The 61,809-nt window shown below is 39.8% G+C and overlaps 1 protein-coding gene across 1 annotated transcript; it reads right to left on the bottom strand.

Moving 5' to 3' along the window:
* Nucleotides 1-25,046: 25,046 nt before the first annotated feature.
* Nucleotides 25,047-56,842, bottom strand: CTH (cystathionine gamma-lyase). Its single transcript, XM_004025966.5, has 12 exons — nucleotides 56,291-56,842; nucleotides 51,834-51,915; nucleotides 49,839-49,934; nucleotides 46,199-46,308; nucleotides 43,478-43,609; nucleotides 37,982-38,039; nucleotides 37,435-37,512; nucleotides 35,594-35,746; nucleotides 33,894-34,015; nucleotides 32,667-32,719; nucleotides 29,009-29,147; nucleotides 25,047-28,729 (listed from the first exon to the last, which is right to left on the bottom strand). The coding sequence occupies exons 1-12, from the start codon at nucleotides 56,456-56,458 to the stop codon at nucleotides 28,703-28,705; spliced, it is 1,218 nt and encodes a 405-aa protein (XP_004026015.1). The 5' UTR covers nucleotides 56,459-56,842; the 3' UTR covers nucleotides 25,047-28,702.
* Nucleotides 56,843-61,809: the final 4,967 nt, after the last annotated feature.

Consider the following 61,809-nt stretch of genomic DNA (forward strand, 5'->3'; position numbering starts at 1 on the left):
GGGTGCTCTGGATCACCTGCAAGCAGGTGTAACCAGGCTGGAGCTGCAGGAGAGGCCAGCAGATCAAGGGCTGCTCAGGTCCGACCAACCCCATCTGATGGGCAAGACTGCTCTGCAGAGTTCAGGTCCAACAGTTCTCCTAGGACTAAAGTCTCCTATGGGAGCAAGTCAAGCCTAGGGGGATGGGTGTCCCTGGCCATGCTCCACTACTGACGCTCCCGCACCAAACCCTCTGGGCTTCATATTAGCTGGCCTGCTGCCCCATCACTTCTCCAAGCAGCTCTCCCTGCCAACTCAAGTGTCCATGGTGGTCAAGGGGTCACCTCCTGCCAGGATTCCAGAGGCTCGAGGGGACAGCAGGTTGCTTCTTGCCAGTTCCACTCATTTGTTGCGCTAGAGTTGCTGGAGGACAGGAACAAGTCCTGGTGTGTGGTAGCCTCATGCAAGATTCCTGGTTTCCTTCCCCTTCAATTTGGCTTCTGTGTTTTCCGTCCATCCATTCTCGGTGCCTTCCCTCTGAAGATTTGCTATTTTTGTTTCCTAATGATCTAATAACCCTATCTGAAAAACAGAGACAATATATACCCATAGCTACACAGAACTGGGCCCAAAATGTCTTTATTTGTCTTTGTTTCTTCTACTCCTAGCACAGGCACAGCACATCTGAAAATTTTATTACAAGTCTGTTATATTAATCTAGAGACTGAAGGGATTTAACCATAATACTAAGGAACTACAGCTAGCAAAGGATTTTTAATCTCATGACATCTGTGATTTTTACATAGAGACAGGATTGTCTATTTTCAATTCAGAATCCAAGCAGAATTTTCCAAAGAAAATTTAAAATAAGCCCCTCACTAACACAACATGTAGAAGAGAACTGTTACATCAGGAAGTTGTTTCTATATGTTAATGCAAATAAAAAGGCAGCCAGTGGTTTGCTGAATATATTAGGATAAAGCATATCTTTTTATAAAATACTTTTTTTGATACTTTTCTTTACAACACGTCATTGCTATGACTGATCCTATAGTCCAAGTACTCATCTTTAAATTCCATGAACTGCCTGGATCCCTACACACTTTTCTTTTTAACTACCCAGGAAGTGTAATACGGATTTGTTAATTAATATTTACAATGTACTTCAAGATTCCACCAGAAACTAGATTCTGGGTACAAACTACAGAAAATAAGGGTGTTTACATAAGAAATTTATAAGACTGTTTCATTTCAAGTGGTTTCCTTATTTTTTTCTTTTTTTTTTTCTCATTTGTTTTGTTTCTTGGGTTTTTGTTTTTTTGGGGGGTTTTTTGGCTTTAGCTGTGGACAAGTTTCCTTCGTACAGGCATTTTAGAACTATCACTACCACTTTTATAATGTTACTCAACTAACATTTATTTTGTGTGGCTTGTAGTTGGACCTTACACTGTTATGGAAATAAGTTCAACATTAATCTTCTGATTCTGTGTACAAGTAGGTCAATTGCATGATGAGATGCGTGGAAAAAAGAGCTTTTTATCTGGATCATGAAAACTTAAGAAAACAGATGCTGTTTTTAAAAAATGAAAAAAGATAAATAAAATAAATAATTGAGCTGATGTCCTTCATAGAAAAGTATTCTATCTTAAAATAAGATTTGTAATCTCAATGTATTAATTATCAAGGTCTGAAATAAATATGGGAATGCTTGCATTTAAAAATAAATAAAATAAAAGACGTTTTTTCCTTTAAGCTCTGTTGGACTTGAAAAATAGACTGTTAATAAGAAGTTGATACTTAAAAGACTGCACTTTGAGTAAGTGAGTAATCAAAGACTGGCTTTGTAATAAAAGCCCTAGAGGAGAAAACTGACAGATCATATTATGTGGGATGAGACTCACATGGGACATACAGTACAGAACAGAATAAAGATAGCACTAGAGTAGAAATTGTTTCTCTGTTACAATAGGTAGTGGGTTCTCAGCAAGAAGAATTAGGGATTATTTCTAAAATCACTGAAAATCCTTTAAAATCTGTTAGAGTAGTCTTTCCTTATCCATGAGGGGTACATTACAAAACCTTCCATAGATGCCTGAAACCACAGATAGCACGACACCCTAAAAACAATGTTTCTTCCTATGCATACCTATGATAAAGTTTAATTTATAAATCAGGCGCAGTAAGAGATTTACAACAATAACTAGTAATAAAATAGAGCAGTTTTAACAATGTGCCAGCATCACCACTCTTGTGCTTTGGGGATATTATTAAGTAGTATAAGGCTTACTTGAACATAAGCACTGTGATACATTGACAGTCGATCTAAAAACTAAGAGGGATAACAGAGTGGGCTACTAACTGACTAAGGGGAGGATTACAGACAGCATGAAGATGGTGGACAAGGAATAATGCACATCCTAAGCAGGACAGAGTTGGGCAAAGTGGGATACTGTGAGATTTCATCACACTATTCAATATGATGTGCAATTTAAAATTTACAGATTATTTATTTCTGAAATTTTTTATTTAATATTTTTAGACTGTCATTGGCCACTAGTAACTGAAACTGGAAAGCAAAACCACATATAGGGGAGGACTATTGTATATGTAAGTACATGAGATAAGCATTTCTTGTTACTTAATCTGGGTTTATTTATTTGCAACAAACCATTTTATTATCTTTATGTTCCCTATTGGAGTTAGCAAAATAATGAAAGTCATCTTACTATGTGGCTGTAATCAGGAAACGGCCTATTTTGCAGTATTGTCTTGTAATATAGCTTATTTCCATCTTGAAATGGAACATATAATGCTAATTTACATTTTTTCATAGTGTATTCTTTAGAAAATGTGTCATTTAGTTTCAGGATAAAAGAGACAGTGTCTACGGAGAAGATGGGAAGTTAGATCCATGGTCCAGTAAATGCTTATTATAGCCCTCTCATAGAAATTGATAATGCACAGTTGCTTATTAAAGATGGAGAATTGCTGGAGTAAAGAAACCTCTTTAACTTTAGCATAGCATTTCTCAAATGTAATTGCTCAAGGAAAGGTTTTTTCACGTAATATTATATAATACACCCAAAGACCTAATATGCATATTTCAAAAAACAAGCTTTGAAAACAGTGTACTACATTGTGATAATTATATATGGAGTAAGATGCATGGAGTATGACCTCAATAAATGGAAACTATTTTCTCCCACCCCAAATTATAAACCTATTGAAGATGGAGACTGATGGTTTAATAACCAATATCTAGGATCAGGAGTATAATTTGAAATATCTTGATAGGATGACTTCTTGGGGGAGTCTATTTTCTTTCTTTCTTTCTTTCTTTTTTTCTTCAGAGTCTCACTCTGTCAAGCAGGCTGGAGTGCAATGGCACGATCTAGGCTCAATGCAACCTCCACTTCCTGGGTTTAAGATATTCTCCTGACTCAGCCTCCCAAGTAGCTGGGATTACAGGCACCCACCACCACGCCTGGCTAATTTTTGTATTTTTAGTAAAGACTGGGTTTCACCATGTTGGCCAGGCTGGCCTCGAATTCCTGACCTCAGGTGATTCACCCACCTCGGCATCCCAAAGTGCTGGGATTACAGGTGTGAGCCACGACACCTGGCCTGGACTTACACTTTTGAGTTAATGTTGGAATAATTTAAAACTTTGGGGGACTGCTGGTTTTGAAATGTGAAAAGGACATGAGATTTGGGAGGGGCCAGGGGTGGAATGATGTGGTTTGGCTCTGTGTCCCCACCCAAATCTCATCTTAAATTGTAATCCCCACTTGTCAATGGAGGGACCTGGTAGGAAGTCATTGGATCATGGAGGCGGTTTCCCCATGCTATTCTCATGATGGTGAGTGAGTTCTCATGAGAGCTGACAGTTTTAAAGTGTGGCACTTCCGGCCGGGCGCAGTGGCTCACACCTGTAATCCCAACACTTTGGGAGGCCGAGGTGGGTGGATCATGGGTCAGGAGTTCAAGATCAGCCTGGCCAACATGGTGAAACCTGGTCTCTACTAAAAATACAAAAATTAGCCAGGGGTGGTGGTGGACACCTGTAATCCCAGCTACTTGGGAGGCTGAGACAGGAGAATTGCTTGAACCCAGGAGGCAGAGGTTGCAGTGAGCTGAGATCACACCACTGCACTCCAGCCTGGGTGACAGAGCAAGACTCTGTCTCAAAAAAAAAAAAAAAAGTGTGGCACTTCCTCACTCTCTCTCTCTCCTGCTGCCATGTAAGATGCACCTTGCTTCTCCTTCACCTTCTGCCATGACTGTAAATTTCCTGAGGCCTCCTCAGCCATGTGGAACTGTTAGTCAATTAAACCTCTTTTCTTTATAAATTACCTAGTCTCAGGTAGTATCTTTACAGAGGCTGGTAAAATCAAAAGCAAGTTAATTACTTCCAAGATAAAATGGGGGTACAGGCGTTGAATGAATGTTCCCATTTCAAATGGGAGAAATTGGTCAAAACAAAGGGGCCACAGGCCTCATACAAGTTCAAAACCCAGCTGGGAAGTCATTAAATCTTAAAGCTCCAAAATCTGCTTTGACTCCATGTCTCACATCCAGGGCACACTGTTGCAAGGGTAGGGTTCCCATGGCCTTTGGCAGCTCCACCCCTGTGCCTCGGCAAGGTACAGGCCCTGCAGCTGCTTTCAAAAACTGGCATTGAGTGCCTGCAGCTTTTCCAGGTGCATGGTACAAGCTATCAGTGGATCTACAGTGCTGGGGTCTGGAGGATGGTGGCCCTCTTCTCACAGCTCCAGCGGTGTCCCCGGGGGGACTCTCTGTGAGGTCTCAAACCACACATTTCCCTTCCATTGAAGTTCTTCATGATGGCTTCACTCCTGCAACCGACTTCTGCCTGGCCATCCAGGCATTTTCACACATCTTCTGAAATCTAGGTGGAGGCTTCCAAAGCTCAACTCTTGTGTTCTGCACACTGCAAGCCAAACGCAACATTAAAGTTGCCAAGGGTTGGGGCTTGCACCCTCTGAAGCAACAGCCTGAGCTGTAACTTGGTCCCTTTTAGTCACAGCTAGAGCTGGAACAGCTGGGATTCAGGGCACCAAGTCCCAAAGTTGCACAGAGAGCCATGTGGGCCCAGCCCACAAAGCTATTTTTTCTTCCTCCTAGGCCTCCAAGCCTATGATGGGAGGGGCTGCCATGAAGATCTTTGACATGCCTTTGACAATAAGGAAGGCATTTTCCTTATTGTCTTGGCTATTAACATTCAGCTCCTCAGTTACTTATGCCAGTTTCTGCAGCCAGCTTAAATTCTTCCCCAGAAAATGGGTTTTCCTTTTCTACCACATGGTCAGCCTGCAAATATTCCAAGGCTTTATGCTCTGTTTCTCTTTTAAACATAAGTTCCAATTTCATACCATCTCTTTGTGAATGCATATAATTGAATGCTTTCAGAATAAGCCAGGTCACTTCTTGAATGCTTTGCTGCTTAGAAATTTCTTCTGCCAGGCTGAGCGCAATGGCTCACACCCATGATCCTAGTAGTTTGGGAGGCCAAGGTGGGTGGATTGCCTGTGCTCAGGAGTTCGAGACCAGCATGGGCAACATGGTGAAACCCCATCTCTACTAAAAAATACAAAAAATTAGCCAGGCATGGTGGCGCACACCTGTAGTCCCAACTGCTGGAGAGGCTGAGGCGCAAGAATTGCTTGAACCCGGGAGGTGGAGGTTGCAGTGAGCCAAGATTGCACCATTGCACTCCAGGCTGAGTGACCGAACAAGACCCTGTCTCCACAAAAAGAAAAGAACGGAAAATTTCTTCTGCCAGATACCCTAAATCATCTTTCTCAAGTTCAAAGTTCCACAGATCTCCACAGATCTCCAGGACAGGGGCAAAACGCTGCCACTCTCTTTGCTAAAGCATAGCAAGAGTGACCTTTGCTCCAGTTCCCAATAAGTTCCTCACATGTATCTGAGATCACCTCAGCCTGTACTTCATTGTCCATATTGGTATCAGCATTTTGGTCAAAATCATTCAACAAGTCTCTAGTAAGTTCCAAACTTTCCCACATCTTTCTATCTTCTTCTAAGCCCTCCAAACTCTTCCAACCTCTGCTCAATACCCAGTTCCAAAGTCACGTCCACATTTCCAGGTTATCTGTGTAGAAGTACTCCACTCCTGGTACCAATTTTCTGTATTAGTCTGTTTTCACACTGCTATAAAGATACCACCTGAGACTGGGTACTTTTTATAAAGAAAGGAGGAGGTTTAATTGACTCACAGTTCAAATGGCTGGGGAGGTCTCAGGAAACATACAATCATGGTGGAAGGCAAAGGGGGAGCTGGACTTTTATGTAAAAAAATTATATAAAAAAAGTTTAATGACTGCCCTGCAGTCATTAAAAATTAAAGTTCCAAAATAATCTCCTCTGACTCCAATCTGGGACACAGTGATGCAATGTGTGGTCTCCCAAGGCCTTGGCAGCTCCAGCCCTGTGGCTTTGCAGGATTCAGCCCCAGCAGCTGCTCTCAAGGTCTAGCTTTGAGTGCCTGCAGCTTTGGCAGGCAAGTGGTACAAGCTGCCAGTGGATCTACCATTCTGGGGTCTGGAGGATGGTGGCCCTCTGTGGGGAAAAGAAAGAGAGATCAGACTGTTACTGTGTCTATGTAGAAAGAAGTAGACATAAGAGACTCCATTTTGTTCTGTACTAAGAAAAATTCTTCTGCCTTGAGATGGTATTAATCTGTAACCCTACCCCCAACCCTGTGCTCCCTGAAACATGTGCTGTGTCAACTCAGGGTTAAATGGATTAAGGGCTGTGCAGGATGTGCTTTGTTAAACAGATGCTTGAAGGCAGCATGCTTGTTAAGAGTCATCACCACTCCCAATCTCAAGTACCCAGAGACACAATACACTGCAGAAGGCCACAAGGACCTCTGCCTAGGAAAGCCAGGTATTGTCCAAGGTTTCTCCCCATGTGACAGTCTGAAATATGGCCTTGTGGGAAGGGAAAGACCTGACCATCCCCCAGCCCGACACCCATAAAGGGTCTGTGCTGAGGAGGATTAGTAAAAGAGGAAGGAAGGCCTCTTTGCACTTGAGATAAGAGGAAGGCATCTGTCTCCTGCTCATCCCTGGGCAATGGAATGTCTCGGTGTAAAGCCCGATTGTATATTCCATCTACTTAGATAGGGGAAAACTGCCTTAGGGCTGGAGGTAGGACATGCTGGCAGCAATACTGCTCTTTAAGGCATTGAGATATTTATGTATATTCACATCAAAAGCACAGCACTTTTTTCTTTACCTTGTTTATGATGCAGAGACATTTGTTCACATGTTTTCCTGCTGAACTGCTCTCCACTATTACCCTATTGTCCTACCACATCCCCCTCTCTGAGAAATGCCTGATAATGATCAATAAGTACTAAGGGAACTCAGAGACTGGTGCCGGTGTAGGTCCTCCGTATGCTGAGCACTGGTTCCCTGGGCCCACTTTTCTTTCTCTATACTTTGTCTCTGTGTCTCTTTCTTTTCTTATGCCCGACGAGAAACTCCCACAAGTGTGGAGGGGCAGGCCACCCCTTCAGCCCTCTTCTCACAGCTCCAATGGGCAGTGCCCCAGTGAGAACTCTGTGGGGCCACCAACCTCGCATTTTCCCTCTGCACTTCCCTAGTAGAGGTTCTCCATGAGGGCTCCACCCCTGCAGCAGTCTTCTGCCTAAACATCCAGGCTTTTCCATACATTTCAGATACATCCTCTGAAATCTAGGCAGAGGCTCCCAAGCCTCAATTCTTGTACTCTGTGCATCAGCCAGCTTAATACCATGAGGAAACAAGCAAGGCTAATCACTTGCACTCTCTGAAGCAGCAGACAAGCTATATCTGGGCCTCTTGGAGCCATGGCTGAAGCTGGAGAGGCCAGGATGCAGGGAGCTGTGTCCCAAGGCTGCACAGAGGAGCAGGGCCCTGAGCCTGGCTCATGAAGCCATTCTCGTCTCCTAGGCCTCCAGGCCTGTGATAAGTCATGAGTCATCTAATGTGGTTTTAGGAAGTACAATCTTGGTCAGGCATAGTGGCTCACTCCTCTAATCCCAACACTTTGGGAGACCAAGGCAAAAGGATCACTTGAGCTCAGGGGTTCAAGACGAGCCTGGGCAACATAGCAAATCCTTGTACCTACTAAAAATAAAGAAAAAAAAAATAGCCGAGTGTGATGGCACACACCAGTAGTCCCGGCTACTCAGGAGTCTGAGGTGGGAGGATCCCTTGAACCTGGGAGATCAAGGCTACAGTGAGCTATGATTACACCACTGTACATCAACCTGGTTACAGACTGACGGCCTATCTCGACAAAGAGTAAAAATCTCAGGAAAAAAAACAAAAAGGCTCTAAAAAGGAAAGAAGTTATTCAAGCAGCCATAAGAAGATTCCTGAGATTAGAAAGGTAAAAGTTAATTATAATGGGCAGGATATCACCAAAGAAATAAGTTATATTTCACAAATGTTTATTGATAAACTGAACTTACATTTCAATTTGCACCTGGTGTCTTAGTATAACTACTAACTGCATACCTTTTTGTTCCCAGAAGTGTCTCACTTTGGATAATGAATTATGTGGGGACACCCTACCATGTGCCAGGTGTACTAAGCAGTAACAGAAAATGAATATAAAAATTATTTACATTAATGATTTAATATTGGGGTATTAAGCCAAAAAAAGGCATGTGTCTTGCCATCAGAAAAGTGCTTCATTTCATTACAGAGGCAAGAAGACTATGTCTGAAAGAATCTGAAAGCAGTAAAACGCTTTTTCTAGTTTAAAGTCAGTGTTAGGTAGAGCAAATAAACTGCAGAAAAAAAAAAAAAAAGGAAAGGGGAGAGAGCAGAATGAACTAGAGGAATTAGGAAAAGAAGATAGACACATTTGCAAATTGATACCCAGAACCTAAGCTTGAATCCCTTTGTCATTGAGTGGAAAATGGGTGCATACAAACATGACTGACTACAAGCTAGTGACCTTTAGTCTGCCGGTCTGGCAGCAAGGTAACAAAGACTACATCCCTCAAAGGAGTCTTAATTTTTTAACCAGTTTCTTCAGAAGATATTTCTTAGAAGATCAGATATTGCCTTCATATAAAATATTCCCCAAGACTTTTTTCCCATCTCTTTCAGACCATCAATGTAATGTATTTGGAATTTTATTTATTTATTTCTCTAAGAACATTTTAACTTCCAGAGAAGGGCAAGTTTGGGTGTCTGCAAAACTAAACTGTAGGACCACTTTGCTCTCAACACCCTTTCCATGTTGAGAGGAGCTTCTGGCCCTTGCTCTCTGCTTTATTTTTCAGCATTTTTCAACAATCGCCTGCTGCACAACAGCATACTAAGTTCAGTTTGCCCCAAGTGCTCTAAGGGTTTTAAACTGTGCTAGTTTTCTAAAAAGTAATTCATTTTTAACAGGTCTTATTTCTGAGTAAACCCACAGAAGAACAGTTATGGGCAAATAAAAACAGATTTTATTTAACATTCTGTGAAATCTGGCAGCCTGGGAAGAAGATGCATGCTGGGCCTGGCACAGAACTCCACAGTCAGTTTCCATAGGGAAAGAAGATGAATAACCCAATGCAGTCAACCCCTCTGTGAGCACAGAAGTAATGAACAAAAGACTCATTTCATGTGGGTGCTTCACAACACTGTACACTGACTTCATGCAGCAACTTCAAAGTACTTCTCTGTTCAGAGTAATTATCTGCAATTTGCAGAGTAGCACACACAGTCTTCTCACAGATTGTACACTCCCCTTCAGACCCCAAGCTGGCTGGATGTGAACATGACAACACTTCATTTCTAGACCAGAAACAGCTTCCTGATCCAGCCTACAAAAAAGGAAGGAAAATATTTTAAATTAAAGTCTTTCCAAAGAGCTATGTCCTTGGTGTTGGCATGCTACTCGCCATAATCCAAGAGCTCAGGTAAGTACAACTTGAAATTAAAAGAAAGCCCTAATGATCAGATCACTAAAATAGGATCCTTTTATAAGAGCAGCTCATATATTAACAAATCAATCCTAATGTTTTATAATATAGAATAAACTGAAAACTGGTGGTATGAATTGAGTTATTTTTGTCAAACTCAAGTGAATCGGAATGGAGGAACCAGGGGAAAAAGCACTCAGGGTACATAGCACCTGCTTCAAGAATTCTCCTGCAAGCTCAGCTGCTGAAATGGCCTGTGCAATGTAAGACCATTTTTACCTAGCACCTACCTAAATGACCTGCCATGACTCTAAGATTAGTTTTTCCTACTGCCGTCATTCACCAGAGCTTGCCAGCTCCCAGAAACTTCACTACTGCCAGTGAGCTTCCTTACAAAACAATATGTAACATGTATCTTTCTAATAAAACACTCAACCTTCTCTGTTCTTCAGACATACTAAAAACCACACCAGTCTGTTTGTATACCACAAATTGCAATTCCATTTTCTCAAATTAAACCTTTTGTTTATAGATTTGTCTCTACATTTTTATTTGACTTTGACAAAACTAACTGATGAAATAGTAACTTTCTATCACATAAGTTTTTTTAAAACAGCAATATTTTTAACAAACCACTTGATTCTTCATGTAATCAATTTCTGTCTATAAAACAAAATATGATTCACATTTTTTTCAAGGCAATAGGATGTTTCTTCTGTCTTTTTTTTTTTTATGAGATGATGTCTCACTGTGTTACTCAGGCTTGTCTCGAACCCCTGGGCTCAAGTGATCGTCCCACCTCATCCTCCCAAAGTGCTGGGATTACAGATATGAGCCACCATGACAAGCTGGAAAATGTCTTAAAAAAACAAATGATAAAATATATAAGGACTTCTAGGATCCTCTCTAGTCATAATATGCTATCTGTTATATAGGAATTTTGATCATTTAGTATATCTTGTTGATATGGTTTGGTTGTGTCCCCACCCAAATCTCATCTTGCATTGTAGCTCCCATAATTCCTGTAGGTCATGGGAAGGGCCTGGTGGGAGACAAATGAATCACGGCGGCAGGTCTTTCCAAAGCTGTTCTCGTGATAGTGAATAAGTCTCATGAGATCTGATGGTTTTGTAAATGGGAGTTCCCCTACACAAGCTCTCCTGCCTGCCACCATGTAAGATGTGACTTTACTTCTCCTTTGCCATTTGCCATGATTTGTGAAGCCTCCCCAGCCATATGGAACTGTGAGTCCATTAAACCTCTTTCCTTTATAAATTACCCAGTCTTGGGTATGTCTTTATTAGCAGTATAAGAACAGACTAATACACCTGTTAAATGGTATGAAAAGTGTATGGTGGCTCTTAACCACTGTGAATTGACTTTCCTAGGATTTTTAGTTTTTACTTTTAATTATCCAATGTATCTTTATATCTAAATTCTAAGGATAATTGTTAAATTTCTACCACCATCTATTTTAGGTAGAACTGACTTGAAACTAAGCAAAAAAAAAAAAAAATTATACACAGAACTTTTCCTCAATAGATTGTTTTAATTAGTATTAATTTTTGTTTGTTTGTTTGAGATGCAGTCTCGCTGTGTCACCCAGGCTGGAGTGCGGTGGCGCGATCTCAGCTCACTGCTAGCATGATCTTGGCTCACTGCAACCTCCACCTCCCACGTTCAAGTGATTCTTCTGCTTCAGCCTCCCAAGTAGCTGGGACTACAGGCATGCACCACCACACCTGGCTAATTTTTTAATTAATACTGATTTTTAATCAGAATATTATGTTTACAAAATTTTTTTAGGTTTATGCAGAGCTAAAAGGCTTACCACAGTAACAAAATAATAGCTCCAAGTTCTACTTGCCTGCCAACCTTGTTGTCCTACTTGCAGTTTTAACATTTCTTTAATATTACTTTTAAAACTCTAAATAGTATGTGTGTATCACTATCTCTCAATTCATCACATTTTAGTTATTTACTAACTTTCCAATATGGTAAATTATTTCACTCACCATCTTCCCCTTCTTCTATTCCTCCCAATATAATTCTCTCTCTCCTCTTTCTGTCTCATTTAAAGCCAAACACAGAAGTTTCATTCTTATAATTATGTAAATATTCATCACTGTTGAGTCAAGTGAAGTGTCATGACTACATTTACTTTCTTGTACAAATTTTTTTCATTTACTTTATTTCCCACACAGTCTAACACTTCTATAAAATGCCTTGCATGGCCAGGTGCAGTGGCTCACACCTGTAATCCCAGCATTTTGGGAGACTGAGGCGGGAGGATTATGTGAGCCCAGGAGTTTGACACCAGCCTGGGCAATGAAGTGAGACCCTGTCTCATTTACATATATATAGAGAGAGAACTACAGTCGTGAGAAAACCAACTCAAGACCAATATGTTCTGTGATGTAGATTTCCTAGAGACGTAATTGTTGTTAACTACAGAAAGAACCCCATGAAGATAAATAGGGGTAGAGACATAAAAATTGGAAGATAACCAGAATAAAGCTATCTGGTAGTGATATTGCCAAACGTCATCTAGACAATAATTGGACATCTGTTTAATGACCTTTGAGAGCTCCAGGGAATGTTTTTTTTCTGCCACTAAAGAAGGATGTCACTAATCACATTGCAAGTAGCCCTGAGTATGTCCAGAGGAAGGATTTTCTAGTTAAGCAGAAAGTTTTTTGAGCTTTCACATTAAATTAGGCTTATATTAGAGGGGCTACAAGAATTAAAATCTTTGCAAATGTATAGAATACCTAATCCAATCCTGCAAAACTGTTTCATGCATACGAGAGAGAAAATAATAGAGACAGAGACAGAGAAAAAAAATAATAGAGATAGAGACAGAGAAAGAAACAGAGAGACAGAGAAAATAATAAAATCTAATTTAAACATCTCTCTCCAGAAATGGAGTTATCATAGTCCTCCATTCAAAAAGAATTTTTTTTAAGTGTCTAAGTGACATCTAACACATGAGAGAATAAGACAAGGCCCTTGTGCACATGCAACCTACAGACTAGTATAAAGACTAGACCCGGCCTGATCAGGCCAGGTGTGGTGGTTCATACCTGTAATCCCAGCACTTTTGGGAGGCTAAGGTGGGCAGATCACTTGAGCTCAGGAGTTCAAGACCAGCCTGGCCAACATGGCAAAACCCCATCTCTACAAAAAATACAAAAATTAGCTGGGTGTGGTGGCATGCACCTGTGGTCCCAGCTATTCTGGAGGCTGAGAGAGGAGGATCACTTGAGCCCAGGAGGCGGAGGTTGCAGTGAGCTGAGATTGCACCACTGCGCTCCAGCCTGGATAATAGAGCAAGCCTTTGTATCAAAAAAAAAATTATATATATATATATATATATACACACACACATCTTTTATTACCTTGTCTCAAAATCAAATCCATCCTTTATAAGCCATAAGACTTTAAAAAAATACATATATATACATACATCTATATAGATAGATACCTATATGTATCTGACCTTCTTCCCTCTTCTCACCTGCCCTAACTCTTAACGGCACCCCCATCTTAAGACTGTCTGCAGAGAGAGTCCCACCCTATACACTGAGGGAAGGAATGCTTGTCTTGAAGTTTCCATAAAAACCCATGGGGACTGGGTTCAGAAAGTTTCCAGATAGCTGAACACGTGGAGGTTCCTGAAGGCTGGTGTGCCCCCAGAAGGCATCTATATATGTATAGATACATATATGTATCTATCTATATAGATGTATGTATATATGTATCTATCTATATCTATCTATATATCTATATAAGTATATATGTATCTATATATAGATGTATGTATATACACATACATATATGTATCTATCTATAGATATATATATCTATATATGTATCTATCTATATATATATGTGTGTGAGTATCTTTTTTTAAAGTCTTCTTTATGGCTTATACAGGATGGATTTGATTTTGAGAGATGGTAATAAAAGCAAGAAAGGAAAATTCTGATTCAAAGAAAAGAAAAGCAGTGCTTCTCACCAGTCAAGAGATTTTTCAATTTTGAGGCTCTTAATATATTTTTTAAAAGTAAAGAAACGCAAAAATACTAGTTTACAGAATAGCATTGTTTATGTCTCTATTCCATTTGAAAATAATGAAGTCTAAATTTAAAACGCTTTTTGAATGAAACTCCCAGGACAAATGGTCTTTTTGACTTCCCATCATCACTCACCCCAAATAGATCCTGAGATACAAAAGCAAAGAGAGACAATGTCATAAGGCACATTCAGAGGAAATAAATGTGATCTTGATTACGGAAATAGACAAGACAGGTTATGTGGGTTTTTTTTTTCTACAGGGTTAAAAAATGTTTAACAAATTTCTTTTAATATAAAGGTCACACAAAAAATGTGATTTGTTAACTGCTTAAAAGCATTTATCTATGCCCCTCATGTATCATGTATCACTCACCTTGCCAGTTGTAATAATAATTTATCTTCTTAGCAAACTGTGGTATTATTATATATGTTGGTTTTTGTCCATGGTACCTAGCTTACAACTCCCATAGCCCTTTTTACAGTCTTTTGTTATAACGTTGGGTATGTTAGGCCTCAGAAAACAGAATTTCTCTGACCTTCTTCCCTCTTTTCACCTGCCCCAAGGCAGAACTCTTATCTGCACCCCCATCTTAAGACTGTCTGCAGAGAGGGTCCCACCCTATACACTGAGGGAAAGGTATGCTTGTCTTGAAGTTTCCATAAAAACCCATGGGGATGGGGTTCAGAATTTTCTAGACAGCTGAACACATGGAGGTTCCTGAAGGCTGGCGTGCCCCCAGAGGGCATGGAAGCTGCGTGCCCCTTCCCATATACCTTACCTTATGAAGGTATACATGTCTTCATCTGTATCATTTGTAATATCCTTTACAATAAACCAGCAAACATAAGTGTTTTCCCTGAGTTCTGTGAGCCACTCTAGCAAATTAATCAAACTCAAAGAAATTGATTAATTCCAAAGAGGTGGGAGCCCCACCTTGAAGTTCCAAAGAGGTGGGAACCCCAACTTGAAGCCAGTCAGTCAGAAGTTCCAGAGGCCTGGAGTTGTGACTGGGTGTAAGGAGGAGGTGGTCTTGTGGGACTGATCCCTCAACCTGTAGGCTCTGATGCTATCTCCAGGGAAATAGTGTCAAAATGAAATTGGAGGACACCCAACTGGTGTCTGCTGCTTAGGTGTGGGGAAAAAAACCCACTCCTACTTTGGGAGACCAAGGCAGGCGGATCACCTGAGGTCAGGAGTTCGAGACAAGCCTGGCCAATATGGGGAAACCCCATCTCTACTAAAAATACAAAAATAAGCCAGGTGTGGTGACGCATGCCTGTAATCCCAGCTACTCAGGAGGCGGAGGCAGGAGAATTGCTCAAATCTGGAAGGCAGAGGTTGCAGTGAGCCAAGATCACACCACTGCACTCCAGACTGGGTGACAGAGCAAGACTCAAAAAAAAAAAAAAAAAAACTCCACTCATTTGGTCATGGAAGTCTTCTTCTGTGTTGATGATTGCTGTGGTGCTGTGAGAGCAGAGGGAAAACAGGGTTTGGCTGTGTCCCCACCCAAATCTCATCTTGAATTGTAGTTTCCATAATCCCTATGTGTCATGGAGGGACCCAGTGGGAGGCAATGGAATCATGGGGGTGGCTAACCCCATGTTGTTGTCATGACAGTGACTGGGTTCTCACAAGATCTGATGTTTTTATAAGGGGCTTTTCCCCCTTTGCTCGGCCCTTCTTCCTGCTGCCCTGTGAAGAAGGTGCCTTTCTTCCCCTTCCACCGTGACTGTAAGTTTCCTGAGGCCTCCCCATTCATGCATAACTGTGAGACAATTAAACCTCTTTTCTTTGTAAATTACCCAGTCTCGGGTATTTCTTCAAAGCCTCGTGAGAACGAAGTAATACACATTGTGTGGGAGAATTTTTCTCTACATACAAACTGTTTTACAGATTTTCTCCCACATAAAGTTTTATTTCTTCAGTTAAAGTACATAATATCAAAGCACAGCATGACTTTTCTGGGAATGTTAGTAGATTCTGATGTCCCAAACACCAGCTGGTCTCTTCACTAAAAGTCTGACCAGGAGAGAAGAAATTGTTCTCTGAAGGAAGAAAGTTCATCTTCAATGACAAAAATATTAAATAAAAATTAACATAAGCCTGGGCAACATAATGAGACCCCATCTTTACAAAAAATAAAAAAGAAATTATTCAGACATGGTGGCACATGCCTGTAGTCCCAGCTACTAAGGAGGCTGAGGCGGGAGGATTGCTTGAGCCAGGGAGGTCAAGGCTACAGTGAGCCATGATTGCACCACTGCACTCCAGCCTCAGCCTCGGCAACAGAGCAAGACACTGTCTCAAAAAAACAAAAAGAAAAAAAAAGGAAAGAAGAAAAATCAGCATATGTGCTGATACACCAGCTCATAAAAATCACTATTTCATATCTTATAAATCCTTTCTGTTTTACCCACTGTATTTCACACAAAATTCACCCCCTCAGCTTCTTCTCTGTGAATGTGGTCTCAGAAACAATCATAGCATTGTAGATCATGTTGGTGAACAAATCAAAGTTTGTCAGTCAGAGAAATTAGCAAATCTGTATTTCTCTAGACGTTAGAAGGGGATGGGTTGAAAAACGTTAAGCAAGAAATGTCAAATAAACTGGAAGTGAGAGAGGGCCAGCAAAGTCACAGTAAAAAAGCTCTGAAATATATTACATGAAGGTTTTCCTACATATGAACAAATAAAAAATGAGAGCTGTGAATTCTACCTAAAAGCAGAGCGCCATCTGAAAGTGAAAGTGATGAAGATTCAAATAGTTTATATTTTTGTTTGCTTCAATATCTAAGCAATATCTTTTTATGTAATGCAGAATTAATTTGCCACTTCTTTGAAGTTTATAGAGAATGCATACTTAGTGGTCATTTTTTCATTATTTTCTCCATTGATGAAGTGAATGTAGAGAAACTCATATGTCAGACATGGTGCTAAGCACTTTACAAATATTATATCAGTTATTTTTCAAAATAATCCAGAGAAGTAGGTATTATCCCTACTTTAGAGATGAGGGAAAAGAGGAGATTACATAGTCTAAAGTTATATAGCAAGTAAAACCAGGATTCAGGCTGGGCGCAGTGGCTCACGCCTGTAATCCCAGCACTTTGGGAGGCCGAGGCAGGCAGATCATCTGAAGTCAGGAGTTTGAGACCAGCCTGACCAACATAGAGAAACCCCGTCTCTAGTAAAAATACAAAATTAGCCAGGCGTAGTGGCGCATGCCTGTAATCCCAATTACTCGGGAGGCTGAGGCAGGAGAATCGCTTGAACCTGGGATGTGGAGGTCGTGGTGAGCCGAGATCACGCCACTATACTCAAGCCTGATGGGCAACAAGAGCGAAACTCTGTCTCAAAAGAAAAGAAAAGTAAAACCAGGATTCAAATTCAGGCAGCATGGCTCCGGAATCCATACTCGTAACCTTAATTTTTTTTTTTTTAATGTGTATTTTAGAGATAAACATAGCATGTGAGGTATGCTATGAGGTATACTTCACAGTATTACAAAATATGTAGTTTTACAAGTTAAAATCAGTATATTTTATAATAATTACATTAAAATGGTATTTGGATCAATTTTTCCCTTGTAAACAATATATTTTTCAGCAGCTCGGTGAAAGAAGCAAGGAAAGGATTTCCAGATCTGAAAATTCTAATATTCCCTCCACAGTTATACCATTTTCTCCTTGAATTTAGGAAATCTGGCCTTTGGCATCCAGGTTAGAAAATTAAGCTGATGGTTTCAGGCTGGTTATCCCCCACCAAAATGGGGATTATAGTCTGAACAGCATAGCTCCTCCCTATCCCCAGGCGCCTTACTTCAATATAGAGGGTAGGTCCTGGCTGTTGCAGATCTGATGTGTAAGAAGAATCCACCAAGTTCTCAGGCATATCTTTAGACTCAGTTGACCTTGGAGATGACCTAGGCATAGGAAGGAAGTAGTACTGCAGGCCATTACCCCAACTTTGGTGAGGGATAACCAATCGAAAACAGAATCAGCTTGATTCTGTAACTTAGAAACCAGAGGCCAGACTAGAGAATACACGGCACTTTGTAAATCTTTCCAGAAGAACCTAAAGATTTAACACTGAGCCCACCTCTCATTAGCCAAAACCCCATCCCTACCTTCTCCCAGCTATTTATAGACTCCTAGAATACTCCTAGAAAAAGAAAGACCTTCAAGTTTGCAGAAGCATTGAGGGCTCCTCCAGATTATGACCTTCTGCTAGGGAAAGAACTTTGACTTATAGGTGCAGACTACTTTAACAATTGTTTCTAAGCATTTGTAAGCAAGGTGCTGTCTCTCCAAATTACCACTGCCTTACTTTTGTTCAAATTAGTTGCCATAAAATAAGAAAATATTAAAATCGGAAAGTGTGGTAAAGCAAAATAATGACTGTCCCCACCCCCTGCAAAGATGTTCACACCCTAACCCTCAGAGCCCATTGCTATGTGACCTTATGAGACAAAAGGAATTTTGCAGATGTGATTATGGTTAAGGATTTTGAGATGAAGATCATCTTGGATTATCTAAGCAGGCTCAACCTAACCACATGAGTTCTTAAAAGTGGAGAATCTTTCCAGCTGGATCAGAGAGAAGGCTAAAGGAGGAAAGATTCAAAGCATGAGAGGAAGTCGACTCATTGCTGGCTTTAAACATGGGGGAAGGAGCCAGAAGATAAGGAATGTGATCCTTTAGAAGCTGGGAACAGCCCTCTGATAACAGCCATCAAGTTCATGGAGATCTCAGTTCCACAATCACAAGGAACTCAATTCTCCTACCAATCTGAATAAGCAAGGCAACTGGGCGTGGTGGTTCATGCCTGTAATCCCAGCACTTCGGGAGACCAAGGCAGGCGGATCGCCTGAGGTCAGGAGTTCGAGACCAGCCTGGTCAACAGGGTGAAACCCCATCCCTACTAAAAATACAAAAATTAGCCAGGCGTGGTGGCAGGCGCCTGTAATCCCAGCTACTCGGGAGGCTGAGACAGGAGAATCGCTTGAACCCGGGAGGCAGAGGTTACAGTGAACCGAGATCACGTCACTGCACTCCAGCCTGGGGGACAAGAGTGAGACTTCGTCTCAAAAATATAAAAATTAATAAATAAATAAATAAGCAAGGAAATAGACTCTCCCTTAGAGACTCCAGAGAGAAACACAGTCTTGCTGATTTTAGTGCAGTGGAACCTGTGTAAGACTTTCAATCTACAGAACTACAAGACAATAAATTTGTGTTATTCAAGATAAGTTTGCGGTAATTTGTTATGGTAACAACAGAAAACAAATACAGAAGAGATTTTCAAGACATTTTTTTCAGTTCTAACACTCATTTTACCAGTGAGAAAACTGGATCCTAGTTATGCTGTAAAAAGTTCTTCTAACCCTATTCATTTGGCTAGCATCCAGTCTGCCCTCAAAATTCAACTTGGATGTCTTTTCCTCCTGTAAGTTTTCCCTGGCCTTCCAGGACTAGGTGTTCGTATTACATGGTCTCAAAACATTTCATACATGCTTTAGCACACTGCCTATTTCTCTGAACTCCCTACTGGATTTTGAGGGCAAGGACTTTGTCTTACTCAACATGATATTTTTTTTAGCTTAACACATCCCAGTAGTTATTATAGCTCAATAAACATTGAATGAAAAAATAATTAGCAGTTATAGCTCAACAAACATTCATTCATTCAATTCAACAAACATTGAATGTTTGTTGAGCTGTAACTCAATAAAATGATATATTTTTTGAGCTATAACTCGCTATAGCTAAAAAAATAAAAACACTCTGTCCCCTGAGTACATTTTCCCTATGCTGCTAGAGTATTCTCTTAAAAGTGACCAAAGCATGGCAAACAGATTTGCGGCCCTGGAGTGGCAGTATAGCTTGTTTGCTAAGGACATGGATTTTGGAATCATACAAACCAGATTCATGCCGTGCCTCTACCAATTATTAAGTATATGGCCTTAGACAAGTTTCTTTCTTTCCTTTAGTGTTAGTTCCTCAGTTGTAATAATAACACCTGCCCCAAAGGATTGCATGAGAATTCACTGAAATGATGCTTATAAAATGTTTATCTGAGGCCAGGTGTGGTGGCTCACGCCTGTAATCCCAGCACTTTGGGAGGCCGAGGTGGGTGGATCATCTGAGGTCAGGAGTTCAAGACTAGCCTGGCCAAGATGGTGAAACCCCATCTCTACCAAAAATACAAAAATCAGCCGGGCGTGGTGGTGGGCGCCTGTAATCCCAGCTACTCAGGAGGCTGAGGCAGGAGAATCGTTTGAACCTAGGAAGCGGAGGTTGCAGTGAGCTGAGATTGTGCCACTGCCCTCCAGCCTGGGCAACAGAGCAAGACTCCATCTAGGGAAAAAAATAAAAATAAAAATAAAAAATAAAATATTTATCCAGGTACTTACCAAATAGTAAGAGCTAAAACAGAAAAATTGGCCATTATTATTACTAGATATCTGCAATGGCTAATTTTATGTATAAATTTCTCTAAGCCATGATGCACAGATATTTGGTCAAACAATTATTCTAGATGTTTCTGTGAGGGTGTTTTTGGATGAGTTTAACATTCTTTGAATGAAGTAGTTTGCCCTCCACAATCTAGTGGGCCTCATCCAATCAGCTGAAGGTCTAAACAGAACAAAAATCAGCTTCTCTGAGCAAGAAGGAATTCTCCAGCAAATGGCCTTCTACTTGCAGTTATGTGGGTCTCTAGCCTGCTTGCAGATTTTGGACTTGCCAGCCTCCATAATTGCGTGAGCCAATTCTATACACACGTGTGCACACACATACATCCCAGTGATTCTGTTTCTCTGAAGAATCCTGACTAATACACAATACCTGTAAATACGATGATATTATTAGGTACAACTTGTAAAAATGAAAATTGGAAGATATGTAGATTCCTATTATCCATTATAAGTAAATGTTCCTTTAATTTCAATATCACATGAGACTCTTTCAGTTATTAAGAGCAGCAACAACAAAAACAACAAAAGAAAAACAGGCTTAATATGAGAACTAAAAAAGGGGGAAAGAAGAAGAGGAGGAAGAAGAGAGAAGGAGAAGAAATGCATTGGCTCATGTGACTGACATATACTGGCATATATCCAGCTTCCAGGATAATTAGATGCACATCTCAAAAAATATCACCACGGTCCAGTTTCTGTCCACCTCTCAGAGATGCCCTCTCCATGGGGTTTCATTCTCAGATAGAAGTTCTTCTTGTGGTGGTGAGATAGATATAGCAGCTCCACATCACACATTTTCAGGTTCAAGTCACAAGTGAATAAGAATGCATCTTTTCTGATAATTCCCATAAAAGTTATGGGACACACTCTTCTTTTTTTTTTTTTTTTTTTGAGACGGAGTCTTGCTCTGTCACCAGGACTACAGGCGCCTGCCACCACACCCGGCTAATTTTTTGTATTTTTAGTGGAGATGGGGTTTCACCATGTTAGCCACGATGGTCTTGATCTCCTGATCTCCTGATCTGCCCTCCTCGGCCTCCCAAAGTGCTGGGATTACAGGCATGAGAGACTCACTCTTAATGGACTGACCTAGAACAAGTGTTCATTCAAAACCATCACTGTGACCAGACTAGATATGTAGATTGGTCTTGGTTAATCTGTGCTCAATGCTGAGACTCCCCACTAAACTAGTGATTGAAAATGAGGACAGAGTAGCTTTCCACTGTATATATGTTGCCTGAAGAAGGTTAAATGGATGCTAGTCAGACAAGAACAAGAGAACCACTCTAATTGCTTAACAAAATCACTCTGCAATTTGTGTTATTTTGCCTTCTACAAAGGGTATTTGATTTTTGAGAACCAAAAGCACAAGAGGATACCTGGCATTAAATATTTTTAAATGTTCCATGCTAAAAATTCATACAATATGAAAAACGTATAACAGGAAATTTCCTTTCTTTGCCCTTTTATGACACGAACAATTTCAAACCTTTCCATAATATTACAATTATCGTTGTTGCTATTTGGTGATGATTAAGCTTTAAGCTTGCTTTATATTTTCAAAGTGATCTACTATCATTTGTATTAGCTACACATATGTATGTATATGTAATTTAATGTATCAATTTCTCTAGGTCATGGCATCTAGAAATGCCAGTCAGGTCTTCTGGCATTTCTTTCTCCACTATTCAATTTTTTACAAAAAGCCAAAAAATTATCACACCAGTTGGTTAAAACAGCTTGTAGCTAGGCTAAAATGAGAACCACCCTCCAACCCAGGATAACCAGTCTGTTACCTAGTAACAACAACAGAATATTCTAAATCTAAACCACGACAGGATTTAGATGGACAGTTTTATTTGCCATGATTCCAATATTCAAAATACTGTCTATATAATTTAGAGAAAACTTAAAAGTCATATACACAAAAACTTTGACAATGGTTTTTACTAAGCCAAAGGGATAGATAACAATTATTGAGCACCTAATGCAGCCATGCTTTAAATGCATTATGTCAGGAAACATTATTAGCCCCATTTTTCCTATGAGGAAGAACATTAAAGTTTAGATAGTTTAAGTTTAAGGTCAGCTAGCTGGTAAGCACCAGAGCCGGGTTTTGAACTTAGAAAGTCTGATGTCTACTTTTCTGTTATGAAAGCCTATTAAAGAGCAGGTGCTGTGGCTCGTGCCTGTAATCCCAGCACTTTGGGAGGCCGAGGCGTGTGGATCACCTGAGGTCAGGAGTTCGAGACCAGCCTGGCCAACATGGCAAAACCCCATCTCTACTAAAAATATAAAAGTTAGCTGGGCATGGTGGCAGGTGCCTGTAATCCTAGCTACTCGTGAGGCTGAGGCAGGAGAATAGCTTGAACCTGGGAGGCAGAGGTTGCAGTGACTGGAGGTCGTGCCACTGTACTTCAACCTGGGTGACAGAGGAAGAATCTGCACCCCCCCCCCCAAGAAAAAAAGAAAGCCTGTTAAAGACCACCTTTTCCTCCTAAATCTCTAAACTCTCTAGGAAAAAAAATTACTTTTAGTTTGGGCAACATATTAGGACTTCATCTCTACAAAAAATTAGACAGGCATGGTGGCACATGCCTGTAGTAAGCTACTCAGGAGGCTGAGGCAGAAGGATTGCTGGAACCCAGGAGGTTGAGGCTGCAGCAAACCATGATTGCACCACTGTGCTCCAGCCTGGGTGACAAAGCAAGACGGTATCTCAAAAAAAAAAAAAAAAATTACCTCTGCAAAATAGAAAAACATTATTACAGAAGGAGGGAAAGAAGAAAAGAAGGAAAGAAGGGGTGAACAATTTCATTATACACCAATAACCACAACATTATAGCCACGGTTACTTTTTTTAGGCTAGTTTATAGAGGTTGTTAGATAAAATGGGTGAGACATAAGTTACTACCTATACTGGATGCTATAACACACCATTAAGGTTCCCTTTACCAGGCCCCAGCACCAGTCTACCCTCCACCAGAGAACTGCCATCCGCTGACTAGAGCCACTTCACCAGGAAGGTTTCCCATGCCTCCCCCTTCAACTTCCCTGTCCCTCCCCATCTCCAGCTCATAACTAATGGTTGAATAATACAGGGCTATAAAAGGCCAGCCCCCATGTCCCCAACTCTGCAGCACATTTATTTCAGAGATCACCTCCTCAGGAACAGGCCAAGGCTAGAGTTTGCTTGGCTCTTTCATTCAAAATAAAATAAGCTATGTGAATAAAATATATGTCCATCTTTTACTACAAAGTCTCCATCTTAATCTCTTTCCCAACTAGAAACTAGGGTTTGCATTAATTATGATGCCTCGATCACATGGTAACAATTCTTGCAATTTCAAGAGGGTGGTTTGCTAATCTGTTTGAGAATTGTCTGTGCTGGACTAAGAATGGTGCACTAGCACACAGAAGTAAGAGGTCTGAAGTCCAACATTCTAGCCCTGCCTCTGCCACTTATTTTTGCTAGTCAAATGATGTGGAATGGTCACATAATCATTCTGAACCTTCCTTTCCTTCTCTGTAAGAAGATGGATTATACTTGTCCCTTCTAATTCAGCAGGTAGGTGTGAGAACAGCTGAGCTAATAAATGAAATAAAAAAAAAATCAGGCCCGATTTTTTTTCTAATTGAAGAAACCAAGATATAAATTACTGTAAAAGTAGTAATGAAGTCAGAAGACTCTAATCCCTAGAACTATGCTATATGTGTTCTATTAAAGGCACACTATTCAAAAGACAAAGAAGTTTGCAATATCTGACAGTTCCCTCTGTAATAAATATAAATTTATTTTGTGAGCAATAAGTCAAAATTGAATCAAATGTGTTTATTTAAAAGAAGACATAGCAATCCTTTTTTCAATTTAAAAGCAATTTCATTTTTTATTGCACTCATTTTTTTCTAAGTAAATGTGTATTGTATTGTGAAGTAAATGAAATCAGGGTTTCTTTTGTTGTATAGAAGTGGAAATTCTTTTTTAAACAATTACTTGTCTTTGGATAATTCCTAAGAGAAGTTTTATTTTGAGTAATACTTTTGTTACTCCTTGATGACATTTTGTTTAATCATGTTTACCATCTTTTGTTATTTCTTTCAATATTGGCCTCCTAAGAGATTTGTTATGAAGCATTTGTGTTCCCTTTTGTGTTTTTCTAAAGTGCATTCCAAGCTTTATTTTTTTTTCTCTGAAATTTTCTTCAGATCCACTTGAGTAATTAAGTGATCATATTGTTTTCACTTTATAAAAATACTATTAAGATTTGCATCTTAATACTATTAAGATTTCCATATTTCTACAAAATAAATTTGAAGTTTCATACTGTTTCCTGGCTTCTCTGTGGAATCAGGTCATTTAAGCCTACTGTGCTGTTAAAAATGATGTCTTAATTTTTAAAAGATATTCCAGATTCTACTGTTACTTTCTTATTTACTCCTCACATCTCAGAGCTTGTCATCTTCAGCAAAATAATCCAAAATAATGAACAATCTTATCCATTTTACTTACAACAGAATTCACTGAAAAACTAAAGGAAAATGCACTACCAGGACACTGAGAAGAATATGATGCATTTCTTTTATGATGTAAATTGAAAGCAGCTGGAAGTTAGCTATGTCATGAACTCCCAGGTACAAATACATGAGCAAATTGAGTCACAAACGAATGTCACACTTTACAGAGTCCACAATAAAGTTTTCTCTTACATGTCATCTAGCTGGATCAAATACCAACATGATGCTGCGTGCCTACTGAAGATAGTACCCACTGGCTTTGGTGTGAGACAGCAGTCTCACTCTTAGAATTTCAACAGTGAATGTAGTGAACAGAAGAGCTGATGGAATTTTGCATAATGTGCCTTATAAAGCAACTCAGTGAAAATAGCGTCCTGAAGGCCTGGCCTCACCTAACCTGACCAGAATGTCCAGTTATGTTCCCTCTACAAAACCAGATGGACTGTGAAGAAGGTGGGCCCAAGTGTTAAATAGAGAATCCTCATCTCAGTGTGAACTATGTTGATGGTGGGAGACATGGTTGCAGATAACCAAAAGCTGTGGATAAACCTCAAAAACCCTAATAAACATAATGGTGTCTTCTCAGGCAGTGAGGAACAGTGCCTAGAACGTGGTTGTGATGGTTAATTTTATGTGTCAGCTATGATGCCCAGTTGTTTGGTCAAACACCAGTCTAGATGTTGCTGTAAAAGTATGTTTTAGATGTGACTAATATTTAAATAGACTTCGAGCAAAGGAGATTAATCTCTATAATGTGGATGAGTTTCATGCAATCAGTTGAAGGCCTTAACAGCAAAGACTAAGGTTTCCCTAAAGAAAGCTATTCTGCCTCAAAACTGCATCACAGAATCTCTGCCTGTATTTTCAGCTGAATGGTCTGCCCTGCAAATTTCAAACTCAACACTACAATAGAGTTTAGACTTGCCAGCCTCACAATCACATGATCCATTTCTTAAAATAAATCTCTATCTATCTCTCTATTTTTCTCTATACACACACACACGCGCACAGGCCCTACTGGCTCTGTTAGTCTGGAGAACCTTGACTAACACGATGGTAGTTACTTACTGCTCACCAGAAGCCCTAAGAGACTGAATATAGAAATGGACAGTGGCCATGCCATATGTAAAATTAGAAATTCGACCCACAACCTGCAGCAAGCTGCCCGAGAAACCAACACCCTCATCAACAATAAACAACCCAGGAGATCAGCCTGCTGTAAGTCAGAGTTGCAGGAAGCCAGATTGCTTTCTTTAGTGACAATCCAGGAAGCTAAACAATAACTTGTGTAACAATTGGCCCAGAATCGTCAGGAAATGAATGACTGACAGTTTCTCTAATTTTGCCCCTGCTTCCAACTTAGGACCAGAGAAAGCCAAATAAGCACCTTAGCAAATTACACAGGATGCCCCATCTAGAGGCCAAAGCAACTCCATCTTGGATGCTAATCTGCCCTGTTAGCTTCTGATTAACCCTCATTCCAATTTATCTATTTGTACCTTGTTTAAGAGCAGGTACTTATTGTAAATCCTGCCCTTAGAGTAAGACACCTTGATAAACTCATACATACAGTAAATCCTGCCCGTAGGTCAAACAGCTTTGATGTTATCATAATTGTCTTACAAATTCCTTTTCAACCACTCCTCTCCCTGTGGCATAAAAGTCCCAGGTCTTGGGGGTAATTATGCTGGGATCCACCAACTTGCCTCATCACTGCCCAAGATACAGTCATGGCTTCTCTTCCTAAATCCCTATTAAATGTTTCTTTCTAAGAAACTGGGTGCCTCTTTGGCCTCTCAACTTCCTTAGACTTTGATGTAGGATTACACAGACCTGCCCACTGTGAAACACTGACTCCAGTCAACCTGCTTCTGGCTTCCCCATGCCAACAGTCTTCAACCAGGGCATATCTGAAGGCTTCCCTTTTTTCTGCTATAAAACTTTTCCACCCATTTGCCCGCCTTTAACTTTCTGCCAAAACCCAGGTGATGGTGGCTAACTCCCTTGCTATAGTAAGCTAAGAATAGCCTTTCCTTTTCTCATTTGGTTGATCATTTATTTCCACAGCCCTAAGGCCTTGAGATGGCAAGAAATCAGTTCTGGCAGAAACCATAGTGAGATAGGACCTGCCTCAAAATGCTACTGCCTCTAGAGACAGAATTTCCAGACTCAATAGGTATAACTCAAGAGTGTGGACAATATAGAAGAATGTATATTTTTATGTATTCTCCTCCTAAACAGCACTGTTATTCATCAGGCTGTATGATATTATTTTAACCGAAACAAATGGCAATATCAAGATATATTATAAGATGAAAAACCTTTAGTATAAAAACAATTTTTAAGATTTAATTTTTGACTTATGGCTCAGATGATAACTTGCTAACTATACATTCAACTATAAAATAGTCTATTTTATTATATTTTTTAGAGACAGGGTCTCATTCTGTCGCCCAGGCTGGAGTGCAGTGACGCCAATGCAGTCTGGAACTCCTAGGCTCAAGGAGATCCTCCACCTCAGCTGCCCAAGTAGCTAGGACTACAAGCACGTACCACCAGGCCCAAAAGATTCTATTTTTAAACATACCTTCTTTTATTCTCAACAAATGCACTATTTCAGATAAAAATATAAAAAGTACTATTTCTCTGTAAAACGGTGGCCTTTAACCTGCCTTGGATAGGATTTATAACTAATCTGCAAACACTAAGATTTGGGAATAATAGTTATTTAATTGAATTTATAAAAATTAACATAAAAGGCTAAGACCTCTAAGAGCAGTAGTTGGGAATTAAAAGGACCCAGGAATATAGGTTAATGTCACATAATGTAGGAATATCACAATGGGATGCATTTGATAATTAGATTTCTTTTTTTTTTTTTTTTTTTTTGAGACGGAGTCTCGCTCTGTCGCCCAGGCTGGAGTGCAGTGGCATGATCTCGGCTCACTGCAAGCTCCTCCTCCTGGTTTCACGCCATTCTCCTGCCTCAGCCTCCCAAGTAGCTGGGACTACAGGCACGCCACCACATCCGTCTAATTTTTTTTGCATTTTTAGCAGAGATGGGGTTTCACCGTGCTAGCCAGGATGGTCTCAATCTCCTGACCTCGTGATCCGCCTGCCTTATCCTCCCAAAGTGCTGGGATTACATGCGTGAGCCACCGCGCCCAGCTGATTTATTTTTTTAAAAATATTAAGTATAGTCTTAAATCAGTAGAATTTCACAGTAAACTTTTCAAGTATTTGATTTTCAGCTTATGGTAACATTAATTGCTTTTAATGTTCTTTTCAATGATATGCAAAAAAATCACACTTGATTTAAGAACATTCGTTTAAATTTAAATTCTTCACAAAACATCAAAAATGAATTACCATTATATTATAAACATGATCAAAATAATAAATCTTAGACATGAAAAAAGAACGTAATCTCCCAAAGTAGCACAAATCTCACCTCCTTCAGAGGCAAACATAGAGCAAAATTAACAAAAAGATATTAACAGAATTGACCTGTAATTATAACATGACATACAGAAAACTTTTTAACAGAGATGATCCCTAAGAAAATTACAGATATGAAAGATAATGAGGTGCCTTAAAATTTCCGCTTGAAAATTTTGCAAAGGCTCATTGTTGGTCCATTTAATTACTCAGGAAGATTTGATCTTCACAGGAAGCAGCTTCTAATAGCAGCTCTGGAATACTAGCTGTGACTTCCACTTGGAGGGTGCTATAATAACGGTGCACAAGAAAAAGATGTTATTAAACATATAGGCCATAGCTTCAACTCCTCAAGAAGTCCTTTTTCTGAATACTACCATCCTTTAAATATGCACTTTGACTGAGCTCCCTATACGTTTATTTATACACCTGGTCTATTACAGGAACAGAAAAGCTTTAGAGTTCACAGTGAGACCACTCTTTGTAAATATAGTGACCCCCCCATGCCCAAGATAAAGCAGACACACACACACACACACACATACACACACACAATAATAAGACTTACTGCTGCCTTCAAAGCTTGATCTAGATCTTCCAGTAGGTCTTCCTCATCCTCTAAGCCCACAGAAAGTCGAATCAGTGTGTCACTAATTCCAAGGACATCTCTGTCATTCTTAAGAACTGACGCATGAGTCATGATTGTCCTGAAAGAAGACATGAGCAAATTTTTGATCACTATATTGTGTCAGTGGAGGCATGTTTCTGTCTCATAAACTGCAATTACCCTCAACATTTTTCTGCTCCAAATATCAAATTTTGCATACCCCTATAATTCACAGGCAAAAAAAGAGAAAATTACAAAACTTATCTCTTCTAGCTATGATTTTAAATGAAAAGCAAGATTTTTTTTATCCTGTTTATACCATCGGTAAGATATGTTCAATCCAAATACTGAAAGTGTGTGTCAAGTACCCCCATGCAGTAGGGTAAGGCATAGCCTCCCCAATGTGTATATTTTAATACCTGCCTAAATGAAGCTTTGGCCAGAAATCATGTACTCCATGACCAACCTACTGGATTGCTACTTATAAGAGGTCTCTTGGACCAAAAGCCTGTCATAATAAGTTTCCTCTGGATCAATCCAGAGCTAGACCTTCTGAGGCACATCGGAGAAAGATGACCAAGAATCACTAGTAGCAACCAGTAAGCATTCAGAATTCCACAATATAACTCCTGGCATAGAGGCCTGGAAGGATTTTTCAAACGATCTAGCAGCCCATTACCATCATCAACAGATGTAAAGGAAAACCACCCATGATATGTCAAGCACTGCAGTAAAAATTGGGAAACCAAGAAGAATGAGATATTTTCTTTACCCTAAATAACAAAGCAGGAGCTAAAAGCAATGACAATTCGCAAAACAAAATAGTCTAGATAAACAATGCCAAACAAGTATAGACAAAAAGACTGCCAAGTTCCAGGGAAGGAGAAATTTCTGTGAAGAATAATGGAGGAGAGGTTTAGCATCTTACTTAGCCCCAGTATGTGTATTACAACCAACACTCTTCCTTTCCCTGCACACCACCAGCAAAATCAATACCTAAGCTGCTTTCTCCTCTCTTACATGAGAGCCATGGGGAAAAAAAAATCTCAGCTGTGGTCTGAGTGATGGATATCTTCCTTTGTCACGCTACTAAAGTGTTTAGACACAAACATCCATCTTAAAATGTTCTGCCCTGGGAGACTCGTAATTCCTTAAAAGAGTGTGTACATGCAGAAATAAGAACTCAGGTCCCAGAGACCAACAAACTTGGGTATGAATCTTAGCCCTAACACATACTGGCTATGTGGCCTTATAAAAGTTACTCATCCTCAGTGCCTATTTCCTTATCTGAAATAATAATAGATGCATCTACTGTGTGCTTACCATGAGATAGATACTCTACTAGGTGGTTTGTGTGCATTAATTCATTTTTTTAATGAATAAAAATTGGACATAACACCTGTCTTAAAGGTTTGTCACAGGCATTAATTTGAAGGAACACGTATAAAGCACTTCTAAGCACTTGGAATGTAGTAGAGATGCCTAATAAAAGATAATAGTTCATAGTAGGTGCTAACATTTATTGGGTACTTAGTATGAATGAAGGCATTAGCTTAGGGATTTTTTTTCCCATGTTCTCGCAACAAACCTAAGAGCTATGCAGAGTGTTGTCCACATTTTAAAATTGAGGAAATTGAGATTTAGGGAGGATGAGTTACTTTTCTAAGGTCACAGAGTTACATGTGTTGTGAGGCTGGGAGACTAAGCTAATACACATTAGCTTCACTTCCTTCCTCCCATATTGCAACACTGCACTAGTAGCAGCAGAGTTGGGAGACACAGAATGAAGGGTGATAGAACAGACAAGCCCTGACCTAAATCCACTCATCCTCTGGCATAGGGGTTATAGCCTAAATAAACCACAGTGTCTGGGGGCCAAGCAACTTTAAACAAAAATCCCTAAATAAATCAGGAGAGATTTATTTTAAGACAATTTTTTAAACAAGAGAGACTTAACGTAATACACATTTCATTACTGTGAAAAACAAACCCATTTCACATGCTGAGTGTGCCCTCTTGTGCATCCAAACTTACTAGCAGGCATCTTCCGGAAAGACTAACAAAAATCTGCGTTACATGAATTATTTCAAGTCATTATTTAGACATCTTTTTTTTTTTTTTTAACTTGGTGAGACTGCCTGACTTTTGGTCTAACTGTAAACTCCTATACAAAGACAGAAAATAGGCCTAAACTTTGGTGGGCCCTGACATTTCTCCACACAATGCTTGCAAAACAAGTTATTCCACAGATGTTTATAAAAATGAAGACACAGAAATACACCGTATACATTTAGTACAGTTAAAAATAGTTAGGTTATGATGTTGACTTAACCCTGCAATAATTACAACATATGGTCATAGTAGCATATAATAAAGGTAATATATATATATATATCAGGAATGCTTGGGGGGACAGGTAATCAATAAATGATAATCATTAATTTTTTGTTGTTCTTTTGGTTCTTTTTTGAGACAGAGTCTTGCTGCATCACCCAGGCTGGAGTGCAGTGGTGCGATCTTGGCTTGCTGCAACCTCGGCTCACTGCAACCTCCGTCACTTGGGTTCAAGCGATTCTCGTGCCTTAGCCACCCAAGTAACTGGGATTATAGGTGTGCACCACCACACCCAGATAATGTTTTTTTTTTTTAGTAGAGACAGGGTTTCACCATGTTGGCCAGGCTGGTCTTGAACTCCTGACCTCAAGTGGCCCACCTCGGCCTCCCAAAATACTGGAATTGCAGGCGTCAGCCATTGCACCAGGCCGAAAATCATTAATTATTAATCTCATTTTATGTGTTAAAAAATGGAAGTTTAAAGGTTAACTAATTGGTGGAAGCAGATCTCAAATCTAGATCCAAGCACCTTTTACCTCCCCTCACTGTTTCTGATGCAAATCCAAGAATGAAGCTGCTAACACGTTCCTGTGTGACACTTGAGTCAATCAGCTCAACCTTCTGGATCTTTGTTTCCTTGCCTGTAAAATAAGCTGCTGGACTGTATGATCTTAGGCTGCTTCTTGTACCAATATCCTCTGATGCTTTGATAAAACTAGATGAATTGATTGGGTTAGATACTGAAGGGCCTGGTACCAAGTTAGGGTTTGGATTTATCTTGTACACAACATGAAGATATTAAAGGTTTATCCTACAGAGAACAGAAAACAAAAGATTTGACAGTATCTAGTAGGGCTGTTCTCCAACAATCAACGGCATGGAGGAGTTTCATCAGAGACACATTTTCTGTTTCCCAAAGAGCCTTGAAAACAGCTTTTCTAGTACAAAGTCTCCAATCGCCTCTAAGGCTGAGTAGGGTAGAACATGTGGCCCTAGCTTAGAGGTCAGAGATCAGAGATCCTAGAATACAGTTACTGCTGGAATCTCTTTTTGACAGAGCAGGGAAGGAAGCAACATTTGGGAGGACACCGCTCACTAACAAGAAGCCCTCCATGAGATTTTATCAGGGTCTCCATCTTGACAGGGTTAGAGTCCATTCTCATTAATGTCATGCTATTCTTATTGTTAAATATCTTGAATTATCCCTGACCTTATCATATTTCTTTCCCAATCATTAAAGCTGACATCAAATTTAAAATACTGAGAAAAACAGAACTATACTTACGGAAGCTCAGCAAGGCTTTCGAATCCTCCCAAGCTCTCAGCCAGAGTAAATAGCTATAGCAAAGAAAACATGAATTTAGATTTTCTAGTAAAATAAAAATACTAAAATCTAAAAATAAATGTTTTTAGGCCAGGCACAGTGGCTCATGCCTGTAATCCCAGCACTTTGGGAGGCCAAGTCAGGCGGATCACCGAGGTCAGGAGTTCAAGACCAGCCTGGCCAACTAGTGAAACCCCGTCTCTACTAAAAATACAAAAATTAGCTGGGCATGGTGGCATGCACCTGTAATCCCAGCTACCTGGAAGGCTGAAGCAGGAGTATCACTTCAACCCAGGAGGTGGAGGTTGCAGTGAGCCGAGCTCATGCCACTGAACTCCAGCCTGGGGAAAAGAGTGAAACTCTGCCTAAAAAAAAAAAAAAAAAAAAAAATTATTGCATTTGAGACTTTGCTTTGTGGTTACCACTTAAATAAAAAAATCTCTAAATGCTTCCCAAGTTATACATACTTCCTTGTTAATATATATCACTTATGAAATACATCCTTTAACTCCCTGCTGGAATAGGGGGGAAAAAAAAACACCACTGTTTTTATGTTGAGTGTGATAGTGTCATAAAACTTTACAAATGTTTTAAAAGTTACTTTGGTAAATGTATTAAATTAAGGTGACACCAGGAACACTTTGACTAATCTGGCAGCTTTCTGTTAATCTATTCTGTAGTATTTAAACTGCATGAGCTCAAGGTTAAGCCCAGTGTATGGAGTTGGATAGACCTCTTGCTCAAGGCCCCTGAGAGCCTCCTCCTGGCTTTTTGAAAATTAGACAAAGGCCTCACCCCAGTCAGATGCAGCTTAGGAGGCACAGGGTTTGGAAAGCCATTCATAGGATAGATTTTAGAACAGCCCTTGTGCAGTGCACTAACTGCACACTACTTCGAGGTTTTACCTATTTCATCTGAAAAAAGGGGTTCACTTTTAAATAAATGCATTAGAATACTCTGTGTCTCCAAACTGATTGTAGTATGTGGAGAGTTAAGTAAGTGAACATATTTAGATGTCTGCCACATTGTTGTTTAAGTCGTTTTCAACCCAATGCATTTCATGATAAAGAGGTTTATGAGTGTAACCTGCAGATCCAAAAACATTATCTGGCTTGAGTAGAAGTGAGAGATAGTGAACTGCTGTAAGGCCTTACCTCCTACAATTTTAAACCTATTTTGTAAGTTTACCTTTAGGTTCTTGAGGAAAATCTCAGCATGCTGAAGAGTGCCCCTAATATAAAAGGTGACCATCCCTGTACAACCTGTACACTGACGCTTCACCAACTCATGCTGTGGATGAGAGGGCAGCCCTGTAATCATAAGGTATCATAAGTCTTATTTTAGAATTAAACATGTAATTTTTTTTGGGGGGGGGTGGTATTTTTCACTGTCTACTTAACTGCAAATAAGCCTAAGATGAGGATTATGCCATGCTCACATCTGACTACTTGCTCGGGCCCCTATCTCTCCAGCTTCATGTTGCCTCATCTTTTCTACCCTCTTCAGCTTTCTTTATGCCAGCACCACTGCACTCCCTTTCATCTCAGGACCTTTGCACATGCTGTCCCTTCAACCTGGACTTCCCTTGTTAATTATATCCTGTAATTTCTTGCTTAGTATCTGTCTTAGCCACCAGAGTTGCTCCATGAGGGCAAATCCATTTCTTTTGTTACTAATTGGATCCCAGTTCCTAGTGCAAAGCCTGGCTCATAGCTGGCGTTTAATAAATATTTCTTGAATAAATCTCCAATACCTTGTCTATACCCTTTTAACCAATGCTGCCCATTCTTCATGGCATAGCTCAAAACTCTTCTCTCTCCCTCCATCCAAAATATATATCAATCAACAGCTCTTTACCTAAGTACATTTAGGGCATTTAGTTTCATATGTATTTCACTTTGGTTTCTCTAAATTCCTTGTGAATTTCCTAGTGAAATTCCAGTCTTAATTTTTCTATATATTCTAGATGCTAGAACCCTCAAAAGGATCTAAAAAGAAAAGAACTACTTAGGACCACCACAGCTTAAAAGACTGGTAAAAATAAATTCAAAAAGTAAGATGTAAGTCAGCTAACTCCACAGAAGACTTTCTAGATGCTGGAAGAGGTGAAGGAATAAAAATACAGGAGAGAACCTCAGGGGGCCGGGCGTAGTGGCTCACGCCTGTAATCCCAGCACTTTGAGAGGCCAAGGCAGGCAGATCACCTGAGGTCAGGAGTTTGAGACCAGACTGGCCAACATGGTGAAACCCCGTCTTTACTAAAAATACAAAAAATAGCTGGGCGTGGTGGCGGGCACCTGTAATCCCAGCTACTCGGGAGGCTGAGGCAAGAGAATCACTTGAACCTGGGAGGCAGAGGTTGCAGTGAGCTGAAATTGCATCACTGCACTCCAGCCTAGGCAAGAGTGAAACTCTGTCTCAAAAAAAAAAAAAAAAAAAGAGAGAGAGAGAGAACCTCAGGGGAATTTTAGCACCTAATATCAAGTCTCAACTGGGACAAACCTCTATCAGATTAAAGTGACAGTTAATGCTGAATAGCAGACAGACAAGATTATAAGCAAATCAACTGAAAAGTCTAATGTTAAAATCTTTGAATAGGTATACACAAGCCTTCAAATCACAGACCACCACAGGAACAACTAATGCATAAAACTGATTTTCTACTATCCAAGCATCCACTAAACTAGAGGCAATACAACGGTAGAGACCAGGTCTATCTTCTTTCCACCTGACCCACCACAGAGCTTGACACATGGCAGTGCTCAATAATAAATGAACAAAAACAATAGGTGAAAGCACCTAACTTACAAATAAATGTTACATAAACACGATGCTCAGGATAACTGCTGAAATCCTAGTAGATCTGCTTAGAAATCAAATTAACATACCAGGGTAAATAACCTTTTCTACCCAAGGATTAGATTCCAGGAACTGGGCAACTGCCATTCCGTTTTTGAAATGCTTTTCCATTCGGACATGTAGAGTCTTCAGACCTCGATTGCAGAGGTAACAATCAATAGGAGATGGAACTGCTCCAAGAGCTGCAAAATGAACACATCCTGGATAAGTTTGAAGGCAGGGTATGGCCAAGAAATTATCTGGCTTCTCTTTTCCATCATAGTGACTCTCAGAAGCTAGGTATAAAGCTCAATGTTTGAGTTCTAGGAGGAAAATAATATATCAAATCAGAAGCAGAAGAACAAAGCATAGAATATGCTTAGAGAAATTTACTTTAAAATGAGGGGAAGCAAATATGCTGAAAACTAAGTAAAAGCACAATGATATAAACTTCTCAAATATGAAGATAAGTAGTCCTTTCTATGATTTTAATAAAATCATAAATTGTTCATAGCCTAACCTTGTATTTCTTTGAAAAATTATTTTAACATACAGAGAAAAACAGCAGTTCAAGTCCTATCATTACTGAATATTCTACTAATATTCTATTTAGCCTTTGTGCAAAGCGGTCAATGATTTCACATGCCTCCATGATATATACTTCATTTCTACTTTTTATAAACCAAAGGACACTTATCAAGCAATAAGTTTCAGTTTCCCTTGTGGAGGACATTTTTATTCCTAATCATGTTTATATTTTACCTGTCAAGTTACAATGGCTTAATCTTTAACTATACTGGAGATAAACTAAGCAATGTAAATAGGAAATGGTGTTTAGACATCTACTGAAAAATGTAAGTTTATACTGTAAGTGCTATTTAAAATTAACCATCATTCATGATATAAAAGGTATAGTATATGAAAGCCCTCATTTCAGATGTAATTTTAAAAAAGAAAAAAAAACCATTAAGTCTTGAAACTAAAAATTCACTAGGGCTTTATCAAATTATGATTATAATTAAGATGGACATGAAAATAAAAAAACTCATTTCTTATATCATATCATAAAGCTTTGCTATGCTATAACCGTTTTTGTTTTTTGTTTTTTGAGACAGGATCTCACTCTGTTGCCCAGGCTGGATTGCAGTGGCATGATGTCAGCTCACTGCAACCTTCGCCTCCCAGGCTCAGGTAATCCTCCTGCCTCAGCCTCCGAGTATCTGGGACCACAGGCACATGCCACTGCACCTGGCTAATTGGTTTGTATTTTTGGTAAAGACAGGGTTTTGCCATGTTGCTCAGGCCGATCTCAAACTCCTAAGCTCAAGTGATCCGCCTGCCTCAGCCTCCCAATGTGCTGGGATTACAGGCATGAGCCACCGTGCCCAGCCTGCAATAACTATTTTTATAACGCTTTCCTCTAAAATCAGAAAAAATTTTTTTGGCCAGGCACGGTGGCTCATGCCTGTAATCCCAACATTTTGGGAGGCCAAGGCAGGTGGATCACCTGAGGTCAGGAGTTTGAGACCAGCCTGGTCAACATGGTGAAACCCCGTCTCTACTAAAAATATAAAAAATTAGCTGGGCATGGTGGTGGGCACCTGTAATCCCAGCTACTCAGGAGGCTGAGGCAGGAGAATCGCTTGAACCCAGGAGGTGGAGGTTGCAGTGAGCTGAGATCACGCCACTTCACTCCCGCCTGGGCAACAGAGTGAAACTCCATCTCAAAAAAAAAAATTAATAAATAAAAAAAATCAGAATTTTTCTCCTCTATTTTTCATTTCTTCATAAATTATTAGAATGCCATCACTTCACATCACTTAGTGGAAATACAAATATCAAATGTAGTCACTGAGAGTGTCATAGGGAACCTGGACTTTTTAATACTTACAATTTTGCAAGAAACGAAGTCTATTATGAAGGCTTTCACAATTAACAGACACCAGGCCCATTACAACATCACTGTGGCCTAAAAACCAAAAACAAACAAACAAACAAACAAAAATTTCAGTTAGAAACAATTTATGTTTACTCTTTATTTTTTAACTTCCAAAATGTGATTTTCACTTGAAAAAACTCTCAGGGAAAAAGCTCTATAAAATAAGTTTAAGTAAACTTTTTTCAACTGGCCAGTAGCAAAAGCTATGTCTAAAACAAGAAACTAAAAATTATATAAAAACAAAATGTTTCTTTAAGGTGTCAGCAAGATAAAAGCATAACTTTTTATGGCCAACTTTAATCGTCTTCTCATAAATCATGAGCATAGTTTTGTGTACTGTTAATGAAATCCTACATTTAATCAAAGGATTTTTTTTTTTACTCTCTCTATGAGTCACAGGAAATAATCTATAAAATAATCAAAGAAAAGGGATCAAAAGCCAAGCCCTATGCAATTTTCACCTATCCATGAAAAAGAACATTCAAAGTACGCATCTTACCATTCATGTATTTTGTTGCAGAATACATACAAATATCAGCTCCCAGAGCCAAAGGGCGCTGAAAGAACAAGTTTTTTACTTTAAATGAGAAACAATTTGAAAATATGCTTCATTACCTGCCTATTTGCAATTATAAATTCCATTCTTATTCTAATCAATACTAACTTTGCAAAAGTATGTGCATCTTAAAACTTTCCAGGATCTCTGATATTATTTCTCCTTTGCCTCCCTCCCACCAAAGAAAAATGTAAAGTATTGAATCCAGTATTGAATCTGAAGGCAAAAGTTTCTTGGAAAGAGCAGATAAGCCCAGGTCAACTGGTCTCTTGAACCTGTTTCTTTATAGCAATTGCTGACAGGACTCTAAATTTATTACCTACAGTAGAGACTCTAGTATTTTATGACTCATTAAACACATAAAATAGTTGAAATGAACATTCAGCAATTTTTATGTAGAGTAAGTATAAACTCATCTGCTTAGATTTTTAATCATTAAAACCTCATGACGTATGCTGTGATTATTTACATTTGGGGTTTGTCATGATCTTGATTCCTAATTACTCAGCCCTTCCTATGTGTGGGTTTCACATCCATGGATTCAGCCAACCACGGATAAAAAAATACTTGGAAAAACAGATGAACAGTTGTGTCTGTATTGAACATGTACAGACTTTTTTCTTGTCATTAGGTCCTAAACAATATAGTGTAACAACTATTTATAAAGCATGTATATTGTATTAGGTATTATAAGAAATCTAGATGGCTGGGAGTTGGAGAATGGCTCACACCTGTAATCCCAGCAATTTAGGGGGCTGAGGCAGAAGGATCACTTGAGATCAGGAGTTTCAGGCTGCAGTGGACCATGATCAAGCCGCTGCACTTCAGCCTGAGTGACAGAGCAAGACTTTATCTTAAAAAACAAGAAGAAAGAAAGAAATTTGCTGGGTGCGGGGGCTCACACCTGTGATCCCAATACTTTGGGAGGCTGAGGTTGGTGGATCACTTGAGGCCATGAGTTTGAGCCCAGCCTGGCCAACATGGTGAAACCCTGTCTCTACTAAAAATACAAAAAAATTAGCTGAGCATGGTGGCACGCGCATGTAATCCCAGCTACTCAGGAGGCTGAGGCAGGACAATCACTTGAACCCAGGAGGCAGAGGTTGCAGTGAGCTGAGATGACACCACTGCACTCCAGCCTGGGTGACAGAGCAAGATTCTGTCTCAAATAAATAAATAAATGTGTCTGAAACTGGGAGAATTAAGAAAAATAAAAATGAAAAGGAATTTTTTAAAGTGTTTTCTTTCACCTAATTTTCCTGTAAATTAATCCTTTAAGTCATGGAGTATAATGTGATGCTCAATACGTGTGTAATTGTGTAATGATCAAAAGCAGGGCAATTAGCATGCCCATCATCTCAAATATTTATCATTTCTTTGTAGTAGAAACATTTAAAATCCTCTCTCCTATTTTGATATATACAGTATCTTACTGTAACTATGATCATCCTTTTGTGCAGTAGAACACCAAAACTTATTCCTCTATTCCTCCTTCTAATTGTAACTTTGTACCCATTGACCATCCTCTGTCCTCCCCACCTCCACCCGCCCCTCCCCAGACTCTAGTAACCACTGTTCTATTCACTACTTCTATGAGATCAACATTTTTTACATTCCACACATGAATGAGATCATGCTATATGTGCCTGTCTGTGCCTGGCTTATTTCACTTAACATAATGTCCTCTAGGTTAATCCTGTAGTCTTAAAATGTATTTGTTTACAACCAGAGTGAAAGGTGTAGACTTTCCACTTAATAATACACTGTCAAGCCGGGAGTGGTGGTTCACGCCTGTAATCCCAGCACTTTGGGAGGCCTAGGCGGGTGGATCACTTGAGGTCAGGAGTTTGAGACCAGCCTGGCCAACATGGTGAAACCCCGTCTCTAGTAAAAATACAAAAATTAGCCGGGGGTGGTGGTGGAAACCTGTAATCCCAGCTACTCGGGAGGCTGAGACAGGAGAATTGCTTGAACCAGGGAGGCGAAGGTTGCAGTGAGCTGAGATCGCGCCACTGCACTCCAGCCTGGGTGACAGAGCAAGACTCCATTTCAAAACAAACAAACAAACAAAAAAATACATTATCAACACCTTTCCCTTTACATTTTCCTAAACATAGAACTATGTGTGTTTATTTCACCCTCATTAGAGCTGTTTAGTCTTTGGAAGATATTAGTATAGGTGGCTATGGGAACTTTTCATTTAGGGTATTTCAAAAATAGGAAGCTTTAGGTAAAATATTGCCCAAAGCACTCTCTGCATATGTGTTTGCACATCTCTAAAGGGATGGGGTCAAAGTAGGTGAGGCCTAAGGTCTTTTCTAGTGCTAACATTCTGTAAACTCTACAGCCAAAAGAGAAGGAAAAACAAAAACCAAATCACTAACACCTCTGATCTCATTATCTTCTGAGAATCATGCTACATACTTTATATAACCCAGGGAAGCAGTGTACAAAATACCTAACTCAATAAAATCAGTACCTTTATGGCTCTCATCATACAGGTGAGGAAAGGGGACTAAGAAAAATGAGATAGATCCCTCAGATTAAAAAGCTGGTAGAGCCAGGACTCACACCCAGACTGCCTGACTCCAGAGGTGCCACTCTGAAACTTGATGATGGTAGGTCTATTTTGCCTTTCGTGAGACTTACAGAAGATCCAGAGGACAAAAGACTGGGAAGAAAGAGAATATATTCCATTTTCATTAAGGTAAGACAATGAGAAGATTTTTTTCAGGAAGATTTGGAAACAACACATGTGGCTACTTAGGGATGATGTGATTCTGAGTATCTCAGCTGGAATAAATCCAAATTGAAGCAAATTCCAATCATTGGCATGAGGAATGTGATGTGGGCTTCAAAAAGGTAGAAAAACTAGACCTATGTTAGTGACAGTAATAGGAGAAAGAGGGCCAGGTTTGATGAGTAACCCGGGCAGGTCCAGGCTACAAAACGTATGCAATCTTTTTGGGAATATACAGGACTCACTATGTCTCAGCTAAAGCTATCCTATGCTGTATTAACTGGCCTAATGTAAGTGGCATATGGGCTAAGGAGTTGCGATAAGGAATCTTACACTGAAAACCACCTGGGACAAATAGACGATGCCAAATAGACAATGCCAGAAGATTTTTCACTTGGAAACAGACTGCTTTACCTGATAAAATCAGCAATCAAAGATACATTATGAGCCAAAGGCAGATGGCCCACGAAGGTGTCTGAATGCAATGTAGCCAGGAAGTGTGCTTCAGGAAAGGAAAATAAACCATGACAATGCCTTCGAATAAAATGGAGGAAGGTGAAAAGCAGGTTTATACAAACTGCCCAGGGAGTCGGCCAGTCACATGGAGGCAGCAACCTGGATCAACTTCAGGGACCCAGAACAGAAGGGGGGAAATGTAAACAATAAAACCTGTAAACATCTGCCCAATTGAAGAGCCAGAGAAAATGAGGTGGGTTTCAGGAACTCTGCAGAATAGAGATGAACTACAGGAAGTGTACTAAGTATGACAAGGTACAGGCAGGAAGAAAAGAGCAGGAAGAAGGTAACTCCTAACAAGGAAAGGAAAGAGTTGGGTTACTCAGAGGAAGGAGAGGGAGAACTTGTGTGGAAAAGGCAGGAAACAAGTTAATTATAAAGAGATCCCAAAGTGATCTACAAAAGAAAGTGAAACACAAAAGAGGATGAAACTAGACACAAGACAGAGAAAAAAGGAAAGGATAGAAGATGTATGGGAGGGGTGGTCTGGGGAGGAAACGAATGCAGAGGGGGCTAGGTAGGGAAAGAAATCTTTAAAGAGAGCTGCTATGGTCTGAACATTTGTGTCCTCCAAAATTCATAGATTGAAATCTAATCACTAGTATGATTAGGAGGTGGGCCTTTGGGAGGTGATTAGGGTGATTTTTGCCTGATATGGTTTGGATCTGTGTCGCCACCAAATCTCATGTTGAGTTGTAATCCCCCAATGTTGGAGGTGGGGTCTGGAGGGAGGTGATTAGTTCATGAGGGTGGATGAGGGAGGTGATTAGTTCATGAGGGTGGATATATCATGAATGGTTTAGAGTCATCTCCCCTTGGGACTGTCCTCACAATTGTGAGTGAGTTCTTGTGAGATTTGGTTGTTTAAAAGTGTGTAGCACCTTCCCCCTCGTTCTCTCTCTTGCTCCTGCTCTGGTCATGTGTTGTGCCTGCTCCCCTTTGCCTTCTGCCATTACTGTAAGTTTTCTGAGGCCTCCCCAGAAGCCGAGCAGATGCCAGCATCATGCTTTCTGTACAGCCTGCAGAACTGTGAGCCAATTAAACCTCTTTCTTTATAAATTACGCAGTCTTGGATTATTTCTTTACAGCAGTGTGAGAATGGACTAATACAGTGCCCTGATAAAAGAGGCCCCAGAGAACTGCCTTGTCTCTTCTACCATGTGAGGACACAGCGAGAAGGCTCCATCTATGGACCAGAAAGTGGGCCCTCACCGGTACTGAATCTGCTGGCACTTTGATTGAGGACTTCCCAGCCTTCAGAACTGTGAGAAATAAATTGCTGTTTGTAAGCCACCCAATTTATAGTATTCTGTTATGGCCACCCAAAGAGATTAACATAAGAGCACTATACTTACAGCTATAATGTAAAATAAATAAAGTAAAAGTTCAAAATAATAATAAGTTAAAGAGATCTAGGCATAGTATATGGAGTGCTGAAGGAATAAAAACTAGGAGAAATAATATGTATAATATATACTGAAATCATTGAGCATCACTTTTCTTTTAGAATATATATAAAAATATTCAAGGTGACTGAAAAATATGACTGATTTGTAATCAATGCATAAACATTCAAGTCCTTACTATGTATAAGGTATTAGCAGATACAATCACATAATAAGGCCATTTCTTCAGAGTTTACACACCCTAAGAGAACTCGTAAGCTTTTTTTTTTTGAGACAGAGTCTCACCCTGTCACCCAGGCTGGAGTGCACTGGCGTGATCTCAGCTCACTGCAAGCTCCGCCTCCCGGGTTCATGCCATTCTCCTGCCTCAGCCTCCCGAGTAGCTGGGACTACAAGCACCCGCCACTGCGCCCAGCTAATTTTTTGTATTTTTAGTAGAGACGGGGTTTCACCATGGTCTTGATCCCTGATCTCCTGATCCGCCCGCCTCGGCCTCTCAAAGTGCTGGGATTACAGGCGTGAGCCACCACGTGCAGCCTTGAGAACTGGTAAGCTTTAATAAATAAAAAACACAAAGTAACATAGAGGATATTAACATAGGTTTGAAAAGATATTAACTAATGGTAGAAGAGGTCCAAATTTAATTCTCAATCCAGTAAATAATTATGATTAGATTTCATGAATTTGATCATGATTTTAATTTAAGCAAGTCCTTTCTTTCCTAATTACAGATATATGTGGTCTACTAATTGTGCCAAAAAAATTGTTTTCATTTACCTGGAAATATGGTGACATAAAAGTGTTATCCACGACCAAAATAATGTCTCCATGCTTATGGACAATATGTGCACAGGCTTCAATGTCAATCACCTTCTGGGTGGGGTTTGTGGGGGTTTCGATCCAAACAAGCTAAAATAATTCAGCAAATAACAGTAGTTTGTAAAAATATACTTTACAAACATACATCTCATATATTGTAACAATCTGGGAAGCTACATTGTATAATGGAAACACATGGATGATGATGTTGGGAGGTTCAAATCTGAATCCCAGCCTTACCTGCAAATTTCTGAAGCCATAGGTATGTAATGTATCCTATTGATCTGTATAATTGGGTTGGTAATACCTATCTTACAGAATTTTTTGTAAAGATCAAGTGAGATAACGTACATGTAAACAGAAAAGTACTAAAGTTAATTATTGTACTTTTCTTAAAAAAGAAAGTGTATTCCAAAGACAGCTCAGTGTCTGGAAATTTTGTCTCAGAGATGAATAACATAGATTGTGTAAGAATACATCCTAGAATTTTAATGAAAGAGAATTGTCCCTATGATGCCAAAAATATATTTAATATGAACTTAATGCCAGAAACTCTAGAAACTATAGAATAAGTATCTAAGACTTGAAGAGCATGGGCTTTAGACTAAAGAAGAACAGTGACACCCACAACAGAAAACCTGGTTACCGCCTACTTAAAAAGTAACAATGACCTTTATATCTCAAAACCTACCACAATTCAGACACATGGTAGATGCTTGATAGTTATCAAAAAGACCAAAGAAAAGAATTCTATTTGTTGAACGAAATGCCATTGTACTGAATTACTTTCTTTTTTTTTTTTAAGCAGCAGGGTCTCACTTTGTTGCCCAGGCTAGAGTGCAGTGGCATGATCACAGTTAACGGCAGCCTCGACCTCTCAAGCCCAAGTGATCCTCCTACCTCAGCCTCCCCCGTAGTTGGAACTACCGGCATGTGCCACCATGCTCGGCCAATTTTTTTTTTTTTTTTTTTTTGCAGAGAAAGGGTCTCACTATATATCTCAAACTCCTGGTTCAAGTGATCCTCCTGCCTCAGCCTCCCAAAGTGCTGGTATTACAGGCATGAGCCACTGTGCCCAGCTGATTCTTTTTTTATTACCTGTTATTTAAATGGGCAAGAGATCTCGTTTAATACTCTTCTGACTTTAGAGTTTTACTCTGGAAAAGATAAGATGGTTAAATAATACATATTCTACAAAAATCTTGAATTATTTAAAGAATTTATAAAAATTATTCCTGGTAAGAATTTATTATTCCTACTGATAATAAAAAAAATAAAAATTACCAAATAAATAAAAAGTAGGTTTTACATGGACTTAAACATTCTACTTCAAGTGAAAAACCTGATATTTTAGGAAGAAAAATGTATTAATTCAAGTTGGTAGAGTCACTATATAAAATTCTGTTGACAAGACTTACTGTACTCATAATTTGCTTTCCTCCCTTAGAAAGATTCAGACCAGGGCCCGGCACGGTGGCTCATGCCTGTAATCGCAGCACTTTGGGAGGCTGAGGCAGGCGGATCACAAGGTCGGGAGTTCAAGATCAGCCTGGCCAACATGGTGAAACCCCGTCTCTACTAAAAATATAAAAATTAGCTGAGCATGGTGGTGGGCGCCTGTTATCCCAGCTACTTGGTAGGCTGAGGCAGGAGAATCATTTGAACCCAAGAGGCAGAGCTTGCAGTGAGCTGGGATCGCGCCATTGCACTACAGCCTGGGTGACAGGGTGAGACTCCGTCTCAAAAAAAAAAGACTCAGACCAGCTATTTTAATGTGACTTTTCTCCCAAGCAAGATAAAAAACAAGTTCTTCTGGAAACAAACCTTAATTACCAAAAGCTCAACCATGTTAATGTGCAAAGTAATTATTTGTACATGAAAAGATATTTATTTTTTAGCATTCATTGCAACATAATCTTGGATACAATTCTAACCTTTTAATCATTAGCAAAAAGTTGTAAACAGCTGACTTATAAAAGACACTGGTCCTTCTTTTATCCACACAGAATTTAAATGAGGTCCCAAGAAAGAATATCACATATGCCATTCACTCAGACACAAAACACCTTCCGGTGGCATACAAATTTCCCGGGATGGAAGCTAAAGATTGCTTGTGGCCTATTCTCTACATCTAACTGGTATCTGGGCAGCATCCCTTACAGTCCGGCAAAGCCACTGTGCTTCGAGTTTGGGGGTTTGGCAGGCTTCTTTTTCTATAGTCCAATCTCTGTGATGACTTCTGTTACCAATACTCTTTTGGCTATGCAGTTAAAAATTAGGTGCTCCTGCATAGAAATTTTTTTTAACAATTACCATGTATCTAGGAACTATACTAAGCATTTCATATTCATTATCTCATTTGATTCTCACACTCCCCTTTCTATAAAACCGGTATAATTATCTTCATTTTGCAAATGAAGAAACTGAGACTTTGGTTAAATAATTTGCCCAAGATAATATACTAAGATAACAATTAAAATTTGAATTCTACTCCAGAAATCATCTACTACCATTATGCTATAACACCCCGGAGATGACAGTCTATCTTAATTTTGTTGATGTTTCCAATGGCATATAATAAAATTTGTTATTCACATTAAATTATATCCTCTAGTAAACAGAAATGATGAACAAAACATCGAAGGAAAAACAGGCAAAACTGAAAACGAGCTGAGTTACCTTGGTTTCTGGTGTAATTGCTGCCTCTAGTAATTTGATTTTGGAACAATCAACAAAAGAAATCTTTAATCCAAATTCAGATGCCACTTGCCTGAAGTACCTGTTTGTACCTGAGACAGAAGGGAATCAGATAAAATGAAAAGAACATTGCATTAAGAAACATTCATTCCTTCTATGTATAAACACTTACAAAATATATGGAACTCTCAGTCACCAAGAAAAATGCAACTAAAAGCAATTCTAGTTTGGTTAAATAGTTTGGCTATCCGATATAGTAAAGAATAATAAGGTTTGTTCTCTAAAGGCTCAAGAGTCAAATAAAACACACTTGAGATCCAAAAGTAGCATGAAGCAAATAATGTTTTTCAAAACATCCAATCTCCACTAAGTGACATGCTTCCTGAAACATCATATCTTTTCAAACAATTTCTACCTAGTTCTCAACTCTAAACTAAATGAATCAATGTCAATGAAAGGTTCAAAATAAATTTTAATATGCTTTGTAATGGAAAAGAATTGGTTACTATTCTTTGTACTTTTTTGATCTTTTTGTTATGTAGTTCTGAAAGTTTTAATAGATAAAATGAGACAATATAAATCAAACTACCAGATTTTTACAGTGAAACAAGGTAAATCATTTGACTTAAAATAATTTTTTATAAATACACCTGGATTTGATTTTTACACATAAAAACTTAAAGAAAAAATTGATATTGATACTCAATAACAACAACAACAAAAGAATATTCTGTCATTAACGAGAAACTAGACTTTTGATGGTATGTAGACTGACCCTAGGTAATATAAAATTGAAAAATAATGTAAAAAGTTCTTTAAAATCAACAATTTTCAGGATTTTATACATATGTTTGCCATAAGACTTTTATAATGCATTATAAAAGTATCTAAAGGTTTCAGATTTCTATAATTTCAACTCAACAAGCTAATATAAGAAACTAAGATAAAATACGAAACATTGTGCAAATTTCTGAGGGATAAAATGATTACTAAGAGTAAGTCCCTTACTTTAAAGCAGGGGTCCCCAACCCAGGCCACAGACAGGTACAGGTTTGTGGCCTGTTAGGAATCCAGCTACACCGCAGGAGGTGAGCAGCGGGTAAGCAATATAACTCCCTGGGCTCAGTCTCCTGTCAGATCAGCGGCAGCATCAGATTCTCACAGGAGGAAACCTACTGTGAATTGCTCATGGGAAGGATCTAGGTTGTGCACTCCTTATGATAATCTAACTTTCGATGGATCTAGATTGCATGCTCCCTATGAGAATCGAAATAGTGCCTGATGTTCTGAGGTGGAACAGTTTCATCCTGAAACCATCCCCCTGTCCCTGGAAAAATTGTATTCTACAAAACCAGTCCCTGAGGCCGGGCACGGGTGACTCACATCTGTAATCCTAGCACTTTGGGAGGCCGAGGCAGGTGGATCACCTAAGGTCGGGAGCTCGAGACCAGCCTCACCAACAAGGAGAAACCCTGGCTCTACTAAAAACACAAAGTTAGCCAGGCGTGGTGGCACATGCCTGTAATCCCAGCTACTCGGGAGGCTGAGACAGGAGAATCGCTTGAACCCGGGAAGCGGAGGTTGCAGTGAGCCGAGATCGTGCCACTGCACTCCAGCCTGGCAACAGAGCAAGACTCCACCTCAAAAAAAAAAAAAAAAAACACGCCGGTCCCTGGTGCCAAAAAGGTTGGGAACTGCTGTTTTAAAGAACTTAGTGATTTAACTTTTTGTTCAGATAGGAAATAGATAAAATGATAATATTCTAGAAATCACATTTTAATTATTTGGAAGCATCTGGAATATATGTATATGTGTATTCACAAAATTCCTTGCTTTTGTTTTAAATACAAAAATCTGTGGGCTTAAAGGCAAGGGCAAGCCTGTCTTCTCCACATTCACCACTTCAAATAGCTAACATTTAATTTCTTTGGAATGGAAGTTCTTAAATTTTTTTTTATTATACTTTAAGTTTTAGGGTACATGTGCACAACATGCAGGTTTGTTACATATGTATACATGTGCCATGTTGGTGTGCTACACCCACTAACTCATTTAGCATTAGGTATATGCTTATCATCACTGGCCATCAGAGAAATGCAAATCAAAGCCACAGTGAGATACCATCTCACACCAGTTAGAATGGCGATCATTAAAAAGTCAGGAAACAACAGGTGCTGGAGAGGATGTGGACAAATAGCAACACTTTTACACTGTTGGTGGGACTGTAAACTAGTTCAACCATTGTAGAAGTCAGTGTGGTGATTCCTCAGGGATCTAGAACTAGAAATACCATTTGACCCAGCCATCCCATTACTGGGTATATACCCAAAGGATTATAAATCATGCTGCTATAAAGACACATGCACATGTATGTTTACTGCGGCACTATTCGCAATAGCAAAGACTTAGAACCAACCCAAATGTCCAACAATGATAGACTGGATTAAGAAAATGTGGCACATATACACCATGGAATACTATGCAGCCATAAAAAAGGATGAGTTCATGTCCTTTGTAGGGAGAGGGATGAAGCTGGAAACTATCATTCTCAGCAAACTATCGCAAGGACAAAAAACCAAACACCACATGTTCTTGTTCATAGGTGGGAATTGAACAATGAGAACACATGGACACAGGAAGGGGAACATCACACACCGGGGACTGTTGTGGGGTGGGGGGAGGGGGGAGGGATAGCATTAGGAGATACACCTAATGCTAAATGAAGAGTTAATGGGAAGTTCTTAAATTTAGAGCCGTAGATGGGCTTCAGGGGTTCAATCCATGAGACCCCTAAAATTAAAATGCTAATCACTGAGTGTAGTCTTAAGAACATTTTTTGGGAAAAGAGGCCCATATCTCTCAACAAATTTTTGAAAGTTTCCCTGGTGCCAAACAAAAAATAAAAAGCAAAAGGGGATGTGTGGGGTTGAACTCTTGAGAGTAACCTGAGTTGTATTTCACCTTTATTACAGGTAAAAATTAAGTTACAGGAGAACACTGTCTCTCTAAACCTTATCTTCTCTAGAGCAGAATATGTCTGCAAGTTGATCAAGTGCTACGTATTCATTCTAGCACCTTAAATACTATTCTTATTAAATAATCTCTGGCCAGGTGAGGCGGCTCGCGCCCATAATTCCAAAACTTTGGGAGGCTGGAGAGGGAGGACCACTTGAGCTCAGGAGTTCCAGACCAGCCTGACCAACACAATGAAACCCCGTCTCTACAAAAAATACAAAAATTAGTCAGGTGTGGTGGCACGCACCTGGGGTCCCAGCTATTCAGGAGTCTAGGGCACGAGAACCATTTGAACCCAGGAGGCAGAGAGTGCAGTGAGCCGAGATCGTACCACTCCACTCCAACCTGGGTGACAGAGTGAGATCCTATCTAAAAATAAACAAATAAATAAATAAATAATCTCTCTTATAAGCAGTTCCAGAACATGGACCCTAAGTGTTTATGCTCCTCTTTTGCCAAGTCTGAGAGAGCATAGAGGTACCCGTCACACCTGTAAACTATAATAAATAATCAAAAATACTGGCAACATTGTTAATATTAATTCAGGGCTCACTTTATTATCTGTAAAATACAAGTTTACACAATATAAATGAGAGGGGTCACCTACCTCCATAAACATCATCCATACAAATAATTTGGTCTCCTGCTTTTAAAAGATGGGTAATAGTTACAGTGGCTGCTAAACCTGAAGCAAAGGCCAAACCTAAAATAAAAATCAAGTTAGAGTAAGCTGAAAAGTCAGGCCTATAGGTTACAACACACCTCCAAGTATTTACCTGACTTACTTTAATGCAGATAGGAAGCCATCACTGCTGAGTTGCTAGAGGCCCCTGATTAATACCATTACAAAATCTCCTTTTCTATTTCAAGAATAAGATATCTTTAAAATAAAAAATATATAATGTGGACAGATACTTTTGTGTTAAGTCAATTTTGCCTTGGTAATAATATTTCTCTGAAACACTTCAAGAAAATAATTCTTTACAAATATCTGAGACAAAAGGCCTATTGCCAGTTAAATTACAGTTTAAAAATAGCAAACTAAAGGAATTTCAGGGCGGGCGTGGTGGCTCATGCCTATAATCCCAGCGCTTTGGGAGCCCAAGGCAGGTGGATCATTTGAGGTCAAGATTTCGTGACCAGCCTGGCCAACAGGGTGAAACTCTGTGTTTACTAAAAATACAAAAATTAGACAGGCATGGTGGCACATGCCTGTAATCCCAGCTACGAGGGAGACTGAGGCAGGAGAATTGCCTGAACCCAGGAGGTGGAGGTTGCAGTGAGCCAAGATTGCACCACTGCACTCCAGCTTGGGTGACAGAGGGAGACTCCATATCAAAAAAAAAGAAAGAAAAGAGAAATTTCAAACATAAAGAATAGAGCAAAGATATGATTCATACGTTCATTATATGAATATGCAATTCAGTAAATATTTTAACAAAACTCGCAATCAGACCTGAGATTTGTCTGATAAGTATAATCACAATGAATACACAAGACTCTCTTCATTAAAAAAAAAAAAGTTTAGGGAGTTAATCTCTAATCTCTGACAGCACATTATCAGGAGTTATTGACCACTGAAAATAACTTCAGTGCTATTCTTAGGCACAAATTATTAGGTGAATAAACCAGAGGATAAGCAAGTTTAGGCCAAGTGCGGTGGCTCACATCTGTAATCCCAGCACTTTGGGAGGCCGAGGTGGGCAGATCACTTGAGCCCAAGAGTTCGAGACCAGCCTGGCCAAAATAGCCCCATCTCTACTAAAAATACAAAAAAAAGGCTGGGCGTGGTGGCCCAGTCCTGTAATCCCAGCACTTTGGGAGTCCAAGGCGGGAGATCACGAGGTCAGGAGATCGAGACCAGCCTGGCCAACATGGCGAAACCCCATCTCTACTAAAAATACAAAAAATTAGCTGGGCGTGGTGGCAGGCACCTGTAATCCCAGCTACTTGGGAGGCTGAAGGAGAAGAATTGCTTGAATCCAGGAGGTGGAGGTTGCAGTGAGCCGAGATCCTGCCATTGCACTCCAGCCTGGGCGACAAGAGCAAGACTCTGTCTCAAAAAAAAAAAAAAAAAAAATTAGCTGGGTGTGGTGGTGCACACCTGCAATCCCAGCCACTCAGGAGGCTGAGGCAGGAGAATCGCTTGAACCCTGGAGGAGGAGGTTGCAGTGAGCGGAGATCGTGCCACTGCACTCCAGCCTGGGCAACAGAATGAGAGACCCTGTCTCAAAAAAAGATTTTATATTCTAATAGGTGGTGTTATTAAATTTAATTTCTATTTATTTATTTATACTGACAGTTTCAGATGAAGATTGTTTTCACATGAATACTACATGATAAATGTAGTATTAATAAATGTAGTATTCGTGTGAATTTTTTCCTTTATTAATTTGTCCTCTATTCATATGTATTTTTACCTGATGATTACACATATGCATATTATACCAACTGAGGGACCTTGGGCAAAGAATTCAAAGGCAGTAGAACAGGAATTTTGAACTAGCAAATCTGTTTCTTTTCAGTTCCACATTCTGTGCCTCTATGGTTTTCTCTATACATTTAAAAATAGATTCTAGACTGTGAAATGGAAATTACTTACAGTACTTAGCCCCATCCAGTGCTGCCACTGCTTTTTCAAGGCAATTCCTAGTGGGATTTCCAGAACGGCTATATTCAAAACCCTGAAAAAAACAAGTTCAAATTCATCCTAAGAGATTTAAGTTTATTATCAGAGTCCTAACATAGACAACTATAGTTTCACCCTACCATAATTAGTTTCTATTCTTTAGTCATGATATGTCTTGCTTTAATACAGAAGCAGAACAGTGCTGTGGCTATAGTCAAGATGCTCTGAAGTCAAACAAACTCTATGTGAATTCTGTATCTGCCACTTATGAGCTGCATGACACTAGGTAAGTTACTTCACATTTCCAAGAGTCAATCTCAATATCTGTAAAATGGGAATAAAATACAGATATCTAGTTCATAAAATTGTTGTGAAGATAAAATGAGATAATGCACAAATTCACTACATGTTTCCTGGCACATGCTAATCACTAAATAAATGGCAGTTTTTATTATTAGTATGTTTATTATGTTAGACTCACCTTTTTTCATTAATCTGGAAACATTAGGAAAAGGGACTTGCATGAGCCAACAGAATAAACCTAATTCTAACCTGTATTTCATTTCCTAAGAAATAAATGATTAAGTGATACAAGTTTTTTTTTTTTTTTAAGGATAGGACCTCACTCTGTTGCCCAGGCTAGAGTACAGTGGGGCAATCATAGCTCACTGCAGCCTCAAACTCCTGGGCTTAAGCAATCCTCCGATCTCAGCCTCCTGCATAGCTAAGACTACAGGTGCACGTCACCATGCCTAACAAATATTTTAATTTTATTTTTTGTAGAGGAAGTCTAGCTATGTTGCCCAGGCTGGTCTTGAACTCCTGACCTCAAGCAATCTTCCCACATTGGTCTCCCAAAGTGCTGAGATTACAGGAGTGAGCCACCTGTCAGGCTGATTCAAGTTCTATTTAGCATACAACAGGAAGTTATGATCACATCCTACCAATGCTCAACATTCATTCACATCTTGGCTCTACAAAAGTGGCTCAAAACATAGGGAGCAATTCCTGGCAAAACAGCTCCACACAATACTTTTTAAAAATTTGCATTCCTGTAATCCCAGCTACTCGGGAGGCTGAGGCAGGAGAATTGCTTGAGCCCAGGAGGCGGAGGTTGCAGTGAGCCGAGATAGTGCCACTGCACTCCAGCCTGGCCAACAGAGCGAGACTCTGTCTCGGGAAAAAAAAAAATTGCATTATTCCCCTTTTACATATATGGCACCCTGCTAGCTATATTCATCCAGTCATTCTACTAATCCTTATGACTGGCTTTGAGGAAAGTGAAGCCAAATGCAATAGTACCTAGGGAGTGTCAAAACCGGACTGCGAACCAAGGATTTGAACATTAATTAGAAGTCCTATAATTTTCTCCCTCTGCTTCACATAACATAACAAAACACAACCACTCTTTCACCTTTGTTTCTGATTCAGAAGCTCCCAGTATTAACAACAATAACTTCTAAAAGTTTTGTTGCTATGTGCCCTTGTTTATGACAAGTTGAGCAGACTTTTTTTTTTGAAAGGGAGTCTCGCTCTGTTGCCAGGCTGGAGTGCAGTGGCGCAACCTCCACCTCCCGGGTTCAAGCGATTCTCCTGCCTCAGCTTCCAGAGTAGCTGGGACTACAGGCACGCCACCACACACAGCTAATTTTTGTACGTTTTTAGTAGAGATGGGGTTTCACTACGTTGGGGAGGTTGGTCTTCATCTCCTGACCTCATGACCCACCCGCCTCAGCCTCCGAAAGTGCTGGGATTACAGGCGTGAGCCACCGCACCCAACCTGAGGAGACATATTTTATAGGGCTCCAGGATATCCTTACCCCTCCCCACCATCACCTTCTTACCATGACCTGCAGCTGTACCCTGCAGATTAAAAAAAAAAAAAAAAGTTTGGATTCATGTGGCTTCTGCCACAGAAAGGTACCTCACGTTTCTCATTCAGCTCTTCAAATTCCCTTTAGTGGTCTTAACTGATTTTTAAAAAGGGCCGGGCGCGGTGGCTCATGCCTGTAATCCCAGCACTTTCAGAGGTGAATCACCTGAGGTCAGGATTTCAAGACCAGCCTGGCCAACATGGTGAAACCCCATCTCTACTAAAAATAAATAAATTAGCTGGGCATGGTGGCGGGCAGCTGTAATCTCAGCTACTCGGGAAGCTGAGGTAGGAGAATTACTTGAACCCAAGAGGTGGAGGATGCAGTGGGCCAAGATCGCACTACTGCACTCCAGCCTGGGCAAGAGAGCAAGACTCTGTCTCAAAAAAAAAAAAAAAAAAAAAAAAAGATATTAAGCAGAGTTTTTGTGGATTTAACCATGCCTGCTGGCTTCCTGGAAACATTTAATTTTTAATATCACACCTGAATGGTAAACTTTTGCACTAAGTTCCAAAGCTTGGGCAGCTACACTTTCATTAAACCCTACACAAGAAACGAACTGCATGTTTGAAAGAGAGGCTGTTTGTGAGCCGGGCGCGGTGGCTCACACCTGTAATCCCAGCACTTTGGGAGGCCCAGGCGGGTGAATCACGAGGTCAGGAGTTCAAGAGCAGCCTGGCCAACATGGTGAAACCCCGTCTCTACTAAAAAAAATACAAAAATGAGTCAGGCGCAGTGGCAGGCACCTGTAATCCCAGCTACTTAGGAGGCTGAGGCCGGAGAATCGCTTGAACCCGGGAGGCGGAGGTCGCAGTGAGCCGAGATCGCACCACTGCACTCCAGCCTGGGTGACAGAGTAAGGCTCTCTCTGAAAAATAAAAAAAAAAAAAGAAAGAAAGAGAGGCTGTGTACATATTTTGACTCTAAAATACAGTAAAGAGTATTCTAAACCAGTTGTAGAAATGGCCTTAGAACTCTATCTCACAAAACAAGGCACTGTCTGTAAGGATTTTCCTCAACTTATATAACACACTGAAGTGGTTTCCAAAGTATAATCAAGGCTTTGGACTTACAGACTTTAACTAATTCTTACAAATCTCAGCAACTTTTAAATTCTCCAAGATCCATCAAGTATGCCACCAAAAGGAGGAAAAAAGCTATGTGATTAACAAAGAGGGCTCCTTCGTAGGCTTTACAGATCATTCATGTATGACTCTGTGTCAGTTCCTTTTCTATAAAAAGTACATAATACCTGTCCTGCCTTCTGACCTGGTTGTTGTGAGGATCAAATGGAAATAGTGTAAATGTGAACATCATGAAAAAACAAATTACCATCGAGTAATTATTATGTACTATACAGCCTTAAATACATCTCAACAACTTATGTGGTAGATACTATTATTATCCCCATTTATACAGGATCAGTCAGAGGTTTTGATAGGTTAACTAACTTGCCCAAGGTCCCCCAGCTCAGAAGTGGTGTCAGAATGCAAACCTAGCCTTTGACTATAAGACTTGTGTTCTCTTTTTCTGTTGTTTGAGTTGGAGTTTCACTCTTGTCACCCAGGCTGGAGTACAATGGTGAGATCTTGGCTCACTACAACCTCCGCCTCCTGGGTTCAAGCGATTCTCCTGCCTCAGCTTCCCGAGTAGCTGAGATTACCCGCCACCATGCCCAGCTAATTTATTTATTTTTAGTAGAGATGGGGTTTCACCATGTTGGCCAGGCTGGTCTCGAACTCCTGTCCTCAGGTGATCCACCCGCCTCAGCCTCCCAAAGTGCTGGGATTACAGGCGTAAGCCACTGCACCCGGTCATGAGTTGTGTTCTTAATCACTAAGCCACAGTGCTTAAATGACGCAATAGGCTAAATTGTTACTAGCATTATTAGAGATAGCATAGTGTAGCTGAGTGCCTAGGAGTTGGTTCCTAAAGCAACCTCAAGTTTCTAAAGTTTGAATTCCAGCTCCAATACTTACTAGTCTAAGGCTATTTACTTAACTCCCTAAATCTCAGCTGTTTTATTGGGAAAAAATGAGAATTCGGTTCAGACTAGGGTTGTTGTTAGGATTAGACGAGACAATACATGTAATACACATGATATATACGAGCACGTATTTGGCATATAGTAGGTACTCAATAACTATTAATACAGCTACTGGAAACAATCTTAATTCTAGTCAAGTTATCAGACCCTTAATATTTTTTAAGCTGACTCCGTACTACATCTTTAAAATTTATGCTGCTAAAGGTAACTCAAAAAAGTTATGACCTTCGATTTTTAATTGCAAATTTGTCAAAATCACGTGAATTTCAGGCCAAATCTATATGGCAAGTTGGACAAACGGCTCCTTCCAGTCCTGCTTATCAAAAGAAATACGATCACTGGACCATCCGATACAAAGCTGTGCTGCAAGAATTACAGTGTAGAAACATCTTTCGGTTGCCTTCCTAATTTATAAGTCATATTATAAATTACTTACATGCCTTTCAAATTCATAAGCCGTATCTCTTTTCCCGCCCAACTGTGGACAGCCCCAGACAGACCCAGCTCACCGAGTGCTGGCCAGGCGCCCATTGCTTGAACGTGGTGGACAGTGAGATGGGGGGCACTACAGCCCTGGAGGTCCATTGCTCTGGATCCTGGCCCACATGGATGGCCTGCGTGGCGAAATGTTGGAAGTGAGGCAGGAAACCTTGTGAGGAGGCGTCTTTTTCCTGCATGCTGAACCGCGAAAGGAGAGAGGAAAAGAACACCGAAGATATAACCAGTCGAAGCCGGGTGTCCGGGGTTGGGAGAGACAGAAGGATCAGGCGAGAAGGAGCTAAAGCACGCAGGTAGAGCCGACGGCGAGCGCACTAAAGCGGCACACGGCGATTGTTGGGGTGGATTTTATTAGAGGGTCTGCAGTCTCATGATCACAGTGGGGCTGGACCAGCGCGGCCCATTGAGCGAAGGCCCGACGCGTCTCCCGCTCCTTATTGGCTGACAGCAGAGGCGTTGCCTGAAACGTCATCGCGACCGCCCCTCCCAGTGCACAAAGTGGAGTGAAGCTGGAGTCCTTGGGTCCAAGTGGTGTTAGTCCCTGCGGGCGAAATTCCGGAGTACCGGTCCTGAGGAGGCTGCCATGCTGGCTCCTGAGAGCCACCCGGGCGTCTCTGTGACCTCAGGCCGGAGGTTCGCCCGAGACGTGGCGGAAAGCTGGCTTAGTGTTGAAACCGGGTAACTGTAAACAGACCACATAAATAGCCTTCTTTTACTGTGGTAGTTACCTCTGACCACCACCCTTTGCCCTGAGGGCGGTGCTAAAAGACGTAAGCCACAACGTGGAGGTTGGTTAAGAAAACGGTTGCCCAAGCCGCCCAGTTTGCGGCTTGGATTCTCATCAGTCACAGCTTGCGTTTTAGGTACACTGAACTCTGTAATGACCCAGTGCTTACGATGACGAAACGATGACTAGAAGTGAAGGTTAAATTGTTCGTAAGACATAACGAAGCTACTGTAGTGAGGACGTCTATGCACAACTCTGGCAGCTTCCTAAAAGTTAGTCAATCTTGAGCTTTTTCAAGCATCATTATCTTCTTTTAAAGTACAGAGAGAAACTCCCCCTAATGAGAAAGATAATGTGGCTTTGAAAAACTTACTGGAGCCTAACATCCTTACACAAAATGCTTTTGCTTTTACACAACAGCAACATCCCTGCAGGAAAAAGGATTGTTTACCACTCACCTGCGCCCAGAGCCCTACTCTCAGAAGAATCACTGCTTTAAAACAAAAATCTCCCTGTTCTCTAAGAAATACAGACTTGACCTACTTACTATTGTGGCTGTTTTCTAGCACCAGGAAATTTGGGGATATTTCTGTTGTTGCAAAATATTCGCTAAAGATCTAAAACTTTATTAAACAAATTAAGAACAAGGAGAATAAGGAACAAACAGCTCTTAAAATTTACAGTTTGAAAGAAAGATATGAAGAGAAAGAATGAGGCAATTTGCTTTTCAAATTAGCTTTAGGGACATTTAACCCATTAAGCACTAGAGGAGTGGTGCTTGAGGGCCTACAAGCTTTTAGAATCCTACCAAACTTTGTATGGCTGGGGGAAAAAATGGATAGACTTCAAAACACTAATGTATATTAATACATATTTAATTAATATTTTTCTTTTAAAAATACAACATCAACTGCAACTCACCTCAATATTTATGTATAACTATAGGTGGGTATTTTTGTGTAATATGATATGGCAGTTAGGGGCCAAAAGGATCTAAACAGTTCCAATTAGTTTTACCTCCTAATATTTGCTGACAAACCCTGAGTTGCATAAATACAGACATTTTATTTAGTGTACTGTAATAAAGAATCATTCAGAAGACAGCACCGGGCCGGGTGCATTGGCTAACACCTATTAATCCCAGCACTTTGGGAGGCCGAGGTGGGCAAATCACCTGAAGTCAAGAGTTCGAGACCAGCCTGGCCAGCAGGGTGAAACCCCGTCTCTACAAAAAACACAAAAATTAGCTGGGCATAGTGGTGCACACCTGTAATCCCAGCTCCTTGGGAGCCTGAGACAGGAGAATCGCTTGAACCCAGGAGGCGGAGGTTGCAGTGAGCCGAGATCATGCCACTGCACTCCAGCCTGGGCCACAGAGTGAGACTCCATCTCAAAAAAAAAAAAAAGATAGCACCCAATACAAATGCTATAAATCAGGCCTTTTTTACTCTCTTAAACTGAGAAAACTTTATTGGATGGCAGCTTAATATGTATCAAGAATTTAAAATATCCCCTTTCTATGACTCAGCAATTTGTTTTGTAGAAAATTTTACTTGCAGGAATTTATCCTTTAGATATATTCTTAATATGTGTACAGAGATGAGCAAGGATGCTTTTTAAACCTACTTTACTATTTTTAATAGCAAAAGAGTGAAAAATGGCTTAATTATTCATTCTTAAAAGACTGGTTAACTGGTTATGATACTACTCTGTGATGGCTACAGTATGGCCAAGAAGTAGGAAGAGATTGAGATGTGCTGGTATGTCAGAGTCTCGCTCTGTTACCCAGGCTGGAGTGCAGTGGTGCCATTTCGAATCACTACAACCTCTGCCTCCAGGTTTCAAGAGATTCTTCTGCCTCAGCCTCCTGAGTAGCTGGGACTACAGACGCGGCCACCATGCCTGGCTAATTTTTGTATTTTTAGTAGAGATGGGGGTTTCACCATGTTGGCCAGGCTGGTCTCGAACTCCTTGCCTCAAGTGATCCACCAGCCTTGGCCTCCCAAAGTGCTGGTATTACAGGCATGAGCCACCACACCTGGCCTATTGATCTCTAATATCTAAGACAGCAAAGCAAAGTAACGTATACATCATGCTTCCACTTTTTCAAAAGAATATATACTATGTTGCATTATTTTCAGACAGATATTTATGATTTAATATGTATAAAAATCCTTCTGGTCATAGAGACTATGGATCTGCAGTGGAAAGGTGATTTGCTTTACATTTTATTCTCTTTTGTGTTCAAGTTTTATATCATGGGCACATATTACCTTTTCAACAATAATAATACTACCAAAAACCCTAATTTAAACATTTTAGAAAGATAACTTTATTTAGAAAAAAAGCTTTTTAAATGATTAAATGATAGCCACTTTAAATCCAATAAATGGTATATAGTTTGAGGTGTGTGCTAATTTTTCATATAAATTAGGTTGCATACAACAAAATAACATTATTATAACACTTACAGAAGAATTATTAATTCTTCTTGGGAAGGAGATTCAGCAAAAGCAGATATTTTAGAGGAAATGGGAGACTTCTCATTTTTTATATTTCTTTACTGTTTGATCCTTTTATAAAACACAGACTGCATTATTTTATAATAAGTACTTCTTAAACACTATGAAAATAGCACTGTACTTCTTGTGTTTATGCACAAAGACCTCTACTCTTCTCATTAAAGGCAGGCTATGAATAAAGATACCGTGACTGAATATCAAAACAGTGCAATCGGGACTTGGGAGGGATGTTCATAAAATATATTATTATTATTATCAAGCATAAACATACGCAATTATTAGATCTGTTTTGTTTTACCTCAAAAGAAAACAATTTGTTCATCCTTGGGCTTTTGTCAATGAAATAATGAGAATTATGAAGGGAATTTGGGGATCAGGGGAAAGAAGATATTACAATATAAGATCTAAATTTGGTAGACTTGTAGATTACTACAATGGGCCAAAGCCTGTCAGATAGCACTTTTTTTTTTTTTTTGAGACAAGGTCTCAGTCTCCCCCAGGCTGGAGAGCAGTGGTGCCATCTTGGCTCTCATTGAAACCTCTGCCTCCCAGGTTCAAGTGATCCTCCCACCTCATCCCCACAAGCAGCTGAGACTACAGGCATGCGCCACCATGCCAGGCTAATTTTTGTGGGGTTTTTTTTTGTAGAGATGAAGTTTTACCATCTTGCCCAGGCTGGTCTTGAACTCCTGAGCTCAAGCAATCTGCCTGCCTTGGCCTCCCAAAGTGCTAGGATTACAGGCATGAGCCACTGCACCAAGCCAGATAGCACTTATGACACCTACCTTCACTTCCTGGTGGAAACAATTTTTTAAAATAGTAACAAAAAGATATTATGCAATCATATCAATTATGTTTTGATATGGCATAATTGAAAATTATATGTCTTGAGAATAAAAAGGTCTAGATATTGTTGATGGAATTATTAAAGTTAATATCAAGAGACACTGGAGAGCAAATTTCTAGCACAATTGCTTTCTTTTAGTGATAGATACAAAGAAGATAAGCGACATACTCATATTAATATAGTGAGTATCTAGGCTGAGAATTGAGTACAGCTTCAGACATTTAAGATGAAGTAATCCCAAAATCATTTGGATGCATTCCACAGTGATGTAAAAGGAGTCAAATATGACTGAAAAACATAATATAAATAACAACTCAGACATAGCAGTTAAGCACCTGAAGTTTGGAGTCAGAATGCTTGGGTTTGAAGCTCACCTCTGGAACCCGCTGTCTCTGTGACCTTGAGGGAGCAATTGACTTAATCTCTGTAAGTCTCACTTTCTTCTGTAAAATGGGTAAAATAATACTTGGCAGTTCTCAAAAATAGGTTCTTAAAAGCATCTGGCAGGCCAGGAAAGGGGTATAAGGCAAGTAGAATAAATGGGAAGCACTTAGGTCAGAGAGCTACTTTTGATATTTTTCTATCAAAACTGATATTTGCAGTACCTTTGAAGAGTAATACTATGCAGAGGTCGTGTGACCCAATACAGAAAGTAAGCAATATCTTTTGCAATGTTCATAAGTGGCACAGGGATTAAAAAAAAAAAAAAAGATAGGTAATTTGCACTATCCAGACATGCAGATGTCTTGTTCAACTAGTAATGCAGCAATTGAAAAGCTCTTGACTTTTCTTGCTTATAACTTTATATCAGAGAGAAAACATTTTAGGGGGAGCAATTCTCCATGTCGCGGGACTGTTTGGCTAATTGCAGGGCATTCATCTTCCCTGGTGGCTAGTTGCACAACCCCACATATTTCCAATCACAAAACAACAACTCCAGTTGAGAACAATGATAAAGGAACTAACGGGGTTGCTCTGAATTTAAGCTTACCAATAAAAAGAATGGATTGACAATGAAGACATATAGAGAAATCTGAGAGAAAATGAACTTACACTGAAGATTGTGGTATCTAGGAAAAAGAAAGCCGGCCATATAAGACATATTTAATAGAAAACCACCCCAAACTGTGTCCCTAGAAAAGTTTGTAATGAACAAATGGCTCAGTGACCAGAAATGTTAGTGAAACACTACATACAGGCATACCTTGGCAGTATTGCTGTTCAGTTCTAGTAGAGATCTTTGTTACCAACGCCTGTTCGCTTTGAAATGTGCTTTAAGTAAAATGAAGTCAATGTGGAATCCCTCCAGAAGTTTTGACACTTATCCAACTACTTTAATGATTTAGATTGTGTAATTTAGCTTAGTGCAGCTGTGTTTGAACAGGCTCTTACGTCAAAATTGTGAAGGTTAATAAAATTTCTAAATTCATTCGA

The sequence above is a fragment of the Gorilla gorilla genome, chromosome 1, assembly GCF_029281585.2.
Source record: "Gorilla gorilla gorilla isolate KB3781 chromosome 1, NHGRI_mGorGor1-v2.1_pri, whole genome shotgun sequence".
Lineage (NCBI taxonomy): Eukaryota > Metazoa > Chordata > Mammalia > Primates > Hominidae > Gorilla > Gorilla gorilla.

What these genes read in the sequence shown, in the direction of transcription:
- CTH (XM_004025966.5), bottom strand. Translation starts at nt 56,458, where the DNA reads ATGCAGGAAAAAGACGCCTCCTCACAAGGTTTCCTGCCTCACTTCCAA. An exon ending in GGGCGCCTGGCCAGCACTCG is followed by an intron (nt 51,916 to 56,290) that starts GTGAGCTGGGTC and finishes TGTTTTTTTCAG; the next exon opens with GGTTTTGAATATAGCCGTTC. An exon ending in TTATGTCACCATATTTCCAG is followed by an intron (nt 38,040 to 43,477) that starts GTAAATGAAAAC and finishes TTGTTCTTTCAG; the next exon opens with CGCCCTTTGGCTCTGGGAGC.